The sequence below is a fragment of the Mustelus asterias genome, chromosome 5 (genome assembly GCF_964213995.1).
Source record: "Mustelus asterias chromosome 5, sMusAst1.hap1.1, whole genome shotgun sequence".
NCBI classification, from domain to species: domain Eukaryota; kingdom Metazoa; phylum Chordata; class Chondrichthyes; order Carcharhiniformes; family Triakidae; genus Mustelus; species Mustelus asterias.
The window spans coordinates 55,921,241-55,983,555 of record NC_135805.1 but is presented as its reverse complement, the minus strand read 5'-3'; the positions used below and the strand labels follow the sequence as shown (position 1 = coordinate 55,983,555).

Below are 62,315 nucleotides of genomic sequence, written 5' to 3'. Positions count from 1 at the left end.
AGGGGGAGAGTGCGGGGGCCGTGCTCGCCACACCCAGGGGGAGAGTGCGGGGACCGTGCCCCCCCACACCCAGGGGGAGAGTGCGGGGGCCGTGCTCGCCACACCCAGGGGGAGAGTGCGGGGACCGTGCCCCCCCACACACCCAGGGGGAGAGTGCAGGGGCCGTGCCCCCCACACCCAGGGGGAGAGTGCGGGGGCCGTGCCCCCCACACACCCAGGGGGAGAGTGCGGGGGCCGTGCCCCCCACACCCAGGGGGAGAGTGCGGGGGCCGTGTCCCCCACGCCCAGGGGAAGAGTGTGGGGACCGTGCCCCCCCCCACACCCAGGGGGAGAGTGCGGGGGCCGTGCCCCCCATACCCAGGGGGAGAGTGCGGGGGCCGTGCCCCCCACACCCAGGGGGAGAGTGCGGGGACCATGCCCCCAACACACCCAGGGGGAGAGTGCGGGGGCCGTGCCCCCCCCACACCCAGGGGGAGAGTGCGGGGGCCGTGATCCCCCCACACCCAGGGGGAGAGTGCGGGGGCCGTGCCCCCCCCCACACCCAGGGGGAGAGTGCGGGGGCCGTGCCCCCCACCCACACCCAGGGGGAGAGTGCGGGGGCCGTGCCCCCCCCCCCACACCCAGGGGGAGAATGCGGGGGCCGTGCCCCCCACACCCAGGGGGAGAGTGCAGGGGCCGTGCCCCCCACACCCAGGGGGAGAGTGCGGGGGCCGTGCCCCCCCACACCCAGGGGGAGAGTGCGGGAACCGAGGCTCGCACACAGGGGGAGAGTGCGGGAACCGAGCCGCACACCCAGGGGGAGAGTGCGGAAGCCGTGCCCCCCACACCCAATGGGAGAGTGCGGGGGCCGTGCCCCCCACACACAGGGGGAGAGTGTGGGAACCGAGCCGCACACCCAGGGGGAGAGTGCGGGGGCCGTGCCCCCCACACCCGGGGGGAGGGTGCGGGGGCCGTGCCCCCCACACCCGGGGGGAGAGTGCAGGGATTGTACCCCCCCACACCCGGGGGGAGAGTGCGGGGGCCGTGCCCCCCACACCCGGGGGGAGAGTGCGGGGATTGTACCCCCCCACACCCGGGGGGAGAGTGCGGGAGCCGTGCCCCCCACATCCTGGGGGAGAGTGCGGGGATTGTACCCCCCCACACCCGGGGAGAGAGTGCGGGGGCCGTGCCCCCCACACCCGGGGGGGAGAGTGCGGGGATTGTACCCCCCACACCCGGGGGGAGAGTGCGGGGGCCGTGCCCCCCACACCCGGGGGGAGAGTGCGGGGATTGTACCCCCCCACACCCGGGGGGAGAGTGCGGGGGCCGTGCCCCCCACACCCGGGGGGAGAGTGCGGGGATTGTACCCCCCCACACCCGGGGGGAGAGTGCGGGGGCCGTGCCCCCCACACCCGGTGGGAGAGTGCGGGGATTGTACCCCCCCCACACCCGGGGGGAGAGTGCGGGGGCCGTGCCCCCCACACCCGGGGGGAGAGTGCGGGGATTGTACCCCCCCACACCCGGGGGGAGAGTGCGGGGGCCGTGCCCCCCACACCCGGGGGGAGAGAGTGCGGCGGCCGTGCCCCCCACACCCGGGGGGAGAGTGCGGGGATTGTACCCCCCCACACCCGGGGGGAGAGTGCGGGGGCCGTGCCCCCCACACCCGGGGGCTGAGTGCGGGGATTGTACCCCCCCACACCCGGGGGGAGAGTGCGGGGGCCGTGCCCCCCACACCCGGGGGGAGAGTGCGGGGATTGTACCCCCCTACACCCGGGGGGAGAGTGCGGGGGCCGTGCCCCCCACACCCGGGGGGAGAGTGCGGGGATTGTACCCCCCCACACCCGGGGGGAGAGTGCGGGGATTGTACCCCCCCACACCCGGGGGGAGAGTGCGGGGGCCGTGCCCCCCACACCCGGGGGGTGAGTGCGGGGATTGTACCCCCCCACACCCGGGGGGAGAGTGCGGGGGCCGTGCCCCCCACACCCGGGGGGAGAGTGCGGGGATTGTACCCCCCCCACACCCGGGGGGAGAGTGCGGGGGCCGTGCCCCCCACACCCGGGGGGAGAGTGCGGGGATTGTACCCCCCCACACCCGGGGGGAGAGTGCGGGGGCCGTGCCCCCCACACCCGGGGGGAGAGTGCGGGGGCCGTGCCCCCCACACCCGGGGGGAGAGTGTGGGGGCCGTGCGCCCACACCCGGGGGGAGAGTGCGGGGGCCGTGCCCCCCACACCCGGGGGGAGAGTGCGGGGGCCGTGCCCCCCACACCCGGGGGGAGAGTGCGGGGGCCGTGCCCCCCACACCCGGGGGGAGAGTGCGGGGGCCGTGCCCCCCACACCCGGGGGGAGAGTGCGGGGGCCGTGCCCCCCACACCCGGGGGGAGAGTGCGGGGGCCATGCCCCCCACACCCGGTGGGAGAGTGCGGGGGCCGTGCCACACACACGGCGGGAGAGTGCAGAGACCGTGCCGCACACACGGGGGGAGAGTGCGGAGACCGTGCCACACACCCAGGGGGAGAGTGCGGGAGCCATGCCCCCCACACACGGGGGTAGAGTGCGGGGGCCGTTTTCCACACACACGGGGGGAGAGTGCGGGGGCCGTGCCACACACACGGGGGGAGAGTGCGGAGACCCTGCCGCACACACGTGGGGAGAGTGCGGAGACTGTGCCGCACACCCAGGGGGAGAGTGCGGAGACTGTGCCCCACACCCAGGGGGAGAGTGCAGGAACCGAGCCGCACACACAGGGGGAGAATGCGGGAACCGAGCCGCACACCCAGGGGGAGAGTGCGGGGACCGTGCCCCACACCCAGGGGGAGAGTGCGGGGACCGTGCCTCACACCCAGGGGGAGAGTGCGGGGTCCGTGCCCCACACCCAGGGGGAGAGTGCGGGGTCCGTGCCCCACACCCAGAGGGAGTGTGCGGGGACCGTGCCCCACACCCAGGGGGAAAGTGCGGGGACCGTGCCCCACGCCCAGGGGGAGAGTGCGGGGTCCGTGCCCCACACCCAGAGGGAGTGTGCGGGGACTGTGCCCCACACCCAGGTGGAGAGTGCGGGGACCGTGCCCCACACACAGGGGGAGAGTGCGGGGTCCGTGCCCCACACCCAGAGGGAGTGTGCGGGGACTGTGCCGCACACAGGGGGAGAGTGTGGGGACTGTGCCCCACACACAGGGGGAGAGTGCAGCGACTGTGCAGCACAGAGGGAGAGTGCAGGGATTCTGTTCTCTGGCTTCTTCCCTCCTCATCATTTCAAAGGAAATTGGGTTTCCTTATGTGACAAAACACACAAAAGGTTTATTTGTGGGACACACATTAAAATCAAGAATAATGGTTGAATGGGTTAGGGCATAGGAATTGTGATTACATCAAGAGATGTGTCTGTAATTTTTTCTCCCACCTGGCTCCTTGAATTAGTGGGATTTATTTTCCAGTTTGTTTTGAAAATATTTGAAATAATGAAGGAGACACTGAATTCTTGTTGCAGAATGAATATAGAGACGTTTAAAGCTGCATACAATCTTCTTGGTGCATTTCAGGGTGAAAATTCTTTCTGAATCGCCAGTGGTTGAAATGTCTCCGGGATTGCAGACACAGTTGTTGCTGGTAACTCCCTTCAGTTGGTAACGTGAGTTTTAAATACAATGGCTGCCGATTAGGGATGGTATGACTGAGTCCTGGGTCAAACGTGAGCTGCTCGTCGAGAGCATGGATTTGTAAATGATAAGTCATGGCTAATCAACCTGGTTATAGGGTCAGATTCTTATAGCACAAAAATAAGCCCTTCAGTCCATCGTGTCTGCACACTATCCTTATCCCATTTTCTCACACTTGGTCGGTAACCTTGTATGCTCTGGCTTTTCAAGTGCTCATCAAAATGCTTCTTAAATGTTGAGAGTGTTCCCACCTCCGGATTAAAACGTTTTTCCTCAAATCCCCTCCAAATATCCTCCCCCTTCCTTAAGAGCATGCCTCCTGGCATTGACCCCTCTACCAAGGGGAAACGTTTCTTCCTATCTACTCTATCTATGTCCCTCATAATTTTGTACATATCAGGTATCCGCCTCAGCCTTCTCTGCTCCAAGGATAGCAACCCCAACCTAACTCGCCTCTTTTCAGAGCTGAAACACAAAAGCCCAGGCAATATCCTGGTGAATCTTTCTGCATCCTTTTTAGTGTAATCACATCACTCTTATAGTGAGGCAAGCAGAACTGCACACAGTACTCTAGCTGTGGCCTAACAAGAATTTTATACAGCTTCACCATAACCTCCCGCATCTTGTTGAATTTGTTGAATAAATAACAAATGAAGTGTCCATTAATGTGGCTTATATGGACTTCCAGAAACCCTCTGTCTCTCCTTCCAGTAAGAAGTCTCACAACACCAGGTTAAAGTACCAACAGGTTTATTTGGTAGCACAAGCTTTCGGAGCACTGCTCCTTCATCAGGTGAGTAGGAGTTGTGTTCACAAACAGGGCATAAAAAGACACAAACTCAATTTACAAAATAATGGTTGGAATGTGAGTCTTTACAGGTAATTAAGTCTTAAAGATACAGACAATGTGAGTGGAGAGAGGATTAAGCACAGGTTAAAGAGATGTGTATTGTCTCCAGCCAGGACAGTTAGTGAGATTTTGCAAACTCAGGCAAGTCGTGGGAGTTACAGGTAGTGTGACATGAACCCAAGATCCCGGTTGAGGCGGAACTTGGCAATCAGTTTCTGCTCAGCGACTCTGCGTTGTCATGTGTCATGAAGGCCCTCTTGGAGAACGATTACCCGAGGATCGGAGGCTGAATGCCCGTGACTGCTGAAGTGTTCCCCAACAGGAAGAGAACACTCCTGCCTGGTGATTGTCGAGCGGTGTTCGTTCATCCGTTGTCGTAGCCTCTGCATGGTCTCCCCAATGTACCATGCCTCGGGACATCCTTTCCGACAGCGTATCAGGTAGACAACGTGGTTGCAGTGGAGAAGCTACGTCATCTTTTCCGGAGCCTTCAATATGTCATCGATGAAGATGAACATCTCGCCAAGGCCATCCCCATGCCCCCACTTCTTGCCTTCAAACAATAGCACTACCTCAAACAGACCATTGTCCGCAGCAAAATACCCAGCCTTCAGGAGAACAGTGACCACGACACCACACAACCCTGCCACAGCAACCTCTGCAAGACGTGCCGGATCATCGACATGGATGCCATCATCTCACGTGAGAACACCATCCACCAGGTACATGGTACATACTCTTGCAACTCAGCCAACATTGTCTCCCTGATACGCTGCAGGAAAGGATGTCCCGAGGCATGGTGCATTGGGGAGACCATGCAGACGCTACGACAACGGATGAATGAACGCCGCTTGACAATCACCAGGCAGGAGTGTTCTCTTCCTGTTGGGGAACACTTCAGCAGTCAAGGGCATTCAGCCTCTGATCTTCGGGTAAGCGTTCTCCAAGGCGGCCTTCACGACACGACAACGCAGAATCACTGAGCAGAAACTGATAGCCAAGTTCCGCACACATGAGGACGGCCTCAACTGGGATCTTGGGTTCATGTCACACTATCTGTAACCCCCATGACTTGCCTGGGCTTGCAAAATCTCACTAACTGTCCTGGCTGGAGACAATACACATCTCTTTAACCTGTGCTCAACCCTCTCTCCACTCACATTGTCTGTACCTTTAAGACTTGATTACATGTAAAGATTCGCATTCCAACCATTATTTTGTAAATTGAGTTTGTGTCTTTACATGCCCTGTTTGTGAACAGAACTCCCACTTACCTGATGAAGGAGTAGCGCTCCGAAAGCTAGTGGCTTGTGCTACCAAATAAACCTGTTGGACACTGAAATTGTCCCAATCCTCGATTATTTTTAAAGATGACCCACTAGTATGATTAATAAATAATGAAATCTGAATAGCAATATGTTACGCGTGAATCAGAATATCATATGCATGAAGACATGTTGCTGTCTGTAATAAATATTGAATAGTTTTTTTTAAAAATAACATTTTGTTAGGACTGTAATAATATTTTATAGTGTAATCGATAATAATCTCATTTCCAAGGAAGGATCTAAATGTTGTGGTGTCACTTGTAATTTTTGATTTTAGCATGCCAAAATACGTTGTCCCTTTCAAAGAGGTAATATGGCACTAAGTTAGACCTTCCAAGCAAATGTGCTAAATTTGATGAAGTTGTTTCAAAACACGTTTTAAACTCAAAGTAGAAATAATTTGTTGTCACAAACTAACAGTTAAATTAAACAGATCAGTTTTTTCTCTCTCCCCGTAGAAAATCATACCTACTTGATGGTTGATATCTGCTTGAAAGTATGCCTGAGTTTGGGAACATGCTGTGTTGGAAATTACTGTTGTACTACATCACTGCACTATACAAAGAAGCATTGCAGCACAACAGCAATATTTGAAGTTCTGTGGTAGTTCTGTTCGTGTGATAGAGACAAGAAAGGACAGCAATATAGGACAAATCTTTGCAAGAGAATGCAAAAATATAGAGCACTTTGTTATCAATCAAGAGAAATCAATCATTAATGTTTTAATGAGTATCGTTAATTGATATTGCATAATTAGCATTTATTGAAAATGTACCCAGACACGCTACTTCTATTACTCTCAAGGAAAATGATCTCCCCATGTGATCCAAGCTGTGAAACTGTTGCTTGAGGAAACTGATGGTTTGTTCCACAGCATTGCAAATCACTCCATAGCTCTCTCTGATGACCCTCAGACTTTGTGTGGTTAATTATGGAAAGGGTAGTCCTAGTCAAAGAGCAGTCATCCTCTGGAGGCCTGAAGAAGGTAGGTATTGCAGACTGGTGTATGAAGATCTGAAGAAGGTAGGTATTGCAGACTGGTGTATGGTAAATCGTAAGTCCTGTCAGGATAACATAAATTCAACAAGATGAACCTTTTTGTGTAGTGGCACATCGAACAAGACATCAGAATACAGAGCATCTTGCTTCATCATGCTTCTTGTTTCAGGAATGAATAATGAAAATTTTGCCTGCACAGACATTGACAAAATGTTGTAAAAAAATGTGTTGCATAAGTTGCTTGGGCCGATATCATGATATTATCTATTCAAGATCTTTGGGAACACACAGAAGATGCAGGGTTTTGCACTCAAGAAAAGTTTCAGTAGGCTTTTATAGCAGTGCTGAAGCAAAGTTAGGCTATTCAATCTCATGTGCAAAGTAACTCCCTCTCCTCAGTCAAATCCTCTATTTTTGATAACAAGTATAACTTAGAATTAGAATCTTAGAAACCCTACAGCACAGAAAGAGGCCATTCGGCCCATCGAGTCTGCACCGACCACAATCCCACCCAGACCCCACTCCCACATCCCCACACATTCACCCACCAATCCCTCCAACCCACGCATCCCAGGACACTAAGGGCAATTTTAGCATGGCCAATCAACCTAACCCGCACATCTTTGGACTTTGGACTGTGGGAGGAAACTGGAGCACCCAGAGGAAACCCACGCACACACGAGGAGAATGTGCAAACTCCACACAGACAGTGACCTAAGCCGGGAATCGAACCCAGGTCCCTGGAGCTGTGAAGCACTAGTGCTAACCACTGTGCTACCGTGCCGCCCAGTTAACTGACATTAATTATTTACCCATGCTTTTATCCCATGCTTTATCATCCCTATCCTCTAATATAACTTACAAGACAACTTGGATTTTTTTCCCCATAGGATTAGGTAAAGATAAACTCGCCATAGTCTCAGATGAACATAGGCTGTTGGGCTTTGAGTGGGAGAGCTGGCTGGTGGTGATTTAAACTGGGTCACCATACCTCAGGCAAGGGGAAAGGTTGAGAAGATGGGACCTTCATGAATAACCTCTACCTGAATGGGATTTGAACCCACGCTGTTGGCATCACTCTGCATCACTAATCAGCTGTCCAATCAACTGAGCTGTGCCAGTATTTACTGCCCATTTCTAATTGCCCTTGAGAGGATGGTCTCAAGCTGCCTTCTTGAACTGCTGCAGCCCATGTGGTGTAGCTACATCCTCCAAGCTGTCAGGGAGGGAATTCCAGAATTTTGACTCAGCAATAGTGAAGGAACGGCGATATATTTCAAAGTCAGGATGGTGTGTAGCTTGGAGGAGAACTTCCAAGTAGTTCCCATGCATCTGCTGCCCTTTTCTTGTCCTCCTAGGTGATAGTGGTTGTGAGTGTGGATATGTTGTCAAAGGAACCTTGGTGAATTGCAGCAATGCATCTTGTAGATAGTGCGCACTGTGCTTTGGTGGTGAAGTGAATGGATGTTGAAGGTAATGGATGGGGTGCCAATCAAATGAGCTGCATTGTCCTGAATGATGTACAGCTTCTTGAATGTTGTTTGAGTTGTACTCATCCAGGCAAGCAGAGAGTTTTCCATCACATTTTTGGCTTGTGGATGGTGGACAAGTTTTGGCGAGTCAGGAAGTGAGTTACACGCCACAGAATCCCCAACCTCTGACCTGTTCTTCTAACCACAGTATTTATATGCCTGGTCTAGTTCAGTTTCTGGCCAATGGTAACCCCCAGGGCATTGATAGTGGAGTAAAACCATTGAATGTCAGTCAATGTCTGCTATCTTTAATCCCTCCTCCTTAAAATGCCCAATCTCAATTAGTCCTTTAACCTCTCTTTCATTTCTAAATCCTCAAACAAATCCTTAGCTAACCTTCTGTCCCACTCATAGCATGTTGCGACAGCACTGGTCAAGGTCATGAATGATATTCTCTGCGACTTTTGCTGAATGGATTATGTCTCCTTGTCCCCTCAAGCTCTCCACAGCAATTATGGATGAATCAAATCCTCCTTAAACTATATATAGAGAAGCCTGAAGCCATAAACTGGGATTTTACTACTGATTTTAGCTCTCTTCCTGGCCAGTCAATTGGGGCTTTGCAAAACTTTGATGCCCTGTTCATCCAGAGTTTCGCATCAAAACACATAACCTATCTATTATGAGAACTGCTTACTTCCACTCTGTGATATCACCCACAGCTGTGCAACCTTATTCTACCATTGCTGAAATTCATGTCTACACTTATTTTTAATCTGTCGACTTGATTTCCTCAATGTTTCCTTTATGAATTACATTTAAAATTTTCTATGATCTCACGCTTTCCTACATGTATGACCTCTTCCAGCCTTCTTTCCATCTTACACTCTTCAGTTCTTCTGTGCAATATTCCAAACCACTGGTACCACAAGGTTAGCCGAAAATTACCATTTGCTCCGCAACAACATAATTTTTAAATGTTTGCAACATTTTTGAACACATGAATAGCACTTGTTTAAAACGTACCTTCGAGTCATTGTATTAGGAATTTGTCATTATCGCACAAGTGTTTGCAAAATGAATCTCATAAAAATGCACATTACTGAATGTCCAACCTATTCAAACATGTTTATCTTCAATGTAAATTCCCCCAATTATTTTCCTGTTCGGCAGGACAAATGCAAAATGATACCACGCGATTTAATGACCTTTCAACCTGATCACATACAATTATAGCTTGGGCTCAGTGGTCTTTCAAGGAGTAAATTGTGTCCCTAACAGAATTATTTACTGTTTAATACATTTAATACATGAAAGGGAAGTCCGAGATGTTAGTGATTTTATATTTAGATAAAGGCACGTTTTCCACTACAGTAGTGGAAAATAACATGAAATAATTAAGAATGGTTAATTTCTGTGAAATACAGATTTTTGCTGACCTACATATTCAGAATTAGGTAAATAACCTTTTGCTAAACCATGTAATGAAAATAAGATCTTGCCATCCAATTAGGTGTCCACTAAGATCTCGTTAATTTGATTACATCAGGTTGAGTCAATATTCTCGAAATCTGATACAGAAACGCTATATATTTTCTGAAAGTAAATTACAAACACTTGTCTTTCGAAATAACTAACAAACTTTTTGCTCAAAGGCTCCAGCAAGGGGAAAGTATTGGGGCGATATCTGATTGTAGCTAATTAAATACATTTATGTTGTAAAGTGCAAGTGCTCCACTTTCTGTGCCTCAGCCCCATCCACAAGGATTACATCAACGTGGTGTCTAATTGCTTAAACGCTCTATTTTAAGATTGTGCATCCCTTTGTGCCGCTTAGCACGACTTTGACAAATATTAAGGGAGAAGGCCCGCCTACATATTGAACTTAGGTGGGAAAAAAAATCCAAACCGTCTCATGCGCTGATCTGGTATTGCAAGGAGTCTATAAAATGTCCACCCTGCCGCATGTGCAAGTTGCACAGCATCAGCCCCGCACTAAAAGGGAGAGCAGACAAACAGTCAGTTAAACCAGGCAACCAACAAGATGAGTCGCAGCCCGGAAAGGATGTCTTCTTACCGCCGCCACTTTGAGGATTGCAGCGGCAGCAGCGTCTCATACCGCGTGCGGGTGTCCAGCCCGTCCCCACCTCGCCGCCAAGCACGATATCGCTCGGCCACTTACAACCGCAGCACTGGGCGCCTGGTAGGGGGAGGTGGCATGCAGGCGGCCAGGAGGACCTACTCAGCAGTTTATGGACCTCGCATCACCAGGTAAAGAACAGGGGTTGACTTTTTTTTCTGTAACGCTCGTTTAAAGCAGCCGGGCTGTGAGCTAAAGGAAAGGAATTGATTTGATGTGAAAGGAAAATACTTCAAAAGCAGCCTTACAAAAAAAAAACTATTAAATGGTTGGACAATACTATTTGATCAGGCAAGAAGTACCTCAGTTGTACACGGCGCTCATATCAGATCCCACCTGGAGTGCTGGCTTCATTGAAATTTGGACCCCGCACCACAGGAAATTTACGCAGCATTGACCTTTGAGGCGGCAGTGTGCAGATTCACCAGAGTTAAACCAAGGCTTAAAGGGTTAAGTTCTGAGAATAGGTTGCATAAACTAGCCTGGAATTTAGACAAAAAAGCAAAATAATGCAGATGCTGGCAATCTGAAATAAAGTAAGAAGTCTCACAACACCAGGTTAAAGTCCAACAGGTTTATTTGGTAGCAAATACCATAAGCTTTCGGAGCACAGCTCCTTCAATCTGAAATAAAGGCAGAAGGTGCTGGAAACATTCAGCAGGTCAGGCAGCATCTGTGGAGAGAGAAACGGAGTGAATGTTTCAGGTCAATGAATTTTTGTTGGAATTGACAGATTTTAAGCAAAGGTAAGGGGCAGGGTAAAACTAAACTAAAGGGGAGATCTGTGTAGGGTGGGAGGTAGGAGGGATTAAATGACAAAAGGGATAATGGTCCAAGGCAAAAAGTGGTAAAGAAACAAAATTAAACAGAAACCTAGGAAATGTGTAAATGGGAAAAATAGAATCACTGCAGACAAATACCATCTGAAAAGTGAGGGCAGAAATTATTTGACTCCATGTTGAAGGCTGTAAGTAAAGTATCTAATCATAAAATGCAATTCTTTAAGCTTTTTTTTAGCTTTACTGGAACGGTGTAAGAGGTTGAGGACAGAGAAGCCCAAATGGAATTGGGACAAAGGATTAAAATAACAGGTGATTGCAATCTCATGGTCACAGCTGGGGGCTAAATAGAGATGTTCCGCAAAGTGATCACCCAATCTGCATTTGGCCACCCCAATGTATTGGAGACTGCACCGTGAGCAGCGAATATAGTATATCAAATTGTTAGAGGTACAAATAAATTGCTTTTTTACCTGGAAGGATTGCTTGGACCGCTGGACAGTAGAAAGGGAGAGGATAAAAGTTCCATCTCCTGCCCATGCATGGGAAAGTGTTGATGGAAGGAGAATGAGACTGGGGGGGGGTATTCCAGAATGTCACAAAGGAACAAATCCTTTCCGAATGCTGAAAGGGGAGCGGAAGATGGTGTTTGGCGGTGACTGAGCAGAAGTGTGGGAAATGGCAGTTGAAAGCCCTCTGAACCACAGTGAATGTGAATCCTCAGTTGGGAAATATATTGGAAGCATTGGAATGGAAGGTGACATCATCAGAACAGAAACAATAGAGACAAAGAAGTTCTCTCTGGAAAATGGAATGGAATCCTTACAGGAAATGGAGGGATGGATTGAGTTTAGTCTGTGGAAGTCAGAAGGTTTATACTGGGAATGGTGAGATGATTGATGTGTGATGTAAAAGAGTGAGATTCCATAGAGTATATAGAATAATTTATGATGGTGAAATCCACAAAAAATGCGAGTTGGGGGATAAACAAGAAAATTTGCATCTGTATGCAGCCTTTCATGGTCTTATGACATCTCAAAGCAAATAATACTTTTGAAGTGTAGTCACTGTAGGACAATGTGACAACTTTATTTGTGCAGAGCTGGCTCCCACAGCCACGTGATGATGACCAAATAGTCTGTTTTAGTGATTTTGGTTGAGGGATAAATATTGGGCAGGATGACTAGGAGAACTATCATGCTGTTCTTCAAAATATCGTAGGCAGATACTTAACAACCAACCACATGGTAAATGCAGCCTGGGTTTAACTTCCCATCCGAAAGTCAACACCTCTGACAATGCAATAGTCCTTCAGTACTGCTCTCGATGTCAACCTAGACTTTGCACAAATCTCTGGAGTGCAACTTGAGCCTGGAAGCTTTCTAACTCAGACCTGAATGCTACAATTGAGCCACAGCTGACTCCTATAATCTTCAAATTATTGTGAAATCTGAAAACACCTTATAACACAAAGGGGAGTAGAAATCTGAAAACTCTTTCTCCCAAAAGACTACATGTTGGATCAATTGAAATCCGCAAAACTAAGACCAATGGATTTTTATCAGTTGAAGGTATCAAGGATCTGAAGCAAAGGAAGGTCAATGAAGTTGAGATACAGATCAGCCATAATCTGGTTAAAAAAGCGAATGAGGCCCCGAGGACAGAATGTCCTCCTCCTGTTACTTAGACATTGCACAGTCTTGTATAAAAATCCCTGCATGAAGTCACATTAAATACTGGGGTGGATCAGAAACAATAATTCAACATTGCAGATGGAATGATTTTATGATGGAAAATCTACATTTAAAATAGGAGCTAGGGATGTCATTAAGTAAACCCTAAAATTATTGCGATATCCAAGCAAACAAAAAACAACGGACAGATCAAATAGGTCAAGGCGAAAATTTGACACTAACTAAATATGCTTTGGGGAAGACAGTCCTGGGAGTGATTTCAAAAAGCTCCAACCTAAATAAAAACAATCCTGGCGGTGCTGTGTTCTTGTTACTGGGTCGTTTGCACAGCTCACTTCATAGAGTTTTCCTGCTCTATCATATTAGGATTGAATGGGAGGGTGGGTCCAGTCATCTCCCCCACCCCACCCCCTTCAACGATATACCAAAGATCCTTTCATGAAGCCTTCTCAAACCTAAGGGAATGCACAAATGAAATAAAGTAAAATGGTCGTTAGTGGTTTGACATAAATCAACTTTAAACAGTCGTCTCTGATTTCTGACACGGGTATATTTATTAACGACAACATTGCCCGGCTTTTGTTGAATGTTTTTTTAACCTCTAAAGTCGTAAAGGGAAACGATCTTATGAAATGTGATCCAATAAGGAATTGTGTGTGCATTTATTCCAGCCACATCACAAAGCCAATAGGCGCAAATACCAAATAACAATGGAGCAGTTTCCCAGTGATATTTAATGTGTTATTGATTGAAATAATATAGTATTCGCAAAGTTCTGCACAATTACCTCGCATCCTACCCAAGAATTATAGTTTATCATGGCCTACATGTTATTTGTATTAATATATGTCAGTAGAATTATTTAACCCTATGAAGCCTGTTTGCCGATATTTAATTTACTATTTATTTTCGGTTGATCGTCTGGTTTTTGTTTCTCTATACTTTTTGTACTTCACTAATGTAACTTGGAAGGTAAAACAATTGGTACTAGAGCTATCTGCAATGTGTTTAGAAATTTGCAAGTGACTGGAAGCGTTATTGTCGTGATTGTGTCATCTGATTTCATTTTATTACGACCGCTGTAAATTAACCTTCATCTTAACTTTAATTAACTCTTCAACTTTGAATATTTTTTATTTGTGCCTAACTGTGTGGATACAGTGTGAAGTCATCATAGAAACCCTACAGTACAGAAAGAGGCCATTCGGCCCATCGAGTCTGCACCGACCACAATCCCACTCAGGCCCTACCCCCATATCCCAACATATTTACCCGCTAATCCCTCTAACCTACACATCTCAGGACACTAAGGGCAATTTTTAGCATGGCCAATCAACCTAACCCGCACATCTTTGGACTATGGGAGGAAACCGGAGCACCCGGAGGAAATCCACACAGACACGGGGAAAATGTGCAAACTCCACACGGCAATGACCCAAGCTGGGAATCGAACCCGGGTCCCTGGCGCTGTGAGGCAGCAGACTCGATGGGCTGAATGGCCTCTTTCTGTACTGTAGGGTTTCTATGATTTCTATGAAGGCACGAGGAAGTTTTGAAGTAAACGCTGCCTTTCTCGTATTAGAATCTTAGAATAATCCTAAAGCAAAATGATGCTGACTGGTCGAGGGGGTATATTCAAGCAGGTTAATGGATTTGTACATATCATCTCAATGAGAGTGTTGGGTCAGTAGACATTAAATAAAATGTCGTGTTTTCATTCTTATAAATCGAGAGGATTAACCCATCGATTAATAATTCAGAATAGAATAGCAAGAGCAGGTGAAAGAAAGAAATGCACAGATATAAAAGACAATGTGGGGCACTATTGTACAATATTGTATGATAAATATTTTAACTAACCTGGATCAGAAAGCTATTTTTTTCACACACTGACTTGAAGGATACCTTGCCAAAAAAAATCGCTCAGCAATCTTTTTAAAGAGGCGCCCTCGAACTTGCATACCGGCTATTGGGAAATAACTGTATTCTGTGTGAGACCTTCGGAACACTTCGCGAGGAATGTCTAACAAAAGGTGCAGACCTTGTCGATCGAGAAATATCTTTTCATTTACTTCCACTGGTCACACGAAGATGATTTCATTTGCAACCCTTTGCTTCAAACTAAATTAGAATTCAACTAAAACGGTCCCTGTCTCAGCCACTCGAAATATCCGCACGGAGTGAAGGAATGTCGGTTCAATACATACAGCACTGACCCATCTATGCGCAATGGTCGTCAGACTATTTGCCACAAACAGATGAGATTTTGATCGATTTTACGATACTCGTTATTCATATTCCTACAGTGGAAGTAATGGAGGTATTAAGGGAGCATCAGTTCGTACAAGTCATGAATTTCATTCCCGACATGATCAACAATGACTGGGATATTAATATTTGTAATTTTAAATCGTGAACAGCCAAATATTTCCGATTTTAATGGGGATTCGAGCGTTTTTAAGGATTATGTTCGGAATTTTTGGACATCAACAACGCAGAATGCAATCTTCCGCATTTACACGCAGACAACAGGACTTCTGTTGGTCAGCAGGAGTTCCTCGCCGTTTTAAATGACCTAACCTGCGTGTGACACTAAAAAGAGTGATCTTTGAGGGGTGGCACAGTGGTTAGCACTGCTGCTTCACAGCTCCAGGGACCTGGGTTCGAATCCCGGCTCGGGTCGCTGTCTGTGTGGAGTTTGCACATTCTCCTCGTGTCTGCGTGGGTTTCCTCCGGGGGCTCCGGTTTCCTCCCACAGTCCAAAGATGTGCGGGTTAGGTTGATTGGCCATTCTAAATTGCTCCTTAGTGTCCCTGGATGCATAGGTTAGAGGGGTTAGTGGGTAAATGTGTAGGGATATGTGGATAGGCCCTGGGTGGGATTGTGGTTGGTGCAGACTCGATGGGCCGAATGGCCTCTTTCTGCACTGTAGGATTCTATGTGTCTGTAAATATATTTAATTCTGACTGGAATGGTGGCCTTTTTCTTTTTTTCATCAGTTACGTGAGCAACTGAAAAAAGAGCGGTGAAATGGTGTCTAAAATAGCAGATTGTATTTAAATAAATTCAGACAATGGCATTAATGTGCCATTCAGCTGTAGATCAGATCTGCTTTGCACACTGCAAATAGCCAGTCTCCAAACAAAGTTAATGCCCTGAATGCACTCTCCAGTTTTCAAATAATGTTACATCATTAAAACATTCAATACAAAGCTACATTAAAAGGGATAGGTTTGAGACTGAATCAAGCTAATCTTAAAGATTTGAAGGCATTTATTTTCAGTGATCTGAGCTGTTTTAGTTGATTATTGTAACTTGTTGGGGCATGGGAGTGGCAATCAGTGGTAAATTGGGAGGGAAGGGGATGGGGAGGGGGGGTGCGGTGGTCGGAGTTACCTTGCTGACATTCTGAAGAGCCTGTCTTGCCCTACCTTTCTGACTCAGTGGGGCTCAGGTAGTTCAGCGCGAACCCGTCCAGCGGAGAAGTGTAACCAGAGCAGAGCAAAGAAGAACAGGCCCCTTTTTCGGGGAATGCAGGTGAATTTAAAGGTCCCATTGAAAGGGAGAAAGTAAGTTTCTAAGACCAGTGAATAGGATGGGGGGGGGGGGGGGGGGGGGGTTCAGACATGGAGAGAGGAGTAGAATCTGGACATAGGAGAGGGGTCTGGAGGCAAACATGTGAGTCGAGGGTGTGGGGAAGTCAGACATGGGGGGGCGGGGTTGGACATGGGGAGAGCCTGATTTTGGGGGAGAGTCAGACATTATGGAGGAGTTGGACATCATGGGGGTAGTAAGATATGGGGGTGAGGGAAATGGACAGGAGAGTTGTTGGACATGGGCAGGGGAGTGGGACATGGACATCAAGGAGAGGAGGGAGAATGTGAGGTGGGGTTTAGAACATTGGGGGTAGAGAGGTTCAGACATGGGGGACTCAGATATCAGAGATGGTTGGGTATGGGGGTAGGGTTGGGCATGGGGAGAGGAGTTGGAGCATGGGGGTGGGGTTTTGGACACGGGGGAGTTGGTCAGACATTGGGCTGATGCAAGTCGGGGGCATGTGGCTGGGTCAAGTGGAGATCCAGCTGATGTGGGGTGTGGCCCAATCCAGCCTGGGGAGTCAGGTCAGGGTTATCCTATGGGGGTGGGGAAGGGGTTGCTGGAAATGTGTGCTATAGGGTGGGGGGGGGGGGGGGGCGGGGGGCTGAAGTGTTTAGTTGGAGGGACCCCTGGGGGGTGGTCGGGGTTGTGGGTATGTGCCATGCAGGGCTTGTTCTGGATGTTTAAAATAGTTATGCTGAAATTACAAGTGTTTATTTTCCATTCTAACTCTTTCAGAGTAACCATGGTGTAAAACTGGCAGAACCATCCGAAGTTAGCAATTTAAACTGCTTTGTGAGTTCATAGAATCCTACAGTACAGAAGGAGGCCATTTGGCCCATCAAGTCTACACCGACCACAATCCCACCCAAACTCCTTCCCCACAACCCCATTCATCTACCCCAGCTAGACTCCCGACACTAAGGGGCAATTTTAGAATGGCCAATCCACCCAACCCACACATCTCTGGATGGTGGCAGGAAACCGGAACTCCCGGAAGAAACCCACGCCGACACAGGGAGAATGTGCAAACTCCACACAGACAGTAACCCAAGCCGAGAATCAAATCCACGTCCCTGGCGCTGTGAGGCAGCAGTGCTAACCATTGTGCCGCCTATGGGATGGTTCCCAATTTAATGCAATTGTCTCGGGGACGTTCGGCCTCCTGGATACCCCTTTAGTCACGAGGGGACATAGGTTCAAGGTGAGGGGTAGGAGGTGTAGGGGGGATTTGAGGGGAAACTTTTTTACCCAGTGGGTGATGACGATCTGGAATGTACTTGCCTCGGAAGTACCTGAATGAGCACCTGGCATGCCATAACATTCAAAGCTATGGGCCAAATGCTGGCAAATGGGATTAGGTAGGAGATCAGGTGTTTCTCATGCAGGTGCAGACTCGATATTTATTTATAGGTGTCACAAGAACACTTGTGTATTAACACGCAGTGAAGTTACTGTGAAAAATCCCCTAATCATCACATTCCGATACCTGTTTGGGTACACTGAGGGAGAATTTAGCATGGCCAATGCACCTAACCAGCGCGTCTTTCAGACAGTGGGAGGAAACCGGAGCACCCGGAGAAACCCACGCAGACATAGGGAGAACGTGCAGACTCCTCAGACAGTGACCCAAGCTGGGAATCGAACTCGGGTCCCTGGGGTTGTAAGGCAGTAGTGCTAACCACTGTGCCACCGATGGGCCGAATGGCCTCTCCGGCGCTGTGTGATTCTACGATAATTGCCGGGTAAACCCTTACCTGGGAACTTCTCAGGGCGATTCCCCTCCGTATTTATGGGGTCCCCTCAATCTGATGCTATGGAGCCAGAATGTATTGTTTAAATAGGTAGGTGTGGGACGTTATACACTCATCATTCCTATAACACTCCGAGCTGTTACAGCGAAGCATTGTTGAATCGGCTGTCTGATGTCTTTAGTTAAACACCACTTCTCTTCAGCCTTCATTTCAATATCCTGCATACATAGTAAATTTAAAAGATTAGCTTTTCGTAACCACACGTGTAATCCATTTTTCTCAAACCTTCCCAATAACCGAGTGATAGCGAATTCGAAATGTAGACGCTAATACAGAAAACATTTTTGCAACCTCTCATCGCTAAGATGCAGTTTGAATGTTGCTAACATCGTGAACTCTTTACTGTTTTAGCATAGGTACGACCTATTTGGGAGCGGCCAGTCTGGACCTGGACGCCGCGTCGGCAACAAATCAGGAATTCCTGAGCACCAGAACCAACGACAGGAAAGAGATGATCATTCTCAACGACAGGCTGGCTGCCTACATCGAGAAAGTAAGTAACGCTTCAAGCTATAACATCCGCAACAGAAATGACCAACCGAGAAGCAGTCTCCATCCTTAAATACATCTAAATGTGGTCAGACATGATTAACACATATTAATATCTGATCGTAAATGTTATAAATTGAAAGAAAACCATCAAGCGGGGAATTCCAGAATATTCGAAGCAGGAATGCTTTTCAGAACCTGAAATGTGAGTTTGATTGTATTGAAAGTGATGGAGTCCAAATGTAAACACGGCGACATTGACACTTGCCAGCGGTATCTGCAATCATCTGGTTTGGACACAGGGACAAGACTGAATATGTTAGTATAAAGAGAGATCTCGAAATACTACAGTATTTTACATCTATAAATAAAGTATCATGAATTGAAAGTAAATTAAATCCAAAGGGAATAGAAGATATTTAGACACATAAAAATGGAAGATACTGGGTTTGATGCGTGTTTTGTTCCTGTTGCATCAGAATGACAGTAAGAAGTCTCACAACACCAGGTTAAAGTCCAACAGGTTTATTTGGTAGCAAAAGCCACTCGCTTTCGGAGCGCTGCTCCTTCGTCAGGTAAGTGGGAGTTCTGTTCACAAACAGGGCATGTAAAGACACAAACTCAATTTACAAAATAATAGTTGGAATGCGAGTCTTTACAGGTAATCAAGTCTTAAAGGTACAGACAATGTGAATGGAGAGAGGGTTAAACACAGGTTAAAGAGATGTGTATTGTCTCCAGCTGGGACAGTTAGTGAGATTTTGCAAGCCCAGGCAAGTCGTGGGGGTTACAGATAGTGTGACATGAACCCAAGATCCCGGTTGAGGCCATCCTCGTGTGCGGAACTTGGCTATCAAACTCTGCGCTGTCGTGTGTCGTGAAGGCCGCCTTGGAGAAAGCTTACCCGAATATCAGAAGTCGAATGCCCGTGACCGCTGAAGTGCTCCCCAACAGGAAGAGAACACTCTTGCCTGGTGATTGTCGAGCGGTGTTCATTCATCCGTTGTCATAGCATCTGCATGGTCTCCCCAATGTACCATGCCTCGGCACATCCATTTCTGCAGCGTATCAGGTAGACAACGTTGGCTGAGTTGCAAGAGTATGTACCGTGCACCTGGTGGATGGTGTTCTCACGTGAGATGATGGCATCTGTGTCGATGATCCGGCACGTCTTGCAGAGGTTGCTGTGGCAGGGTTGTGTGGTGTCGTGGTCACTGTTCTCCTGAAGGCTGGGTAGATTGCTGCGGACAATGGTCTGTTTGAGGTTGCGTGGTTGTTTGAAGGCAAGAAGTGGGGGTGTGGGGATGACCCTGACGAGATGTTCGGCTTCATCAATGACATGTTGAAGGCTCCGGAGAAGATGTCGTAGCTTCTCCACTCCGGGGAAGTACTGGACGATGAAGGGTACTCTGTCCACCGTGTCCCGTGTTTGTCTTCTGAGGAGGTTGGTGCGGTTTTTTGCTGTGGCGCGTCGGAACTGTCGATCGATGAGTCGAGCACCATATCCTGTTCTTATGAGGGCATCTTTCAGCGTCTGGAGGTGTCTGTTGCGATCCTCTTCATCTCAGCAGATCCTGTGCATACGGAGGATACCGCACAGGATCTTCAACCAATGCTATACACTAGATACATCAATGACATTTTCTTCCTTTGGACTCATGGTGAACAATCACTGAAACAACAATATGATGACATCAACAAGTTTCATCCCACTATCAGATTCACCATGGACTACTGTCTGGAATTGGTTGCATTCTTGGACACATGCATCTCCATCAAGGACGGTCACCTCAGCACTTCACTGTACCACAAGCCCACGGATAACCTCACAATGCTCCACTTCTCCAGCTTCCACCCTAAACACGTTAAAGAAGCCATCCCCTATGGACAAGCCCTCCGTATACACAGGATCTGCTCAGATGAGGAGGATCACAACAGACACCTCCAGACGTTGCCTGGGCTTGCAAAATCTCACTAACTGTCCCGGCTGGAGACAATACACATCTCTTTAACCTGTGTCTAACCCACTCTCCACTCACATTGTCTGTACCTTTAAGACTCACATTCCAACCATTATTTTGTAAATTGAGTTTGTGTCTTTATATGCCCTGTTTGTGAACAGAACTCCTACTTGCCTGACGAAGGAGCACGCTCCGAAAGCTAGTGGCTTTTGTTACCAAATAAACCTGTTGGACTTTAACCTGGTGTTGTGAGATTTCTTATTGTGTCTACTCCAGTCCAACGCCGGCATCTCCACAGCATTAGAATGATACATTGAAATGGATGCTTTATAGAATATACTAATGCACCTCCTAACCGATGTTCACATCAAAGGATACATTGTTTTATAAGGGCAGGTGTGTTACATCAAACTATGATAGAATCATACAAAGATTTCCTTCTGTGCTGTAACCATGTAGCCCGTCCTATTGGTGCTGGCTGTCTGTAAGAGCAACTCAGCTAGCTGCTTCCAGCTCGTCCCCCCCCCCCCCCCCCCCCCTCTCCCCCAACCTTCTGTGTAGCCCAACACTTATGTTTCTCCTCTGCTGTTTACCAAGTTACCAAAAAAGCCACAATTGAATCTGTCTCCATCACATTCTCAGGCAGTTCATTCCAGGTCCTAATCACTGAGTGTGGTTTGAAAAAAAAGGTTTTCCTCATGTTGCCTTGGATTCTTTTGCCAATCACCTTAAATCAGTGTCCTCTGGTCTTACACCCTTCCACCAACGCTATATTCTCCCTATATATCTTTCTAATCTATCCCTCATGATTTTAAATACCTCTATCCAATCCCTCCTGAACCTTCTCTGAGGAGAATGACCCATGCTTCTCCAAACTATCCATGTAACTGAAGTCACTCATTCCTGGAATCATTCTCACAAATCTTTTCTGCTTTCACTCCAATATCTTCATATCTTTTTGTTTTTGTTTTTGTTCAACTCTTTCATGGAATGTGAGCGTCATTGGCAAGGCCAGCATTTGTTGCTCATCCCTAGTTGGTCTAGAACTGAGTGGCTTGCTAGACCATTTAAGAAAGCAGTTAAGGATTAATCACATTGCTTTGGGTCTGGAGCCACATGTAGGCCAGGCTTGTCCAGCTAAGGACATTAGTGAACCAGATGGGGTTTTATGACAATGGTTTCATGGTCACTATTACTAGCTTTCAATTCCAGATTTTAATAATTGAACTTAAATTCCACCAACTACCTTTAGTGGGATTTCAATCCATGTTTCCAGAATATTAGCCGAAGGTCATCCTGACTCAAAACATTGGCTCTATTCTCTCTCCACAGATGCAGTCAAACCTGCTGAGTTTATTCAGCACTTTCTGTTTTTGTTTCAGATTCCAGCATCTGTAGCATTTTGCCTTTTTCTAGAATACTAGTCCAGTTACGTTACCACTACACCACCATCTCCCTATGGGTCAATATTGGTCTCTTGCTTTTGTACTCTGCTGCTATTTATAAAACCCACGATCTTGAATGCCTCATTAAGTGCATTCTCAACCTGACCTGCCCCCTTCAAGGAGGTGTGCACATATACTCCTAGGTCCTTTGCTTCTGCACCACTTTTAGAAATGTGTCTTTTATTTTCTATTGCCTCTCCTCATACTTCCTACTAAAATGTTTCACTTCTCATTTCCTGTATTAAATTTAATCTGCCTCTTGTCTGCCCATAACACAAACCTGTCTGTGTCCTCTTGAGGACTATTACAATCCTCCTTACAGTTCACGATACCTCCGATTTTGAAATTGCACACCGTACAGACGAGTCTAGGTCATTAATGAATACCTGGAAAAACAGTGATCCCTGGGAAACCCAACTCTATACCTTCCTCCATGATGAAAAAAAAACATTCACACTGCTCTCTGTTTCCTGTTACTCAGCTCACTTTTTAATCCAAAGAACAAAGAACAATACAGCACAGGAACAGGCCCTTCGGCCCTCCAAGCCCGTGCCGCTCCCTGGTCCAAACTAGACCATTCTTTTGTATCCCTCCATTCCCACTCTGTTCATATGGCTGTCTAGATAAGTCTTAAACGTTCCCAGTGTGTCCGCCTCCACCACCTTGCCTGGCAGCGCATTCCAGGCCCCCCACCCTCTGTGTAAAATATGTCCTTCTGATATCTGTGTTAAACCTCCCCCCCCTTCACCTTGAATCTATGACCCCTCGTGAACGTCACCACCGACCTGGGGAAAAGCTTCCCACCGTTCACCCTATCTATGCCTTTCATAATTTTATACACCTCTATTAAGTCTCCCCTCATCCTCCGTCTTTCCAGGGAGAACAACCCCAGTTTACCCAATCTCTCCTCATAACTAAGCCCCTCCATACCAGGTGACATCCTGGTAAACCTCCTCTGCACTCTCTCCAAAGCCTCCACGTCCTTCTGGTAGTGTGGCGACCAGAACTGGACGCAGTATTCCAAATGCGGCCGAACCAACGTTCTATACATCTGCAACATCAGACCCCAACTTTTATACTCTATGCCCCGTCCTAGAAAGGCAAGCATGCCATATGCCTTCTTCGCCACCTTCTCCACCTGAGACGTCACCTTCAAGGATCTGTGGACTTGCACACCCAGGTCCCTCTGCGTATCTACACCCTTTATGGTTCTGCCATTTATCGTATAGCTCCTCCCTACATTATTTCTACCAAAATGCATCACTTCGCATTTATCAGGATTGAACTTCATCTGCCATTTCTTTGCCCAAATTTCCAGCCTATCTATATCCTTCTGTAGCTTCTGACAATGCTCCTCACTATCTGCAAGTCCTGCCAATTTTGTGTCATCCGCAAACTTACTGATCACCCCAGTTACACCTTCTTCCAGATCGTTTATATAAATCACAAACAGCAGAGGTCCCAATACAGAGCCCTGCGGAACACCACTAGTCACAGGCCTCCAGCCGGAAAAAGACCCTTCCACTACCACCCTCTGTCTTCTGTGACCAAGCCAGTTCTCCACACATCTAGCCACCTCCCCCTTTATCCCATGATATCCAACCTTTTTCACCAGCCTACCATGAGGGACTTTGTCAAACGCTTTACTAAAGTCCATATAGACGACATCCATGGCCCTTCCCTCATCAACCATTCTGGTCACTTCTTCAAAAAACTCCACCAGGTTAGTGAGGCATGACCTCCCTCTCACAAAACCATGCTGACTATCGTTAATGAGTTTATTCCTTTCTAAATGCGCATACATCCTATCTCTAAGAATCTTCTCCAACAACTTCCTCACCACGGACGTCAAGCTCACCAGCCTATAATTACCCAGGTTATCCTTCCTACCCTTCTTAAATAATGGGACCACATTAGCTATCCTCCAATCCTCTGGGACCTCACCTGCGTCCAGTGACGAGACAAAGATTTGCGTCAGAGGCCCAGCGATTTCATCTCTTGTCTCCCTGAGCAGCCTTGGATAGATTCCATCAGGCCCTGGGGATTTGTCAGTCTTTATATTCTCTAACAAACCTAACACTTCCTCCCTTGTAATGGAGATTTTCTCCAACGGTTCAACAGTCCCCTCCGAGACACTCCCAGTCAACACATCCCTCTCCTTTGTGAATACCGACGCCAAGTATTCATTTAGGATCTCCCCTACTTCTTTGGGCTCCAAGCATAATTCCCCACTTTTGTCCCTGAGAGGTCCGATTCTTTTCCCTGACAACCCTTTTGTTCCTAACGTATGAATAAAATGCCTTGGGATTCTCCTTAATCCTGTCTGCCAAGGACATTTCGTGACCCCTTTTTGCCCTTCTAATTCCCCATTTGAGTTCTTTCCTACTTTCTTTGTACTCCTCCAGAGCTCCCTCCGTTTTTAGCTGCCTGGACCTAACATATGCCTCTCTTTTCTTTTTGACCAGTCCCTCAATTTCCCTGGTTATCCACGGTTCTTGAATCCTACCCTTCCTATCCTTTTTTACAGGCACATGCCTGTCCTGCAGCCCTAACAACTGTTCCTTAAAAGACTCCCACATGCCAGATGTGGATTTACCCTCAAACAGCCTCTCCCAATCAAGAGCTGCCAATTTCTGCCTAATCCCACTAAAGTTAGCCTTCCCCCAATCCAACACCTTACCCTTGGGACACCATGCTGTAACTGTCCCTTTTATTCAATGGATTTAACTTTGCTCTCAAGCCTGATATATGGCACTTTGTCAGATAGCTTTTGGAAGTCTATGCACAGTCCATCAATAACAGTCCATCAACATTTTCTGTTACCTCGTCAACAAGTTAGTTCCTCAATGAAGTTAGTTGGACATAATTTATTTTTAAAAAAGTCCACACAAGCTTTCCTTGATTAATCCATGCTTGTCCAAGTAACTATTAATTTTGTCCTTGGTTATTATTTCTAAATCTTTTCTCACCACTGATATCAAACTGACTGGCCTACAATTGCTGGGATTATTCTTACACAGTTTTCTGAACAGGGGTGCAAGATTTATAATTCTCCAGTCCTCTGGCACCACCCCTCTACATCCATCCCTCTACATCCACCACTCTGCAATTTCTGCCCTTAATTCCCTCAGCAACCTTGGATCCATCCCATTTGATTCTGGTGACTTATCAATTTTGAGGACAGCCAGCCATTCTAATGCCTCCTATTTATCCACATCTAGCATAAAAGGTCATGAATGTAGCCCAATCCATCAGGCAAACCAGCCTCCCGTCCATTGACTCTGTCTACACTTCCCGCTGCCTGGGCAAAGCAGCCAGCATAATTAAGAACCCCATGCAGCCCAGACATTCTCTCTTCCACCTTCTTCCGTCGGGAAAAAAATACAAAAGTCTGACGTCACATACCAACCGACTCAAGAACAGCTTCTTCTGTGCTGTTGTCAGACTTTTGAATAGATCTACCATGCATTAAGTTGACCTTTCCCTACACCTGAGCTATGACTGTAACACTACATTCTGCACTCTCTTGTTTCCTTCTCTATGAATGATATGTTTTGTCTGTATAGCTCGCAAAAAACAATACTTTTCACTGTATGTTAATACATGTGACAATAATAAATCAAATCAAATCAAAATCAATACTCTTTACTATATCTTTGGCAGTATCCTCTTCCTTAATAAAGGCAGGTGCAAAGCACTCATTTATTAGCTCTGCTATGCCCTCTGCCCCTATCAGTAGTTTTCTTTTCTGGCCCCTCATCATTCCCAGTTCTCCTCTTAGACTTTTACTATTTATATGCCTGCAGAAGACTTATCTATGCTGCTAGTCTCATCTCCTTCTCTCTTCCATTGTCTTTTATTTTCTTATTTACCCTGCGACATCCCTCCTCTCCCAATGTTTGAACTTTCTATACTCTGTGTCATACTCAGCTGATCTCTGTCAGGCACAACCTCTTTTCTGCTTTATCTTACTCTATCATTGTTATCTTCCAAGACACTCCGTCTTTGGTTCCCCAACCTTTGCCTCTTGTGGGAATGTACCTCAACTGCATCTAATCATCTCCCCATTAAAAGCAACCTAATTCTGATACAGTCTTTCCTGCCTTCCTTTGATTCCAATTTACCAGGGACTGGTCTGTTCTCACCCAACTACAATTGGCCCTCCTCCAATAAAGTACTTTGACTCTAAATTGCTCTTTCAGATGTCCAAAATCATGAGGAGTGGACAGAGTTGATGGGGAGAAACCATTTCTCCTCATAAAAGGATCAGGAATGAGGAGGCACAGAGTTAAAATCATTTACAAAAGAAGCACATGTGATGTGAGAAAAAAGCTTTTTCACACAAGGGGCTTAAGTCTGGAATGAACTGCCTGGAAGTGTGGTGGAAGCAGGTTCAATCGAGGCATTCAAGAGAGCATTAGATGATTATTTGAATAGAAACAAAATGCAGAGGAAAAGGCAGGGGATTGACACTAAATCATAATGCTCATTTGGAGAGCAAGTGCAGACATGATGGGCTTCTGTGCCATAACAATTCTGTGATTATCCATAGCTGATCTAGACCTTTTGAACACTAATCCGTAAATGTTTCCCTACTCATACTTCATCCACAGCCCACCTAATTTCCATCAGAACATTGGATGCAATGTCATTAACCTTAAATGTCATCTCCATTGTTCTCTACACAGATGCTACCTGATCTGTTGTGTATTTCCAGCATTTTCTGTTTTTATTCCTGAGTTATCATTTCAGATCCTGGATGATGTACTCCTGAAACTATGTTGCATAAGTGCGAAAGTGGAAATGCAATTGTCCAAATTGCATCTTGTAATATTGATATGTATGGGATTGATCTCTTGAACTGGTTGCTTTGTAATGTGTGTGTTGCAGGTGAGGAATCTGGAACAGGACAACCGAATTCTGGAGACCGAGGTTGAGACTCTGAAGAGTCGCTGTCTGCATCCTCAAGGCTTGAGGCTTCTGTATGAGGAACAGCTCCGAGATCTGCGCCGGACAACTGATCAAATGAAAGTTCAACGGGTAACACAAAAGTCAATGCTTTGAAACAAGCACATAATTATTTCATGATCTAATTCGATATTTGGACCAATTTCTTGTAGATGGCTAGGTAATTAGCCACAGTCCAAGCGGGATGGTAGGCATCTCTCTCGATTACAGAGAAACAATTGGTTATATATTTTGAGGGGCACCATCACATCAAGTATGGGCAGGTGAGGAGGCAGGTCCGAAAATTGCCTCAGCTGGAACAGAAGTTGAACATGTGCTGTTGGTGTTGAACCATATGTGAGACATCGAGTCAATTGTACTAACCAGCCCCCTCAATTTGTTGCACTGTACAAGTTATATCAAATGGATTCCATTCCGCTTTAATGCAAAATGTGTGTTGTAATTAAAATGTGAAGTCACTAATCTGACTGCATAGAAGTGAACTCCCGGGAGGGGTGATCCCACTAAACGACTGTGGAAGAGTCATAAACACCCCGTGAAAGTAGCATAAACTGTGTTAGCACAATGTTTCTGGGATTTCTATGGCACAAAACCAAGACTAAATTGGACAAATGGGAGAATTGCTGTGGAAATTCGCCTTCTATCAATTGCTTCTTGAAGGGCTCTTTGAAAAGGTACATTTTGTGCTCATCAAGGTTAGTGCATTCAGTGAGAGCTAATCAAAGAGACAAACAGAATTCAATATGGGGAAAATGTAAAATTATTCATTTTGGAAGAAAGAATAACAAGGCAGATTATTATTTAAACGTGGGGAGAGATTGGAGAAAGCTGTAGCAAAAAGGGACTTGACGATCCTTGTTTATGAAACCCAGAAAGCTAGCATACAGGTGCAGAAGGTAATAGGGAAGGCAAATGGAATGCTGACTTTTATTTCAAGGGGGCTGGAGTATAAATGTAAAGAGGTGTTGCTGCAACTGTACAAGATATTGGTGAGGTCACATTCAGAATACTATGTACAGTTTTGGCTCCCTTACTTAAGGAAAGATATATTATCATTGGAGCAGTACAAAGGAGGTTTACCAGGCTGATCCCAGGTACGGAGGGACTGCCATATGAGGAAAGATTAAAAAGGCTGGGTCGGTACTCCTTGGAGTTTAGAAGAACGAGAGGCGATATGATTGAAACATATAAGATTCTTAAGGGGTTAGGCAGAGTAAATGTTGGGAAATCCGGCACTTTGCTGCTATCGAAGCGGGCCATCCAGCGTGGATACCACAGATTGGGTGTCACTGGAATCTCCCGGCCCGCTGTGCTAAAGGATTAGTGCAGCAGGATGGGAGATTTGCCCCCCCTTACTTTTGAAACTTGGATTTGCTTGAAGGCAGCTGCACTATACATGTGCAACTGCCTCCATGAGTCATTAATGTGCAAACTAGAACCCACCCCCATTTCAACCCTGGTGAAAATGGTGTGCACTGGTTTAGTGGACAGGATGCCCAAAATCAGATCTTTGACAATATTTGGGCTCTGCCGGAGACCCTCTCCAACTTCATGAAAATGCAGGCCTAAATCTCGGTAACTGGAACGTACATTCAGTTTTGGTAAATTTAATGCCCCAGTTTTTCATCAGGTCTTTCTTTGCTTCTGATAACTATTTGGGAAGATTGTTAAAAAATGAAGGTGTAGTAATTCAGCCAAACGCTAGTTTTCCATCATCAACACCCTTTATTGTGCGCCAAAGGAAAGGGCTGCGTCTCTGGCTTACAGTCAGGCAGTCTTCACCTCGGGACCTATAGCAATGATCCGGGGATCTAGCAATGAGTCTTCGTGGCCATCATAACCTCCATCCCACTTGTCTGTGTCTCCCCCAGCACCCCCACTGCGAGGAGGTCCTTTCCATTGCTTGGCGATCATTCAGAGATCCGTCAGAGGCAGGGCTGGTTTAGGTGGTATAAGATGAACCTGACCTTTTCCTGAAGGAGTGTCACAAGCTCACAGATGCTGGTTCCTCATCAGGTTTCACTTCAACCCAGAGGCCCATGTTGTCAGCCCATATTACTGAGTCCGTACGTTCACTATCCGGAGGGGTTAATGTGGAGTTAGCTTCGAGCTGAGGGCTGGCACTGGCAGTGGCCATCCCCATGGCAGATAGTAGGGCCTGTTCGGGCAGGGACATCCTGACTCTGAGATGGTCCAAGTGCTTCTTTAGGGTTTTACCCTGAACTTTGACCTTATAAGATACTGATCCCATTTTCTCCATAATGATTCCAGTGCCCCACCTGGGACAATCCTGGAAGTTTCTCACGTGAAACAGATCACCTGTTGCCAAACTTCTTTCTGTTCTTGCAGAATTGTAGTTTCTTTTTTGTTTTTTTTATTGGGACTCCACCCTCTTTGCCAGGCTCAATAGCAGGCTCAATCTGATACAAAACCATTGTCGCATTAACAGCTCCACTGGAGCAACACCTGTTGTTGTGTGCAGTATTGTCCTGCAATTGAACAGAAGTCCTGCCAGTTTAGTCTCTATGGATGCCACCGGTTTTTTATTCATGTCATTTAAATGCCAGTTCCACCAGTCCATTCGACGATAGGTGATAAGGTGCTGTTTAGACATGTTGGGTACCATTGGAGAGCACAAAGGTCTGGAAATCACCACGAGTAAAGGCCATGCCATTATTGGAAACCAGGATTTCCGGTATTCTATGTATACTGAAGCTTTGTTGTAATTTCTCAATCGTAGCCTGAGAAATTGTGATGCCCATATGGTGCACTTCCAACTACTTGGAGTGTGCATTCACAATGATTAAAAACATGGAACCCATAAAGGGACACGCAAAGTCCACATGTACATGAACCCAAGGCCTGCTGGGCCACTCCCATGGGTGTAGGGAGGCTGAGGGTGGGAGTTTTTGATTTTCCTAGCACAGGTCAGTCACATCGCTTCACCAAGTCTGTGATGTCAGAGTCAAGACCAGACCACCAGATGTATCTCACAGCCAGCATCTACATTATTCATATTCCTGGGTGGCCATTATGTATTTCCGTTAATACTCAACATCGTTCTGGGGTGGAATAATTACCCACGACCCCAAAGAATGATCCAATCCTCAACATTAAGTTAATCTTTCTTACTGAGGTAGGGTTTCATTTCTTCGGAGGGCCGTCCTTGGAATCTCCCTTGCAGAATCATGTACCATACTTTGAATAAGGTTGGCACTTTTTGGTCCAGGCTTTAATTTGCCTTGCTGACACTGGCAAAGTCTCTAGAAAAGTAATCAAAGCCTCTTCCAATGCTGGTAAAGAGGTCAGGTTTGTGGGCAACGAGAGGCAACTCAATGTGTCAGCATTTGTGTTCCAGGGCAATGTTCCAGAAGATATTCGTAGGCTGCCAATAACAAGGCCCAGCATTGTATCTGAGCAGAGGCGAGGGGGGGGGGGGGGGGGGTAGTCTCGTCCTCTTTGAAGGGGCCCAATAACGATTTATGGTTAGTACCTATAAGAAAAATCCATTGACCATAGACGTATTGATGGAACTTCACACCAATAGGTGAGGAACAGGGAGAGAGTGCAGATAAACACGTGGCTGCAGGGATGGTGTAGGAGGGAGGGTTTCAGTTACATGGATAATTGGAACACATTCTGGGGGAGGTGGGACCTGTACAAACAGGATGGGTTGCACCTGAACCAGAGGGGCACCAATATCCTGGGAGGGAAATTTGCTACGGCTCTTCGGGGGGGGTTTAAACTAATATGTCAGGGGGATGGGAAAAGGAGCTGTAGTCCAGAAGCCAGGTACTGAGGAAGGTATCAAGGTCGCAGGAGTGTACCAGCAGACAGGAAGGTGGGTTGAAGTGTGTCTACTTCAATGCAAGGAGCATCCGGAATAAGGTAGGTGAACTTGGAGCGTGGATTGGTACTTGGGATTACGATGTTGTGGCCATTACGGAGACATGGTTAGAACAGGGACAGGAATGGTTGTTGGAAGTTCCGGGGTATAGATGTTTCAGTAAGAGTAGGGAAGATGGTAAAAGAGGTGGAGGAGTAGCATTGTTAATCAAGGATAGTTTAACGGCTGCAGAAAGGCAGTTCGAGGGGGAACTGCCTACTGAGGTAATATGGGCTGAAGTTAGAAATAGGAAAGGAGTGGTCACATTATAGAATCATAGAAACACTACAGTGCAGAAGGAGGCCATTCGGCCCATCGAGTCTGCACCGACCACAATCCCACCCAGGCCCTCCCCCCACATATTTACCCACTAAGCCCTCTAACCTACGCATCTCAGGATTCTATGGGGCAATTGTTTTTTTTAACCTGGCCAATCAACCTAACCCGCACATCTTTGGACTGTGGGAGGAAACCGGAGCACCCGGAGGAAACCCACGCAGACACGAGGAGAATGTGCAAACTCCACACAGACAGTGACCCGAGCCGGGAATCGAACCTGGGACCCTGGAGCTGTGAAGCAGCAGTGCTAACCACTGCACTACCGTGCCGCCCCTGTTAGGAGTTTTCTATAGGCCCCCAAATAGTAATAGAGATGTGGAGGAAGAAGTTGCAAAACAGATTATGGATAGGTGTGGCGGTCACAGGGTAGTTGTCATGAGTGACTGTAATTTTCCAAATATTGATTGGAACCTTTATAGGTCGAACTGCTCGGGGCAGTTTTTGTACAGTGTGTGCAGGAGGGTTTCCTGACGCGATATGTGGATAGGCCGACGAGAGGTGGGGCCACATTGGATTTGGTACTGGGTAATGAACCGGGCCAAGTGTTAGATCTGGTTGTGGGAGAGCACTTTGGAGATAGTGACCACAATTCGGTGTCTTTCATTATTGCAATGGAGAGGAATAGGGCCATACGGCAGGGCAAGGTTTATAATTATGATGCGATTAGGCAAGAATTAGGGAGCATAAGATGGGAACAGAAACTGTCAGGGAAAGGCACAAATGAAAAGTGGAGCTTGTTCAAGGAACAAATACTGCGTGTCCTTGATAGGTATGTCCCTGTCAGGCAGGGAGGAAATGGCCGAGTGAGGGAACCATGGTTCACAAAAGAGGTTGAATGTCTTGACAAGAGGAAAAAGCATGTAGGGATGAGAAAGCAAGGTTCAGTTGGGTCGATTGAGGGTTACAAGTTAGCAAGGAATCAGCTAAAAAAAAAGGGCTTAGGAGAGCTAGGAGGGGGCATGAGAAGTCCTTGGCGGGTCGGATCAAGGAAAACCCCAAGACTTTTTACTCTTGTGCGAGAAGGGCGGCACGGTAGCACAGTGGTTAGCACTGCTGCTTCACAGCTCCAGGGTCCCGGGTTCGATTCCCGGCTCGGGTCACTGTCTGTGTGGAGTTTGCACATTCTCCTCGTGTCTGCATGGGTTTCCTCCGGGTGCTCCGGTTTCCTCCCACAGTCCAAAGATGTGCGGGTTAGGTTGATTGGCCAGGTTAAAAATTGTCCCTTAGAGTCCTGGGATGCGTAGGTTAGAGGGATTAGCGGGTAAAAAATATGTGGGGGTAGGGCCTGGGTGGGATTGTGGTCGGTGCAGACTCGATGGGCCGAATGGCCTCCTTCTGCACTGTAGGGTTTCTATGTTTCTATAAAAGAATGACCAGGGTGAGGTTAGGGCCGGTCAAAGACAGTAGTGGGAACTTGTGCGTGGAGTCAGAAGAGATAGGAGAGGCGATGAATGAATACTTTTCTTCAGTGTTCACCAAGGAGAGAGGCCATGTTTTTGAGGATGAGAGTGTGATACAGGCTGATAGGCTGGAGGAGGTAGATGTTCTGAGGGAGGATGTATTAGCAATTTTGAAAAACCTGAGGGTCGATAAGTCCCCTGGGCCAAATGAGATATATCCTAGGATTCTTTGGGAGGCAAGGGAGGAGATTGCAGAGCCTTTGGCTTTGATGTTTGGGTCCTCACTGTCCACGGGGTTAGTGCCAGAGGACTGGAGAGTGGCGAATGTTGTTCCTCTGTTCAAGAAAGGAAATAGGAATGACCCTGGTAATTATAGGCCGGTTAGTCTTACTTCGGTGCTCGGTAAGTTAATGGAAAAGGTCCTGAGGGATAGGATTTATGACCATTTAGAAAGATGCAGGTTAATCCGGGATAGTCAACATGGATTCATGAAGGGTAAGTCTGCCTCACAAATTTGATTGATTTCTTTGAGGAGGTAACTAAGTGTGTAGATGAAGGTAGAGCAGTTGATGTCATATACATGGATTTTAGTAAGGCGTTTGATAAGGTCCCCCATGGTCGGCTCATGAAGAAAGTAAGGAGGTGTGGGATAGAGGGAAATTTGGCCGATTGGATAAGTAACTGGCTATCTCATAGAAGACAGAGGGTGGTTGTGGATGGAAAATTTTCAGATTGGAGAACAGTTATCAGCGGTGTACCACAGGGATCAGTGCTTGGTCCTCTGCTATTTGTGAGTTTTATCAATGACTTGGAGGAGGGGGCTGAAGGGTGGGTCAGTAAATTTGCTGATGACACCAAGATTGGTGGAGTAGTGGATGAGGTGGAGGGCTGTTGTAGGCTGCAAAGGGACATTGATAGGATGTTTGTGGGACCTTCGTGTGTGCAAATCTGCCCCCACATTGACTCACACAATGACAGTGGTTATATTAAAAATAACTCATTAGCCTGAGTAGCTATCTAAATGCAATTGCTTCTTTTTCAATAGGGAATAGCTAATTATGGAATTTACTGAATACAAAATAGACAGTGTCATCATCAGTTATGAGATATTGAGACAGAATGCCCTTCATACTTGCCTAAAAACAAGTAATCCCTCAGTGGAGAATGGAGAAAAATGGAATGAGCAGCCTTAAAACAAGTAATCCCTCAGTGGAGAATGGAGAAAAATGGAATGAGCAGCCTTCTGTCACATCTCGACATGGAACTAGTCGTTTCTGCTGCCAATTGTAATTGCCCACTCACTGAAGAGAGGAAGTCAGGGCATTGCCCACAATTTACTTTCCTTCAGTTTCTGGTCCACCTTTAGCTCAGTAACAGTGCTGGAAGAGAAGCATTTGTTATCAAGGGCCGCGTCAACAGTAGTAAGATCATTCTATGGGCTCTCCCTGTTACATGGCACATGAAATTATTAGCCGTATGGGCTAGAACTGGTCTTTTTCTGGAACTGGAAGATCCATAACAATAAGGAAATGGTGCTTCTGGCATGAATTTTTTTTCTATTTGTTCAGCTATTTAAATTTAAAGATTCCGGTCTTTTATACTCCTTCAGCAAGGGTTACATTGAAGCAGCAAAGAAATGTTCTCTTTGATTGTGGTAGATTTCCATTGCAGAGCAGTAATACTGTTGGGAGCTTTACACTTAATTATTCTCAAGGATCATATGGGATCAGACAGTCAGCTCTGCTGATAACCGCATCCCTGAGGTAAATCCAGCCCCAAGCCCCTTCTTAGGCTGCCCCTCAGGATCGAGGATGACTTGCTTCATCTCCAGGTCAAAGGGTTCTGAGGCGGCCGATAGGTCCAATAGACGATCTGCAGATTCTGACACATGTAGGACAGGTGGTGCTTGAAGAGTTGGGTAGATTTGTGCACTTTCCCTGTCCCTTGACTTCACTTCTGCATGTTCCAGATGAAGTCTCTTGATATGCTTGATGACTTCTCAAAAGAACATTTTCAATTTTGTTTGGTCTTAAGCCAGGAACTCCCAGGAACCAGCAAAGATGTTTGACCGCTTCAGGAATGTTTTGGGGACATCCCTGAAGTGCTTCTAATATCCCCCTGGGAATCTCCTGCTGCAACTGATTTCTGAGTAGAGCAGTCACTTCCGGAGTCCAGTGTCAAGCATATGAACCAAAGAGTGATCATGTTAAAGGTACAGACCTGCCTAGAAAACTGCAGCTTGTTGACATGTCATGCATTCAGCTATTGGTGTATCTTCACAAGCAATGTCTAAGTGTTAGCTTAATTGGAAGAAAACATTTTGTATCTTTTGTTGAATGAATGCTTTCGTGTTTTCATCCATAGAAACGTTTTTGTACTTACTTTCTAAAAGTGGTCTAAGATCTGTTCAGGCATATTGTAGGGTAGAATATATATGTCGCAATGGTTCTGTGGAATACAGCATTGCTGGACTAAGAAAAATGATAATGAAGGAAAACTTTAATCTTATTTTACACTCTCCAGGATGTGGCAGTTGCTGCAAGGGATGCTACGACTGGCCAACTGGAGTCTATGAAGATCAAGTATGAAGAAACTGTTGTGGCTCGGAAGAAGGCAGAAGATGAAATTGAAGCTTTCCGCCCAGTAAATAAACTACTTGCTTTCTATCCCCCTACTTGTCTGACAGTCTGTAGTATTTCTCTACTCTTTTTCTCACTGTCTCCTTCACAGTTTGCTTACCTACTTGCTTTCAAAAAAGCCCGGTATTATTACATCAATAAATATTTTTATAGGAAACATTGGGGCTGATTTTCTGTGAAGCTTCTGTCACTTGTCAGTCATAATTTCAGTGGAAGAGCTTCATGTTATTTTACTGGTGTTCCCACAGCTCATCCATCAGAATTAGAGCAGATGAATGAGAATTCCATGTAAATTAATTATATAGATTAATGACTATTAATCCCAACAGTTAATCTTTCTTCTTTAATTCCTGTTGTATCCATTCGTAAGTAACACGATTTATAATTACTGTAGGATGTAGATGCTGCCACAGCAGCACGAATGGACCTGGAAAAGCAGCTGGAGAATCTTGAAGTTGAACTAGAATTCCTCCAGAGAGTGCACAAAGAGGTATTGTTTCATATTCAACGTAACATCAATCTGATTGAGAAGCCACATATTTGTGCCAATTTTATGATTTTGAGTTATAAAGTTAAAAATAAAGTTTATTTATTAGTCACAAGTAGGCTTACATTAACACTGCAATGAAGTTACTGTGAGATTATAAGGGAGGAAGGATACAAAATGAGAGGATGCCATGTATAGTAATAATATTGGTCATTGCAGCTGTTTCAGTTCTCTAAAATAAAGTAAGGTATATACATATAATATAGATAGAAAGAAACACTTCTAAGTGACAAAATATTGCTAAAGAGTTGTGCTTTTTCTCCATACCACTCTTCTTGTGATACATTCATTTTTTGTGAAATTATCTTATTATATATATTATTTATCTTTTAAATAGGAAATTGAGGAACTAATGAAACAGATCTATAGTATTACTGCCAGTGTTGATATGACGTACGCTATTCCAGACCTGGCTGCTGCAGTCAGGGACATTCAACTTCAATATGAAGACATATCAGCAAAGAATCTGCAGGTGAGATGGTAAAGAGAGTGAGAGATTGCCCATTCCCTGCATTGCTCATGTGTCCTCCATGCAGTATTTGTATGAAACTGTTGTGGGAAATATTTTTAGGTGGCCTGATTAATTTAAAGATCTTTTCATTCAGCATTTCATTTCACAAAGGCAAAAAAAAGCTTATTCAGTTCAATGAAATTCTTCAATTAAACTAGTTTTTATTAAAACATTGAAATGTTAGAATCAAAAACATTACAAATTAACAATATTCAGACAAACATATAATTAGGACAAGACAAATCTCATTTTGGCCAAAATGGGAGATCAATGGTTCCACCTACACAACTAATGCGCTAGCAGCTTTCACAGAAGATCTCAGATTTCATGCCAAAAAAGTAGAATAGTTATACTTTTTTTATCAGATTAATCTGCCCAGCACTTAATTAACAGCAATTTCATTCATTCATTGATCAGTCAATCTACTGATGACATGTCTTTCAATCAATAATTCTCTGACGCCTTCAAATATAACTCTGTTATTCGTCAGTCTGTGTTACGGAAGTTCTCACCCAAAAAATGGCTTCTTATGATTCAGCATTTTCTCTAATCAATTTAAACCGGTTCCATTGAAGGCACCTTTATCTATTGGACCTATTTTCCCTGGCTTAGATATGCATTGGTAATTTACTTTGTTGCATTATTTGTGCCTGACTTGTGCTGATATCTTTCATGAATACATCTTTCATTTTAATGGCATGCTAAAAACATTTCTTAGAGACATTAAGATGTTACTAACATATTTTGTATTATTCTCAAACCACAAATATTAAAACATTCGCTGCTAATTATCCTCATGTTGGGTATTTAGAACTAATCAGAATTCTCAACTACAGAGACTTACCAAACAGATCTATTGCAATACTATTCTAATACACAGGAGGTGAATTTCATCTTCAAATATAAATCGGTTCCAATTTAATCAAGCTTTAAGACCTGCTTGAATATTATGTGCTGATAACATTCAATTCTAAAAATAACAAAAGAAGACTTGCATTTTATACAGCAAACTTCATGAACTCAAGATATCTTGAAGCATTTTACATCAATGGAAGTTCCTTTGAATTGGGGCAGCCAATTTGTGCCCACAAAGGTCTGACAAACAGCAATATGATGACTAGATAATCTGTATTAGTGAGGTTGAAGGAGGGATGAAAAAAAGAAACACTTGTATTTATACACAGCTAGTCACTAAAAAGTGAAAGGTTAGCATGAAAAGAAGGGGACTCAGTGGTGCAGGTATAAGTGTGCAGGCTACTCGCAGATGAATCCTGCATCTGACTTTTGCTTTGATTGCTTTGAAGTTGAGGTGCTGCTCACAAGATCTTGCAAGGAAGACCTTGTGAGCGGCACAGTTTCCTCTGTGATATTTTGCAGCACCATCCCATATGTCAACACTGTTGTGGTCCTGCAATCAAGTAGAACCATAGAAATGATACAACACATTTGGCCCATCTTGTCCATGCTGACCCAAAGACACCCAGATGCCCTTTCTAATCCCATCTTCCTGCACATGGCCCATAGCCCTGCAATTTACAGCACTTAAGGTGCAGATCCAGGCACTTTCAAATGAGTTTAGGATCTCTGCCTCCCCCGCCAACTCAGGGAGCAAATTCCAGACACTCCGTAACCTCTGCGTAAAAAGAAGTTTTTCCACATATCCCCTCTAATTCTTCTGCCATTTAGCTTGAATCTATGACCACTGGTTTTCGAACTCTCTGCCAAGGGAAACAGGCTCCTCCTGTCTAGTCTATCTCTACTCCTCACAATTTTGTATACCTCAATCGTGTCACCCCTCAGCCTTCCCTCTTCCAGGAAAACAACCTCAACCTCTCCAATCTCTCTTCATAGCTGCAATTCTGCAGCCCTGGTAACATCCTAATAAAACTTCTCTGCACACTCTCCAGAGCAATTACATCCTTCCTGTAATGTGGTGACCACAACTGCACACAGTACTCTAGTTGTGGCCTCACCAGTGTCTTATACAGTTTCATCATTATATCCCTACTTTTGTATTCTATACTTCTTCCAATGAAGGAGAGCATTCCATATGTCTTCTTTACAACCTTATCTACCTGTACTATTACCATTATGGACCTGTGCACCTGCACACCAAAATCTCTCACTTCATCTACCTCTCTCAGTATGTTCCTGTTTATTGTGTGTATCCTCTTTTACTGTTTGACTTCCCTAAATGCATTGCCTCACACTTATCAGAGTTGAAGTCCACTTCTGCCACTTTCCTACCCACTCCACCTACCTAGCTATATCATTTTGGAGCTTGCAGCTAGCCTACATTATTCACTACATGGCCATATTTTATGTCATCTGCAAAATTCCCAATTGTACCCCCACGTTCAAGTCCAAATCGTTAATATATAAAACAAGCAGCAGCTTTCCAACACCGAGCCCTGCGGAACACCACTTGAAACAGTTTTCCATTCGCAAGGGCAGCTATCAACCATTACCCTTTGATTCCTGTTACTAAGCCAACTTTGGATCCAATTCATCACATTACCCTTTATCCCATGGGCCTTTCCTTTTTTGACCAGTCTGTCATATGGGACCTTGTCAAAAGCCTTACTGAAATCCATGTCGACAACATCCACTGCACTATCCTCATCAATCCTCCTTGTCACTCCTCAAAGAATTTTAGCTGTGTTTAAAGTGGTCCATCCCAAGATGTTCCCATTGTTTTGATGGAAAAGAAGATGACTTCAGCAGTTCTCTTGTCTCCTGACAATGAATAGAACAAGTACTACAATTCGACATCATCTCTTCCAACCATTTTGAGAGACCTGGCCACCAAACAGAATATCTTGCTTTTTGTGATGCCCAAATGTCCTTGATGCAATCACTGTAGTATGTTGAATCCCAGAACTCTTGAAATGAACAACCTCTCATCATAGACGAGTAAATCGCCAACTAAACAATGGAATAAGCAAAAGTGTCCTTTCTGTTCCTAGAACGGTCTGAGAATGAGATTGTGTGGCATGTGCCCTGACCATTCTTTGATACGGTACTCTCCGACCTGAGCTCATTCTTCATCAGATCTCTGATTTCATTTAGACTGTGAGTTGTTGCTGGTAGTGTTGTGGTTGTTCAGCAAGAACTTCATCACCTTGTTCAGGTCTTGCCACTGGGATATGGGACAAAACATCTACGGTGGTCTGCTGTTTTCCCTGAACACACTCTGTCTTTGCATCAAACCTCATTAGCCTCAGTCTTATACTTTTGGGGGCATTTAAGAGTGCGACTAAGGATTCGTGATCTGCTCTGTATTTCAACTTGAGTTACCTCTGTACCTTAACCAACAAAATAATATCGCCTTCCTGAATGTAAGTCCTGCTTCCTGTAGGCTTGCACTCAAGTATCATGTTCTGTCTGAGTGGATCTGTGTGACAAATCCATCCAGTCTTTCTAGGATATTTGACATTGTCCTCTGAAAGATCTCTGGTGCTGCCAAAGGGTAAACTGTTGAAACAAAACCTCCCAAATGATGTAATGAAGATTGTGAGAAACTTAGACTCAACATCAAGGTGTAGTTGCCAAAATACATTATTGGCATCGAGCTTCATGAAGATTGAACTCTCTCCAAATTTTGCTAAGTACTCGTCCACAGGCGACATCGGACAAACTTTGCAATCAACTGTTTTGTTCAGCTGGGTAAAACCTATGCAAATTCTGATAAATCTATTGTGTATTGGTAGTGAGACCATCCCCGAGCACCAGCTTGCTGATTCTATCACATGTGAAATAACCCCTTTGCTTCAACATAGAGTCAATTTCCTTCTTTACCTTTATCAGGAGTGGTTGAGAAACCTTTCTGGTGTAAACAGACACATTGGCCCTGATTTTATCAGCACGGCTGCCCGAGGCTCGTAAGATCGCACCCAAGGCCAACGGGGAATGCTGTTCTGCAAGCCTCGCCCGCCCCGATAAAATCAGGGCCATTGTCTTCCTCACCGGATGGAGTGATGTGCTATGCTGTCTTCAGCTTTCCTAGTCCTTGTGAGCAGCTGTGAAAATTCAGCTCTGAAGCTTTTAGGGTGATGTCAGGTTTCCAGTTCCTCTACTCTGCAAATCAGATTTAAGTCAATACAGACTTTCCTGTTTAAGAGTGAACAACTCTGGTTCAGGGTCACATATAAGGTTTCAGTGATTTTTCTCTCTTTATATTGAAAGCTTGTGTTCAGTTGTCCTATGACCTTGAGTTCTATACCTCCTGGCCCAGGTAGTTTTTTTGCATGATGGCTGAAGTGAGAATGTTTCTCCAACCATTGCTCAATGTCAGAAAGAACCAAAACTGCTGCGCCTATAATTTAAAGCATACCCTGTTTCCCACTATTAAGATATCGGCAGCCTGCTTGGATCCTGGATCACTCCAAAGAAAGGCATCTTGATAATATTGATATCTTCTACTCAAAAGTATCTTATACTTTTTTATAATTTCCACCTTTCAAAGGCTCCTCTTTTTGCTTATTCTGTACAAGCTTCTCGCTGTGGCACACAGCCTGAGAGTCAACCTTCTTTCTGAAAAAGTGGCATTGGCCTCTTTGGTGGAATAATTTTCATACCTGTGATTTTTGCCATCACATCAGTAACGGTTAGCTGCGGATGGTTGGTGGATACTCTTCCTACCTGCCCTGCTTTTCAACAGCTACCTCTATGCCTTTAAACTTAACAACCTCCACCGAGTCAGTTATCTTTGGGATATGTTTCTCCTGTCCCCGCTGAATCACCAAGCAATTTTGCTCCTTGAGTTTGCCCGCTCAGTTGAATTACCTTTCTTAAGGTTAAATCATTCATCAACTGCAAGTGGTCAGACAATGCTTCAATCCAAGACTCTGACAACAATTCTGTCCCTGAATAGTTTTAATAACTTTTAAGCTGCCATATTCACAGATCTCTACAAGTCTATACAGGTCATTTCTGAATGTGTTATTACTTTTCCTTTGTCTTGGAGTATGCTTGCTAAATTTAGCTCGCTCGACATTGGTATTCCTTCTCAGATTGAAGTAGGCATTCAGTGCTTTTATCACTTCATTGTAGGTAGCTTTTTCTTTGTTGATCTCTTGCCTGACTGGAGGTAGCATCTGCACAGCAACCCATTTGGTATAATAGATAATGATATGCTCTCTGCCCGGCTTCACCATGAGGCCGGTGCAGTGCAACACATGCCAAATCTTCAACACCAGTTCAGCCACGATTCTGTCTGGTTGAGAACTCCAATCTGCTTGAAGCTTTCCGCTAATGGCAGAAACCTTTCTGTACTTGTTCTTTGACTTGCTGAAACTATATTTCTTTCTTTATTATTTCATGGAATGTGGGCTTTGCTGGCAAGGACAGCATTTGTTGCCCATCCCTAATTTCCTTTTAAGGGGCTTGCTAGACCATTTCAAAGGGCAGTTAAGAGTCAACCACATTACTGTGGATCTGGAGGGACATGTAAGCTAGACCAGGTAAGGGTGGCAGGCTTTCTTTCCGAAAGGACATATATTCTTGATCTCATTGTGCTGACACAGAATATTTAGAGTCTGCTGAGGTAATGCAAATACGTAATTTATTAAAATATCTCAAATAGTGACAACATCTTAACCATGAGCTTATACAAGAGAGAGCAAGATCATGAGACATTGCATCACACTACCTGTGGTGATGTCCGCTATGGCCGGATTCTTACCACTGTTCACACCAGAGGGTTTTTCCTATCCCTCTGCAGTGGACAGAGATTTGGCTGGCCGCCAAATTCTCCGGCCTTGTTGTAATAGGAGCAAGGCATGAACAGGGGGTAGGATCACGCCTGCAGTCTCATTTAAAATTAATCTCTTATGCCACAAAATTAGATAGGTAGAGCTCTACCATCTCTTCCCTGCAGACACTTGCTTACCAAAATGAATCTTGTATGGAGAGCTTGGGTCTGGGGTGCACTCTCATGGCGGTCAAAGGAAGTGCTACAAGGATACTCTAAACTTCAGTTAGGAGTTTTGATAGAGACCGCCAGTCCTGGGAGAAATTCACACAGGATCAGTGCACCTACTGCAAACAAATAAAAAACAATGCAGCCTCTTTGAAAGCAAACCCATATCAAAGGCAGAGAGAAAACATAAGGAGAGAAATCTTGAGCCAGCAACCCATCCAAAATTCAATGTTCTTCGGTATCCTGTCCTATTTACAGCAGGGCCTTCCATGCTCAGATCAGCCTTAGCAGTCACTTACGTACCAACCTTATCAACCAGAAACTTACCAAGTACCCATGATGATGAAGATGGTCATTTTCCTTGAAGGAAAAACAAGAAGTTAGGTGATAAAATAAAAGCAAAATACTGTGGATGTTGGAAATCTGAACTAAAAACAGAAAATGCTGGAAATACTCAGTAGTTCTGGCAGCATCTGCGGAGAAAAAGCCAGAGTTAATGTTTGAAACTGAATGAGACTCTTCTTCAAAACAAACATTGGGTTGGATTCTCAGGCCTCTCCTTGGCATGTTTCTCGTGGCAGGATCTTTTGGTCCCACCATTGTCAATGGGATTTCCCATTGACTCCACCCCACGCTGCTGGGAAACATGCGGTGGGATGCGCCATCAGTGGGAGCAGAAGAACCCACTGGCATGAACAACTGGAAAGTTCTGGCCATAAACTCTGTTTCTCCTTCCTCAGCTTGCAGCCAAACCTGATGAGCACATTCTGTTGTTATTCAATAAGGTAGGCAGACTACTATAAGCAACCATTAGAACTGAATAGCTTCTGGCTGCTTTGCTACACAAGCATTGGTAATGTAATAGCACTGCCAATTTAATAGATGTATTATAGAATCTGGGCTGGAGTCATGTATGAAATGAGCATACTGTACAGCAGCATTATATCTGTGCTGTTCTTTGGTTGAAGGTGTTGTATGTTACCAAATGCTGGACTGATTGAATTGAAAAGTTTGATGCTGTAACAACCAGTTATAAGTAGTTCTTATGCAGTTTCCCTGATTGTGATTGATGCAAGCATTAAAATGTTAAATACACGTGAAGGCATATCATTTAAAATAAATAGAATTTAGTGATCTAAGTTAACCTTGTTTATTTAGCACAAAATATGTTACTGCTTTCATTAATCCATATTTATAAGGTCAGCTAAGTGATCATTATCCCAGATAATTTCCTTGCTATTCTTGCTCTCCTCAAAAAAAATGCATTTGTTTCTTAAATAAATGACTGAAACCTAAATCAGAATATCAAAAAAATATATTATTAGTCATCTGGCCAAATGAAATTTAATAAATGAAGAGTGCTACCATGTTTGAGAAAAGAAACAATCTCCGTTCATCCTCCACAGTTAGATAAAGAAACATTGTCAGAGCAATCTGCAGGGAGTTTATACCTAGAATCAATCCTTGCCATACCTGACGAAAATGTTGTTTTATACAATCAGGAGGTGCAAAGTGGAGAATGTTCCATTCTGCAGCACTATCATCCCTGACCTTGAGGAACACAATAAACCATCTGGTTCTATTCATGCGAGTACAGTTACTTGTCAGGCTACTGACAGAGAGTTTGAATATATCTTTGTCTTGCATTTGTTCGATGCGCGCTCAAGGTCTTTCTAGGTGGTGTGCCATGCTATTGTGTACGTTGAAAGACTGTGGTTAAAGATGAAAAGTATGAAATAAAATTGTGAAAACATCTTTTTTTAACAATAACAGCAATAGAATATCTTTTTGATGAGATGGCCATGCCGCCAGGTGACAGGCTGTTCATCGCTTTGGAGTAACTGAGTGTTTGTCATCAAGTTATTTTCTTGCTTGACTAGAAATTGCCATAAAATGTTTGGTCACTGATGTTGACTAAAATTCATGCAAGAATGTTGGTGACTAATATGTTCAAACTGTGTTGCTTTTCTTGCCTTTATTTACAACCTATTCCTGATTTGTTAATATTTACTATGTTCTCCCAGGAAATGGATGAATGGTATAAGAGCAAATTTGTTGATCTGAATCACACATCTGCTAAACGCATAGAAAACATGCGAAACACGCGAGAACAACTTGCAGACTGCAAGCGGAATGTAAGTAGTCACCGGCCCAGCATGATGACAGCTCAAAACAAATTCTTGTTGTTTGAAAAATATACTTTGAGTTCATCAAATGTATCTGAATGCATTCCCAGTTAGGCAACAAAAGGATTATTATTAGATAATAGGGTTGTATGATGATTAATGTGTTGGAGTTTATGGAGTGATATTACTCAAGCTCACGGTCATCATTCACCCACGTGTGGGGTGGAATTGATGCAGGCGGCTGGTGTCTTGCTCGCCGGCAAAAGAACCAACAGGAGTCCCACATTGCGTCTTTTGGTGAAGGCCCACAAAGATTGAGTGTCCTTCAGACACTTAACTGGTCAGAGGCAGGCCTTCCCTGAGACTTAGGATCATGGTTCAGAAATTCAGCCTCCCCACCGCCCCCCCAACCAAAAGGGGTGCTGGGGCCAAGCAGAGGCTGATAGCGCTCCATTGCCCATTAGCGCCACTGGGAGTGGTGGCAGTTGCCAATAATACACCCACTAGGAACATGGGAACTTAGGAGCAGGAGTAGGCCATTCAGCCCATTGAGCCTGCTCCACCATTTATTACGATCACGGCTGATCAGACACTCCAATGACTTTTACATCCGCTATCCCCACAACCCTTCACGTTATTGTTAATCAGAAATCTATCAATCTACCTTAAGCATGCTCAATGACTGAGCTTCCATAGCCCTGTGGGGTAGAGAATTACAAAGATTCACAACCCTCTGTATAAAGAAATTTCTCCTCATCTCAGTCCTAAGTAGCATCCCCCTTTTTTTGAAATTGTGCTCCCTGGTTCTAGGCTCTCCAGCCAAGAGAAACATCTTACTTGTATCTACCCGGTTTATTCCTTTAAATATTTTGCAGGATTTAATGAGATCACCTCTCATTCTTCGAAGCTCTAGAAAATACAGGTTTGCCCTATCTCTCTGCATAAGACATCTTGCCAACCCAGTCTGGTGAGCCTTCGTTGCACTTATTTATTAGTGTCACAAGTAGGCTTACATTAACACCGCAATGAAGTTACTGTGAAAATTCCCTGGTTGCTACACTCCGGCGCCTGTTCGGGTACACTGAGGGAAAATTTAGCATGGCCAATGCACCTAACCAGCACGTCTTTCAGAGTGTGGGAGGAAACCGGAGCACCCGGAGGAAACCCACATAGACACGGGGAGAACATGCAAATTCCACACATACAGTGACCTAAGCTGGAAGTCGAACCTGGATCCCTGGCGCTGTGAGGCAGCAGCGCTAACCACTGTGCCACCATGCCGCCCATAGGACACTTAGGCCCCTTTGCACATCTACACTTTCTAATTTCTTACCATTTAGGAAATAGTCTACACATCTGTTCCTTTTACCAAAATGGATTACCTCACATTTTCCACATTATATTCCGTGCTGTTGTTGTCCACCTACTAAGTCTATCCAAATCCTCCTGTATCCTCTTTATATCTTCCTCACAACACATATTTTCACCTAGCTTTGTATTATCTGTAAAACTGAAAAGATTACATTTGGTCATCACATCCAAATCATTGACATAGATTGTGAACAGCTGGGACTCAAGTACCGATCTATGCGGTACCCCAATAGTCACAGCCTGCAAATATAGGAATGACCAGTTTATATCTATTAGCCAATCCTCAATCCATGTCAGTATGTTGCCTTCTACCCCATGTGCATGTGGGCATCCCATTTTGGTCATTATCTTTATGTGGGGGACATATCAAAAGCCTACTGAAAGTCCAAATATACAAAGTCCATTGACTCTCGTGTATCAGCTTTGATAGTAACATCTTCAAAAAACTCCAAGTTCATCAAACAAGATTTCCCATTTGTAAATCAATGTTGACTGTGCCCAATCAGATCATGATTGTCCAAGTGTCTATTTATCACATCCTTGATAATAGATTCCAGCATTTTTCCTACTATTGATGCAAGGCTAACAGGTCTATACTTTCTTGTTTGCTCTCCCTCCCTTCTTAAATGGTGGGGTGACATTTGCTACCTTCCAATCTTCAGGAACCATTCCAGAATCTATCGAATTTTGGAAGATGATCACCAATGCATCCATTATCTCGATAGCAACCTCTTTAACACTGTGGGATGCATAATATCAGGTCATGGGGACTTATCAACTTTCAGTCCCATTAAATTCTCCAATACAACCTTCTTACTTATACTAATTTCCTTCATGTCCAAATCTCCCTGGGATCTGTACACCTAGGAGATTTCCTGTAACTTCCTGAAGTGAAAACAGGCACAAAGTAATCATATAGTTTCTCTGCAATTTCTCTATCCCCCATTGTAAATTCTCCTTATTCTGCCTGTAATAGACCCAAATTTATCTCAGCCAAATGCATCCTTACATACCTATAAGAATTAGAAGCAGAAGTAGGCAAATTCAGCCCTTCGAGTCTGTTCCACCATTCAATCGGATCATGGCTGATCTCTTCCTTGGTCTTAAATCCACTTCCCCACCTGTTCCCCATATCTCTTTATCCCTTTCTTTATTAGAAATATATCTATCTCCTTCTTGAAACCATTCAAAGATTCAGACTCTACCATGCCATGGGGCAGTGAGTTCCACAAATTCACCGCCCTCTGCGAGAAGTATAGAAGCCTCGAGGCCTAGAATCTCCAAGGTACCCAGGCCATGGGTGAGAGAGGGCAGGATGGGTGTCATAGGAAGGGGTCATTGGCTGAGTGGGGTGTGTGGTTGGAATAAATTGTGGGAGAGGTGCCTAAGTCCCTCAGTCAGGTACTTGGTGCCTTTCTATGAGGGACTACCCACAAGATCCTGGAAGCCAACTGAGCAGGGTTTGCTATTTGGGCTTCTGTAATGTCCTAACTATGTTAGGGGTTGTGAGTTTTAACAAAAAGAGAAAAGATGTGGGCCGGAATCCACTCAAAAAAATTCTAAGTGTTGAATTGATGTGAAAACTGGAGTAAATCAAGCTGGTTTTTTCAGTGTCAGTCTCAAAAAGAATCTCCCACACCCTGCACACTGCAGAATGTCTCAGCGTGAATCATGCTGAAAATCAGGGGGTGGGGTCTATTCCTGCTGGAGAGGCCGGCAGCATAGATCTGTTAGTGCCGAGATCGGCACATGCGCAATGGCCCTGCACTGCTGGCCCCCTGATCGCTGGCCAGCACAATCACAGGCCAGCCCCACGACCCCCGCAATGCCGGCCCTCCACCCCCGCACGGACCGCCTGCTGGCCCCCATGCATGCCCGGGCACAGCCTCAACCTCCCTCCCCCCCCCCCCCCCCCCCGACAGTGTGTAACCGCCCCCACCACCGATGGCCAGCCCCAATCGTTGGCCTCCTTCCCTCCCCCAGCGATCCCAACTGCAGAGTGGCAGTGGGATTCCCCACTCCCACAGATCTCCCTCCCAGAGGCCCTGCCCCATCAGGCCCCACCCTATTGGCACTACCCCATGCTCAATGAGCAGTGCCAAAGTGCCTCCTGGGCATTGGCACTTTTCCCCTTGGGCAGTGCCAGGGGACACAGACTGGCATTGCAAAGGTGCCAACACCGAGGGGGCACCTCCCGGCACCCGACTCTGGGCAACCCCAATTGCCTCCCTTCACCCCAGCTGGGTCGGGCTGCCAGCTCCTCAAAAGTGGGGAGCTATAGCAAACTCCGCTGGGGTGACAGAAGTCTCACAACACCAGGTTAATGTCCAACAGGTTTATTTGGTAGCACGAGCTTTTGGAGCGATGCTCTTTCATCAGGTGAGTGGAGAGTTAGGTTCACAAACAGGGCATATCTAGGCATTGACTCATTTACAAGATAATGGTTGGAATGCGAATCTTAACAGGTATCAAGTCTTTACAGGGGCAGATAATGCGAGTGGAGAGAAGGTTAAGTTCAGATTAAAGAGGAGTGAATTGTCTCAAGCCATTCCTCATTGCTCTTGAGAAGGTCTTCTTGAATTGCTTTGTCTATGGGGTACAGGTGCATCCACAATTCTGTTTGGAAGGGAGTTCCAGGATTTTGACCCAGCGACAGTGAAGGTACAGTGATATAGTTCCAAGTTGCGGTGGTGCTTGGCTTGGCAGGGAACTTGCATGTGGTGGTGTTTCTGTGTATCTGCTGCCCTTGTCTTTCCTGGTGGTAGAGATGTAGGCTTGGAACATACTGGAGAAGAAGTCTTGGTGAGTTCCTGCAGTATAACTTGGAGATGGTACACACTGCTGCCGCAGCATGGAGTGGTGGAGGGAGTGAATGGGGTGCCGATGCAACTGGCTGGATGGGGTGTTGATGAACTGCACTCACCCAGGAAAGTGGAAAATATTCCATCACGCTCCTGACTTGAGCCTTGCAGATGCCGGACAGGCTTTGGGGAGTCAGGAGGAGAGTTACTTGTTGCAGAACTCCCAGCCTCTGACATTCCCTTGTGGCCACAGTATCTGTATGGCTGGTCAAGTTCAGTGATCAATGGTAACCCCCAGGATGTTGATAGTGGGGGGGAATCAGCATTGGTAATGCCATTGAATGTCAATGGGAAATGGTTAGATTCTCTCTTGTTGGAGATGGTCATTGCTTGGCACTTGTGTGGCATGAATGTTACTTGCTACTTATCAGCCCAAGCCTCAATATTGTCCTGGTCTTGTTGCATTTGAACACAAACTGCTGCAGTATGTGAGTAGTCACGAATGGTGCTGAATATTATGCAATCATTGGCAAAAATCCCCACTTCTGGAGGGAAGGTCATTGATGAAGCAACTGAAGATGGCTGGGTCTAGGACACTGCCCTGAGGAACTTCTGCAATGATGTTCTGACAGGAAAAATCCATCCACCTGCTTCTTCATAGCATAAAAACAATACTTCAAATGCTGGAAATCTGAAATAAGAGCAGAAAATGCTGGGAATGCTCAGCATGTCAGGCAGCATCTGTGGAGAGAGAAACAGAATTAACATTTCTGGTCTCCATGGAGCAAAATTGGCCTTGTGACATCCTGCCAACCCTTATCCTGACCTCCTAAGGACCCATTGTTCCCAGTAAGTACTCAACTCTACCAATGTGTTAGTGTATTCTCAAAATTATACAGTGGTTTTGCAAAATACACATATGTATTCTTCTACCTTAGTTACATTTTTTAAAATCACAATTTTTCCACTCTTTTCAGCTTAAGAGCAGTCAGATGGAACTGGATGCACTGAATGCCCGTAAGGCAGCGCTGGAGGCTCAGAGTAAAGAGGCAGCAAATAAATATAAAGAAGAGATTGAAGAATGCCAGGTATTCATAATGGGATTACTTTCCTTTATCTGGGGCTGATATAAAAACCAGGGATACAATTTGGGAGCATTTCCAATTATTTTTCCTACAAGTTAAAGAACAGCTAATTAGTATTGAAATTAAGGGTACATTCTCTACTTAGCAGCAAATCTATATTGGCCCAGGTATTATGACCAACAGTGAAGAAATGGTCAAATGAAATAAAAACAGCAGATCTGGCAGCATCTGTGGAGAGAGAAACAGAGTTAATGTTTGGAAGAAATGGTGCTCACCATTCAACATGCTGAAAGCTGCCCCCCCCCGCCCCCTTACCCTTTATGATAAGGCTGTACCGGCTGACCAGGCAGCGGTACCTGCATCAACAACAACAAAAACAGAAAATGCTGGAAAAACTCAGCAGGTCTGGCAGCATTTGTGGAGAGAGCATATAGTGTCCGCATGACTCTTCTTCAGAGCCTGCGTATCTGAAAGCACAAATGCAATCGGGGGGCTGGGTGGAGTGGAAAGCAAGAGGTTCATGGTCACACCGTCTGCAGCTCGCATTCATGCCAGATAAGCAGGGTAAGAGTGAGGTGGGGCTTGAGAATGGGCACTTGGCAGGAACTTACTATCATTCTGAATGTTCTTGGTGATGCCAGATGCCATAGCCTCAGTCACAGCTGGCCCCATCACAAAATCTAGGCTATTCTGTTCATGCTGCCAAAGTACCTTTAAATTGTTTCGATGAAGTTAGGTTATTCCACTCGATGCTATTTATATGGCATACTTGATGAAATTGAATCCCGATAGCAGCCTGCATTCAACCATTGTCCTATCGGCCGCAAATGAGAGTACTGGTGGCTTCAAACAAAAGAGAGCTTCTTTCGGCAAATATTTGATGAGCAAGCAGCGAATTGATTTTAAAATGTCACTCCTGCAGGGTAAAATTGAAAGTTTGCAACAACAACTGAGTACCATCAAGGAAAAGATAGCTCTGCATTTACGTGAATATCAAGACCTGCTCAACATTAAAATGGCACTGGAGGTTGAAATTACTACATACAGGTAAGGGTGCTGTCAGAGAGATGAAAAATTAAAGCATTTTTTTTTTAAACTGGAAATATGTAACAGATCCATTGATATTTGAAAAGAAAAAATATATGTTAATATTCCAGGGAGCACCCCTTTGTCAGATAAGACAAAGTAGAAGTTTCAAATATGCACCTCATTTACCCCAGAGACCAGTTGGAAATTCAGCTATTTACCAAGCACAAATTTCTGAGCATTTATAGCTGAAGTGTTAGCCTATCCATTTACCTTTTCAGACACAGACTGATTTGCTGTAGTTTAATTTGAAATTGGTTAGAGTAAAACAACATTTACATAATGCAAAAAGCAAACCTGGCTTCTACAGCTCTTCCTCTGAAATTAGGAAGGTTGAACAGCAGAACCCCTGAATAAATTCATCCCACAGACTGTGTGAGTGTCACTAGAGGAACAAAGGAAGGATACTTTCATGCAAAGATTTCTGAGAGCATGGGTTATTATCATACGTGTTTATTGATGCGCATTTTATAATATAGTTAAAAGTGGATGTGTGTATGAGAGGTAAAATATAAAAAGACAAGGGTATGAAACAGCTCCAGTTTTAAGAGCTAATACCAGCATTGCCATATTGGACTCCATGCCCTCTTTCTGTGCAATGGATTTTATGGAAGAGGAAGATTTCCATCACCAGATCTGTCAGTTCTAAGCTCTTTAAAACTAATCCTAATCCAATCTGAATTTTAAATTCAAGTAGTACTCCAGTTTAATCTAAATTCAAGAATTATCCACAAATCTGGATGCAAAGTCAAATAGATCTGAGGAAGATAGTAGGAGGGTTTTTGTACCCAAAAAAGTCGAAGTGCCAAATGAGCGTGAAAACGGAAGATTTTCAGTGAAGACACAAATGAAAATCTTAAGCCATTTTGTGCATCATTGTTTGCACGATCTATTTCCCACCAGTAAGGTGGAGGGGCCTAAACTCACCGGAAAGCTGGCTACTCACAGTAGAGGGCGCAATTGTGAAGGCACAGATCTCTGTGTTCTGTGCGACAGAACAGGGATGTCAGTCGCCGCCACTCCAACCTCCTCCCCCTGCACCCTCCGGCACTGCCCCCTCCCGACTTCCCGGGGGTCCACCAATGGCCTCTGGTGCCACCGGCGAGACCACCACGTCAAGTCCCTGTTGATGGAGACCATACGTGATCCTCGGCAGTGAGGATTTTCACCGGCGAGGTCGCTAAGGCAAGTGAGCCCAGACAATTGCATCCTGCCGCTCACTAATGATATTTAAATCCCCATTTAAATAGATTTAAAGATTATAATCAGCCTTGTGCTCTTCCCCGGCATGAGGCTGATCTCGCTGGAAATCCAGGCCTCGTAAGTTCGCGAGAGACGAGAAACCAGAGGCGAATCCGATTTTCACCTCTCATGTGATATTACCAACTCGCCCCACCCATCAACTGGTGGGAAGGGCCAGTAAGATCCCCCCACTAGGAAATTCAGAACAGGGATAGACTATTCAGCCTCTCACGCCTATTCTACAAACTCAGGATAAATGTTCTCCAATGGCATTTTGTGCCATAAATGTCTAACTAGAAATCAGGCTGTGACAATAGGAGAGGAAAATAAGAGGATGGTAGCATAGTAGTTATGGTACTAGATTAGTAAGCCAGTGATCTGGACTAATGAGCTGGAAACATGAGTTAGACACGACAAGTTGGAGCATCCACCTCAGTAAGTCTAATGGTGTCAGTAAAGGGCAAACATAAATAATTATTAATAACTGCCCAAAGGATCATGAAAGCCTAAATCATGGTTTTTTTTTACACTATTCAGATCAGAAATGCCCTCAAACACTTATCTTTGAAATCAGTCAGTTTTTAAAAGATTCTTTGCCTAAAAGTGAGTCCAGCAATCTCCTTTCTACCAATTGACTTGAGCACGTTGGGAGTTGGTAGCTGACATGTCTGCATGCCAGAAAATGGAGTGGCACCCTCACTGTCCCTTCCTAAATAGACTAATAATGGTAACTTCAAAAGTCTGCTCAGCCTTCTCAGAAAGCGACATGGGGCTCAAATTACCTGGCCTGCTGGCGGAACTGGTCTCATACACCTTGTCAGCAGCCAAAATTGGGATTAACGGGAAACTTTAAACAAAAAATCATAGAATCCCTACAATACAGAGAAGGCCATTCGGCCCTTCGAGTCTGCACTGATTCCCACCCAGATCCTATCCTTGTAATGCCACATATTTAGCCCACCAATCCCCCTAACCTATACAACTTGGAACACTAAGGGGCAATCCACCTAATCTGCCATCTTTGGACTGTGGGAGGAAACTGGAGCACCTGGAGGAAACCCACGCAGACATGGGGAGAACTTGCAAATTCCACACAGACAATCACCCAAGGCCAGAATTGAACCCGGGTCCCTGGTGCTGTGAGACAGCAGTGCTAACCACTGTGCCACTGTGCTACCTCATGACATGAATTCATAGGATGTGGATGTCACTGGCAAAGCTAGCATTTATTTATTGCCTGTCTCTAATTGCTCTTGAGAAGGTGATGGTGAGCTGCCTTCCTGGTTAAAATTGAGTGTTTTTTTGGCTACTTAAGAGGACCTTTCTCTGTAAGATTCTCCCTGTTACTGTCTGCTAACTCTCTGATACTTGTGCACACTGAATTCAGACCCTCTTGGGCATCCCCAATTTTAATTGCTTCACCACAGGTGGCAACACCTTCAGTTTCTAGGGTCCTGAGCTCTGAAATTCTCTCCTGAAACCTCTCCAGCTCTCTACCTTATTTTCTTCCTTTAAAGACACTCCATCAAACTTCCCTTTTTGACCAAACATCTGATCCAATATCTCCTTATGTGGCTGGTGTCAAATTTTATTTTATTTAACTCATGTGAAGCACCTTGAGAAATGTTATTACATTAAAGGCGCAATGATAAACACAAGTTGCCTTTGTTTACAGTTAAGAATCAACCACATTACTATGGGCCTGGATGGCACGGTAGCACAGTGGTCAGCACTGTCGCCTCACAGCGCCAGGGTCCCGGGTTCGATTCCCGGCTTGGGTCACTGTCTGTGTGGAGTTTGCACATTCTCCCCATGTCTGTGTGGGTTTCCTCCGGGTGCTCCGGTTTCCTCCCACCGTCCAAAAATGTGCGGGTTAAGTGGATTGGCCATGCTAACTTGCCTCTTAGTGTCAGGGGGACTGGCTAGGGTAAATGCATGGTGTTATGAGGATAGGGCCTGGGTGGGATTGTGGTCGGTGCAGACTCGCTGGGCCGAATGGCCTCCTTCTGCCGTAAGATTCTATGATTCCATGACATAGGCCAGACTCAGTAAGAATGGCATTTTCCTTCTTCATAGGGGAGGAGTGAACTTGATGGGTTTTTTGGCATTCTGATGGTTTCTTGGTCACTAATACTGATACAAATATGAAAGCCTTTTTTTGTCTTCGCTGAGGACAGATCATTCACAGTCAGAAAGGGAAAGAACCGAGGGCACCTTAAATATACAGCAAGGGGTGGGATTCAAAGAAAAGATGGGGTCAGAGGGAAGGGGAGTAGAGGAAGGATCTGTAGGGATGTTGGTACCCACAGGTTGGTGTAGCTTGCAATGCTTCACTCCTGAAAGGAAGATTGAAAAGTTTTTTTTTTAAGTGCCAAATGAGGTGAAGAATGAAATGAAACTGCGGACCAAGAGCGCTTTGAGATAGAGTGAGTCAGTGCTGTTTAAAAGAGAGGTCGAGAGTGTGCATGTGGTGGCACATGGCGTTGAGAGTGGATCTTATAATGCAGTGGGAACTGCATCTGAATGTCGAGGAGACATCGGTAATTGTGGGTGGATCTAAAACACGAATGATGAGATTTGAGTTGGAATCCATTTGGATTAAGCTGGAGCTAGAGGCAATGCTAAGGAAGGGTCATCAACGACCTGAAACATTAACTCTGTTTGTCTCCACAGATGCTGTTTGATCTGCAGAGTATTTCCCATATTCCCGTTTTTATTACAGATACTAGCTTCTTAATGCAGATTTTATTTAATTAGCTGAGCTTAATTTCCTGCACTATTTAAAGGAAAGCAGGGCACTTTCTCCCAGTGTCCTGACTAGCGGCATAAATCAAAATTGCATATCTGGTCATTTATCTCCTTCCTTATTTGTGCGACCTAGCTGAGTGAAACTTTACTACTGTGTTTGACTCTTTGCCAACAGTCCAAGGGTGTGTGGGTTAGGTTGATTGGCCATGCTAAATTGACCTTGTGTCAGGGGGTTTAGCAGGGTAAATGAGGGTTACGGGAATAGGGCCTGGGTGGGATTGTGGTCAGTACAGACTCAATGGGCCGAATGGCCTCCTTCTGTACTGTAGGGATTCTGTGATTCTAACAGTGAATACAATGAAAAAGTAATTCATTGGCTTTAAATTGTTTTGAGATGTCCTGAGGATATGAAACATGCTAAATACATGTATGTTATTTCTCTCAAAGACATATTAATTTCTGCTACAGTTTTGAATAAAAGAAAGCTTTGCCCTTTTTCAAACATTTTGCTGGACCCGAGTGCACTGATACTCAGAGATATTAGTTAGAAAACTGAATTCCTTCTTGTGAAACAAAATATTTTCGATGTTATTTTTTCAATCAATCTTGCAGGAAGTTAATTGAAGGAGAGGATTCTCGCCTGTCAACAGTGATGAGTGGATTCTGCATGGTAGGGCAAGGGACTCTCAGCACTGGTGGAAGTATTTCCAAGGAACAGGCTGTGGAAACGACCGAAAAGAAAACTGTCCTTATCAGGTAAGAGTAATTCACCCCTCCAATGCCTGCATTGGATGGAGCAAATTAACTTGTAATCCCGATACCCCTATGATCAGCGGTAATATCCATATTTCTCACTCATTGTGCAATAAATGGTAAAATAATTAAAGAAATGAGAAAAAATATTTTAACTTGCATATGGGCAATGTGCAGAATTTTAATTGTAAATACTTTCATGCAAATTTTTTGTGTGCTTTCCTTCATTTTCCCCAGCCTATTATGTAGGGCTGTACATCCCAAAGGTTGTTGGATCACATCAAACAGCAGGTCTCATCCGCTGTTCACAAGATGCAGACTGTACCAACCAGCCCGTGCCTGCCAACCTCAAAACACAGTGTCCTACATTAGATGTGATGCTGTGACTGGACAACATTTGCTAAATAATCCTAAGTGTGCTAACATTTACAACCAATTTGATATTGTCAGTCTGGTTTGCAGTGTGGCATATTTGTGTGTGCTGGAAGCTAAATATATAAATACCCAGGGTCCTGTTCTTTTCAGACAGAAAGAACAGGTACACACATTGTACCTGTTTCAGTTAAACAAAATAAGTGACGGCCATTCACTGACTCATCCCTCCAGGGCAATGCCTTGAGCAATCAGGGTCAAACTGCCTTGTTTAAATTTTAAGCAATGTTTGCAGTTAACTGTCAGTCACCTGGTATATTCTCTTTGGCAACGCCTCGATCAGTCAGAATCTGCTTGCCAGCTAATCAGCATTTTCTTCTCATTGAATATAAATTGTTGTTTCACCCTTATATCGATATTGTCGCTAAGTGTCCTGTTGAGCTTAAGATGAAAAGCTTTGACATGCTACTTTTCTCAGCACTACTCAAGTTCTGTGTGCGACCAAATGATTGCATCACAACTATGTAAAAGGTTACAGTCTTCAGCTGGGTATTGATGAATTATGGAAAGTATACAGATAATGTTCCTCACCACTCTTATTTCCACTTGAATATTATGGGTCAGATTTTGCTGCTCCTGTTCCTGGGGGGGGGGTATTGGATTGCCTCAGCACAGTTAATAGGGATGGCTCTAGGGGAGCCTAGCTAGTTTTCTCTTCTTTTCCACTGTTAAATTCCTAATGCTATAACCTTTTCTTTTAATCTTAGAACAGTTAAAACAGATGAAGACACTTTACAAAAGGATATGCAGGAGAGAACCATTACAATCTCTGGTGCTGCAGATGATAGTGATGAAGAATAAAAGTCTTAAACAATGCTAATGATCAAACAGTTTTAAAAATTGGACAAGCATTTAAATTATAATGCTTTGAGTTCCTTAGCAAATTTGATGCTGAAAATAATAAGTATGGAGAACCAAGGACATAGCTTTGAATGTTCTATGATGCTGCTTCTTTAAACAAATAAAATTACTGGCATTAAATTAGTGTGTGGGAGTCATTATGTCCGCTGTATCAAACACTACAATTACGGAGACCAGAATCCTCTCGCATTTTATGATAATTATCATGACATTTTATATTAAAATTCAAAAGCACTAACTATAGCAGTGAACAAATGTTCTCCCCAGTTTTGATTCTTTTAGCAACTTGATGGCCATGTTACTCACACCGGCTCCCAATTCTTTCCCAGCTTAACGTAATTCAGTGGGTGGCACTGTTGCCTCTGAATCACAAGGTTCCTGGTTCAAGCCCCACTCCAGGGCTTGAGCACAAAAATCAAGGCTGACGCTCCAGAGAGTGCTGCGCTGTCAGAGGTGCTGTCTTGCAGACGAGATGTTAAACTGAAGCCCCATTAGCCGACTTGGGGGAATGTAAAAGATTACATGACACTATTTTAAGGAAAAGAATGGGATTTATCCCTAGTGTGTTGATCGATATCGATCCTCCAATCAGTACCACAACGAACATATTGCCTGGACATTGTTCCAGGGATGAGGTTAATTAGATAGTTTGGAGAAGCTGGGGCTTGTTCTCCTTGGATAAGAATAGATTGAGAGGGGATTTGATAAAGGCATTCAAAATTATGAGGGAAACTGTTCTTATTGGCAGAAGGGTCAAGAACCAAATTTAAAGTGATTGTCAAAGCAAGTTTAATTTTAATTCATTAAACATGGGCACCACTAACAAGGCCAGCAATTGTTTTCCATCCCAAATTGCCCTTGAAACAGATAAGTTTGGCAGATTTCCTTCCCTAAAGGACATTAGTGAACCACATGGTTATCATTAGACTTTTAATTCCAGATTTTATGCAATTCAAATTTCACCATCTGCCGTGGTGGGATTCAGACCTAGGCCCCAGAACATTACTCTAGGTCTCTGGACAATATCACTCAGCGACAATACCACTAAGCCGCTGCTTGACAACAACATAAGGAAAAACTTTTTTTTATACAGCGAGTGGTAAGGATCTAGAATGCACTGCCTGAGCAATTGGTGGAGGTTGGTTCAACTGAGACTTCCAAAAGGCAATTGAGACTTAGTTCCAGGCAGCTCCCTGCATTGGGGACACAGTGGACAGAGTACCCTTCGTTGTCCAGTACTTCCCCGGAGCGGAGAAGCTACAGCATCTCCTCCGGAGCCTTCAACATGTCATTGATGAAGACGAACATCTCGCCAAGGCCATCCCCACACCCCCACTTCTTGCCTTCAAACAACCGCGCAACCTCAAACAGACCATTGTCCGCAGCAAAATACCCAGCCTTCAGGAGAACAGTGACCATGACACCACACAACCCTGCCACAGCAACCTCTGCAAGACGTGCCGGATCATCGACACAGATGCCATCATCTCACGTGAGAACAGCATCCACCAGGTACACGGTACATACTCTTGCAACTCGGCCAACGTTGTCTACCTGATACGCTGCAAGAAAGGATGTCCCGAGGCATGGTACATTGGGGAAACTATGCAGACACTGCGAGAAGGGATGAATGAACACCGCTCGACAATCACCAGGCAAGACTGTTCTCTTCCTGTTGGGGAGCACTTCAGCGGTCACGGGCATTCGGCCTCTGATATTCGGGTAAGCGTTCTCCAAGGCGACCTTCGCGACACACGACGGCGCAGAGTCGCTGAGCAGAAACTGATAGCCAAGTTCCGCACACACGAGGACGGCCTCAACCGGGATATTGGGTTCATGGCACACTATTTGTAACCGCCACAGAGTTTCACTGGCTGTCTTGTCTGGAGACAATACACATCTTTTTAGCCTGTCTTGATGCTCTCTCCACTCACATTGTTTTGTTTCTTAAAGACTTGATTAGTTGTAAGTATTCGCATTCCAACCATTATTCATGTAAATTGAGTCTGTGTCTTTATATGCTCTGTTTGTGAACAGAATTCCCACTCACCTGAAGAAGGGGCTTAGAGCTTCGAAAGCTTGTGTGGCTTTTGCTACCAAATAAACCTGTTGGACTTTAACCTGGTGTTGTTAAACTTCTTACTTTCTTCTTCCAGCCACTGCAGCGCTGTGCCTGGAGGGATTGGAGAGTTGCTGGCCAATCTGATTGATTGGCAGCTCTCCAAGACTGGACCTCCTCCTGAATGAGGAGAAGTGTGATATGGCATTGAGGCTGCTGGAGTTGGCAGATATACGTTGCAAGCTCCTGCCATCCCAAAAATTCAAGGTTATGATTTGACATTGCTATTCGTGGGTGCTTGCAAACTGACTTCTGTGTTTCCTGCATTATAACAGTGACTACACTTCAAAAAGTAAGTCATTGGCTGTAAAGCTCTTTGAGTCAGTAGTAATGAAAGGTGCTATGTAAATACAGGTCTTTCTTTTTATTTCTGAGCATTAATTACCTCCTTGGAAGTTTGCTCTGGACAACATCCTGTAAACTGCTTCTAAGCACAATACTTGTGTACCGCACCATTTATGGATGATCCTGACACATTGGGTACTAAAAGAAGTTACCATGAATTCTAATGAAGGAATTCATATACCTGATTTTGTATTATAGTGCAGCACACATCAAAGGCAAGAGGAAAAGTACTCAAGGAAGCATGACCAGATAAACTGTTTCGTTGACGTTGGATGAGGGGTAACTGTTGGTCAGGCCACCGGAAGAACTTCCTACCCTTCCTTAGTTAGTGCCAAGGATCAGTTACATCCACCTGAGAGGGCAAGCATGAGTTCAGTTTAACATCTGATTTGAAATATATCCTCTGACAGCGCAGGCACTGATCGGAATCAATGTAAACTTTTGTCTGGTGGGAAATTGACAGGATTGGATCAACTAATTTACATGCTACTCAAGTTTACTTTCCATTGACTTCAGTGGTGACCCTCAAAGTGTAACTACATTCTCAAGTCTGGAATGTGACTTGAACGCGTGACCTTGGGGTGGTGGCATGGATGGGGTTTGGCAAAGCAAGTGACCATAAGACATAGGAACAGGGACAGGCCTTTCAGCACATTGAGTCTGCACTGACAGTCAATGAGATCATGGTTGATCTGATATAATCCTTAACTCCACTTTCCTGCCTTATCCCCATAACCCTTGATTCCTTTACTGATTAAAAATCTATCTCAATCTTGAACATACTTAACGACCCAACCACCATAGTCCTCTGTGGAAAGAATTCCATAGGTTTACTACTCTCTGAGAGAAAAGATCCTTCCTCATTTCCTCTTAAATAGATGACTCCTTATTCTGAGATTACGCCCTCTTGTCCTGGACTCTCCCACAAATAACCTCTCAACATCTATCCTGTAAAGCTCCCTGAGAATCCTATATTCTCAATGAAGTCTCCTCTCATGCTTTTAAACTCCAATGAGTACAGGCCCAACCCACTCAACCTCTCCTCATTAGAAAATCCTTCCAAACTCGGGATCAATGTGATACATCTTCTCTGGACTGCTTGCAATATCAGCAGTTGCAAATTGACTGCCTGTTCTAGAACCTTCCCCATTCAATACCATCTTGCTTCTGTCAAAGTTGAAATTCACCTACTCTGATTCAAAGATGAGGATGCTTATCTGCGGCTGAAACACAAATTAATACATTTGTTACATCTAGCCTTCACCATCCCAATGCACTCCTGGCTGGTCTCCCACACTCTATTGCTAATAAACTTGAAGTAAGCCAAAATTCATGTATAAACTCATATGATGTCATCCAAAATTCATGTATAAACTCATGCAATGTTTTCGCTGAGCAATAGGTTCCAAGTCAAGAAGCGCCTTAATTTTAAATTCTCATCTGTGTTTCCAAGTTAATCCATGGCCTTGCCCCACCCTATCTTTGTCATCTGCTCCAGCTCCACAACACTCAAGATATCTGTACTCCTCTATTTCTGGCCTCTTGAGCATCCCCGATTTTAATCGCTTCACTTTTGGTGACCACTCCTTAAGGTGCCTCGGCTCTGAGCTCTGAAATATCCTCCCTATATTTCTCCACCACTTTATCTTGCTTTCCTCATTTAAGACTGTTATATATTTAAGTGGATGCAGATTGCTTTAAGAGCTGATCACATGATTCTATGATGATGTCTTTAGGGTGTTGCACAAGCTGCTGTTTTAGTTAAATTCATACTTCGCACAGGGGGAAAGCTCCTACAATGTTGTTAGGTTGAATCTATGTGTGAAAATGACATTTTTTTGTTTAAAACCCACAATCCCTAACATAATTAGAATATTACAAAAATAAAATTGGCAACGAGTCAGGATTTTGTTCAAACGAAAACATTGAAAAAAGGTCCTAAGTAGGAAAAAAAACATTGTGAGTCCTCACACTTTGAATATGAGAAGGCTGGGGAAAAGCAACAAAAGGATTAAAAATTGAAGCGCCAGTTCAGGAAGACAAGTAAGAAAAAAGTTTTATGTGTGGTTTTAAAAGAGGGTTTTTCTTTTCCAATCAGAGAAGGCAGTATCTGGTATATTTGAAAAGAACGGATGCTCTGTTGTATGGCTGGGGACATTTGAAAGAAAAAATACATCAAGTCAACGGTCTCAAGTTTAAAAGGGGGAGAACTGGAAAACAGTAAAAAAAGATACTGAGCAGCCCATTAGGATTCATGGGCACTATCAATGAAGAAAATGAATCTTGGGTTTCCAATTCAGAGCATTTTCAGTACTTTGTACAAGCAAATAAAATTGCAAATGAGTTGCTTGTACCAGCTTTTCTCAGTACAATAGGAAGTAAAACCTTCAATTTGCTCTGGAACTTGGTTCATCCAGCAAAGCCAGGAACCAAAACTTACAATGACTTGACAAACATCCTTGAAGAACATTACTCTCCAAAGATACTGATCATTGTGGAACAGTTCAGTTCCACCGAAGGAATCAAGTGGAAGTCACAAACATTACTCAGTTTGTGACAACATTAAAAAGGCTGGCGCAACACTTTGAGTTTGGTGAGTCATTAGACGATGCTATTCACGATTGTCTAGTTTGTGGTCTCCAAAATGAGGCTATAAAAAGCAGATTGCTTGGTGAACATGCTTTGTCTTTAATAAAGCAATAGAAATCACAGTGTTGATGGAGTTGGCTGCTAAAGAGGCTTCATAATTTGGTGCAGGAATGAAGATCCAAAAGTTGGGAACGGCCCATAAGAAGTCAAAGCAGCAAGAAGTATGACACAGATGTGCCAAAATGGGTCACTCAGTGAGTGAAAGCTCGAGCAAGGATAGTCACTGCAGGAATTGTGGAAAAATGTGTCGCTTTGCAAAAGCTTATTGGGCTGGACCAGCTTCCCCTG

At 44.9% G+C, this 62,315-nt stretch overlaps 1 protein-coding gene across 1 annotated transcript; it reads left to right on the top strand.

The window, feature by feature from the left end:
* The first annotated feature begins 9,803 nt into the window (after positions 1–9,803).
* On the top strand, positions 9,804–57,031 carry LOC144493971 (desmin). The gene is made up of 11 exons (XM_078213547.1): positions 9,804–10,551; positions 18,656–18,797; positions 27,090–27,239; positions 35,316–35,435; positions 35,826–35,921; positions 36,316–36,450; positions 44,434–44,544; positions 49,685–49,795; positions 50,715–50,839; positions 55,481–55,624; positions 56,761–57,031. The coding sequence occupies exons 1-11, from the start codon at positions 10,325–10,327 to the stop codon at positions 56,852–56,854; spliced, it is 1,455 nt and encodes a 484-aa protein (XP_078069673.1). The 5' UTR covers positions 9,804–10,324; the 3' UTR covers positions 56,855–57,031.
* Positions 57,032–62,315: the final 5,284 nt, after the last annotated feature.

Excerpts from the sequence above, each read along its gene's own strand:
- LOC144493971 (XM_078213547.1), top strand. The coding sequence starts at position 10,325 with ATGAGTCGCAGCCCGGAAAGGATGTCTTCTTACCGCCGCCACTTTGAG. Across the intron at positions 18,798-27,089 it reads TGGCTGCCTACATCGAGAAA|GTGAGGAATCTGGAACAGGA; the intron begins GTAAGTAACGCT and ends TGTGTGTTGCAG. Across the intron at positions 50,840-55,480 it reads GTTGAAATTACTACATACAG|GAAGTTAATTGAAGGAGAGG; the intron begins GTAAGGGTGCTG and ends TCAATCTTGCAG.